Source organism: Micropterus salmoides, unplaced genomic scaffold, assembly GCF_014851395.1.
Source record: "Micropterus salmoides isolate LMB-PRFRI ecotype aquatic unplaced genomic scaffold, ASM1485139v1 Ms_hic_scaffold_10, whole genome shotgun sequence".
Classification (NCBI taxonomy): Eukaryota; Metazoa; Chordata; class Actinopteri; order Centrarchiformes; family Centrarchidae; genus Micropterus; species Micropterus salmoides.
In genome coordinates, this window is record NW_024040041.1 from 276,099 (window position 1) to 347,793 (window position 71,695).

Consider the following 71,695-nt stretch of genomic DNA (forward strand, 5'->3'; position numbering starts at 1 on the left):
ACAGAGTTTCCTGATGGACAGAGAGCTTTAACTTGTTGCTGAAGTTAGTTTCTTGATTTCTTAAACACATTTCTTGAAATTATGCTTCTTTTTCTAGAAACTCTAAACGCAAATCCACAACTTCTCACCCAATTTCCCAAACATCCTATTTTCAGTTTAAAATGAAGCTCGCCACTCAAAACTATTCAATCTTGCTGAAAAACCAAACTTTGCCCTCAGACATGACACACAAGCCCTCAGAAACACACACACTGCAACACGGTCTGACACACTGGTGAGAGAGATTCAAAGCAATACTACAAAAACTGGTTATTAGTAATAATGGTTCTCCCCCTCAGAAACCTTTTCACATGATGAACACAAAAGAAATAACAAATGTAAACATTTGCTCATGTTTTATTCCTTAGTGTGCTGAACAGTTCAACACACCCAACAACTACTTATTCAGCCCCAGCGTCCTGTCTTTGGTCTATGACAGGCCAGAGACTCTTGTTCTCCACCTACTCCTCCCTCCCTACTCCTATACCTGCCGGAGTAAAAAGTGTTTTGCAGTGAAAAATTAGCTGCCTGCTCTCATTGGCTGGATATGGATGTTGAGTCGGCCGACTCCGGCAGATATTTGGCATGCTGGATTTCTGGCAGACGTCGGCGATGTGTCAGAAATGTGTCGGGGAGTCGTTTTGATGCGTCGTTGAGTAGTTCACACGTAACAAATCGGGCTATAAATCGTGTAGTGTGACCTAGGCTTTACTCCTCTCCATACTGTGTCTCCTCCTCCTCTCTGGTGTCCTCTCTGTCTTCCTTCAGATTTCTCTGGATCCATTGTTCCTAAACTAAATGAACTGGCATTGGGCCTTTTATCTTTCTATTGAATCTTCTGATTGGTGTGTTATCAATTTTGACTGTTTGTGGTTCATGCGTGTGCTAATCGAGCTCAGCCTGTGCTGATTGAGTGAACAATATTGAATGTCAGTGTTTTCTCAATGACCACATGGTGCAGGCAATGAGAAATGAAGGGATTTGTGAGTAGAGTTTAGAGAAATGAGTGTGCTTAGCTCAGTTAGCTGTGCAGCCACTGGTCAGATTAGCTCTGCCCATACTGGGAGCTCGGAGCACCAGGGGAGTGTTTGTGTTTACCACAGACTGTATGAAGGTGTTTACACCTTTACTCAAGCACTGGAGGTTTTCAGGCCAGGGGCGGGGGGGCCTGGCATGGAATGATGGCGGGGTGCAGCGCCGGCAATTCGCTCAGCAGTGAACACGGCATGAATAGGACCAAACACAGCCTCAAAGACCAACAGGGAATCCAGTACTGATATGATTTACTAGAGCTTCTTGATGGATATAGTTAGCCTTACTTTTTTTCTTAAATTTAACTGGAAAAGCTCATACGTACTGAGGTCATGTCCTCTGTATTGTTACCAGGATATTTAATCAACTCTTTCCATTCTACAATCACAGGCTGATTCTGATAATAATTACAGCCAGTAGGTCCTATTTTTGTGGAGGTGTAAGAACCAGCTCCAGCAGCGCTAACCTTTAACTTCACTTTCCCTATCCATGTGGTCGGATTAAATAAGCGATGTCCACTGTAAGGGCTCCAAACAGGACAAACTCAAACTCAGGGTCTGACAAGGGTTTGCCAGCCAGAGTCAGGGAGGCAGAAACAAAGGCTGAAAAGCAGAGCAAAGCAGGGAATGATGAGCGATGGGGCGGTATATGCACTGCAAGGCTGATTAGAAATAAGATGGGAAGCAAGAAGGGGTTACTGCAGGGCAGCATGGAGGGGCAGGATCTGTAATGTCAGGGAGAGTTAGTAAATGGCAGAATGAACTGGCTGAAGTCGTGACAGCGACTGTGTTTATCTTAAACTAAATCACATGCAAATGACACCTGTGTGCTACAAAATAAGCACACCATCTCTACACACACCAGACTGGTCCATTAAGCTCCATAATAACTGAACTTACACTAGGAAATGGATGCTAAGATCTGTGTGGCGCTACGTTGACTACATGGCACAGGTCGCCTGCTGTGATACAAATGGCACCCAGTAATCTAGGTAAAAACAACCTCAAAACGGTCAAAACAGGTGACTTAATAGTAGAAACAGTAAACAATATGCATTAAAAGCTTGAACAAGACGGTTCAATTTTCAAAGAAAACAACACAATAGCACAGAGGTGTTTTTCCACAATTTATCCTCAGCAATGCTAAACTGCGCTTTGAGGGGCAGACGGAGAACGACGGAAATTTAGTAGATACAGCAGAGATGCATCTCGGACAGTTTCCACAGGAAACAGTAAATAAAAATAACCCTGGGAAAAATAAATACCAACTGGAAACTAGAACTGCAAGCAGTTGTAATCGGGGTCCAAGCCTCCCGGCGCAAGCTGTCCCCTCGCCCCGCGGAGGTCGCGGGAGTTGGCCTGGGCGCCCCGCTGCGGCTCGGGGGGCCCGCGGAGAAGAAACGATGAGTTATAAATTAAAGGGAGTTGCGGTTACGGAGATATAAAAAGAATGTATGTCAATGGGAGTGTTATTTGATTTCCAATGAATAGCGCCACCTAGAAGCCGATTTCACACAACCCCTTGGGAGGTCGTGCAAGATGAGAAGCTTGGTGTAGATTGGCCGTTGACGTAAGATCTGACATGACATTGTTTTACCGTTTTGCGCAAACATTTGTTAGCTTATAATTCGGACGTTTTTTAGCGGATCAAAATCCCCTCTAGAACCTTTTTTCGGCTTGGTTCAGAGATGGTCTGTGCCAAGTTTCGTACCGATCGAACTTTTGGCTTCGGAGGAGTTAATTGCACTAGCGGCTAACTGCACCAAATTTTGCACAGCCCCTCAGGGGGGCATGACACATAAGGTCCTGAAGTTTGGTGTTGATCGGCCATTCCCAACCTAAGGTATGACATAACTTCCTGTTTATAGCGTTTTTCACAAACATTTATTAACGTATCATTTTAATAGTTTTTGTGTCGATCAGACTTGTGGTTTCGTGGAGTTAATTAAAATAGGTTTTTCAGTTGTTGCGATTTAGCGGAAAAAAAATCTAGGTGGAAATGGGCGTGGCCTATACCATTAGATTCAGCTCGATCCCTCGATATGCGCCTTCGTATGCGGGAGTTCCAAGGGCAAATGCGTATATAGCGCCCCCTAGTGGTAGAAGTGTGCGGATTTTTTCGCCTGAGGTACTTGCAGTGGTTTGGACCTACCCTATGAGTTTAGTGTCTGTAGCACTTACCGTCTAGGCTGCAGTATGAGTTTTAGCTGCGGAATAATAAAACGATTCCAATAGGGTTCCCAGCTCCACTGGTACTGGGAACCACGATGCCTTGCATTCACGGGTTCCCTGCCCACTCGGGCTTGGACCCCTAATAAGAATTATTATTATTATTATTATTATTATTATTATTATATTAAAGTGCATTTTTAACCCTGTTACACATGGAGATGCCCACACACTCTGTGCACAGTTTGTTTTGAACATTACACCAATCAATCAAATTCAGAAATTTAATATGCTACAGCAAATACATTTCTGGTACTGTAGATTCTTTAAAAAGAGCATTTACACCATCATGGTGGGAAATTTTAAAAAATACTGTTAAATTTGAACAACAAAATATTTAAAGATTTTTGTTGTGTGGTCAAACATTTCTGTGGTGTGTTTTTTTACCCAGTGAGACTGCAGCCGCCCAGCATCTCCCTGACGTCTCCTAACAGAGGTTCAGAGGTCACCAGGGGGACAGCTTTGTCTTCACCTGCTCCACTTCCTCCCACTATCCCACTGGTGTTTTCTTCCTCATCTTCTCTGGCTCCAACATCACTGACCCCAAGCCAGCAGTCAACCACTCAGCCTCCTTTAACTTCCCTGCTGCTGAGTACGAACACCAGGGCAACTACAGCTGTGTGTATGAAGTCACATGGTCTACACGGAAATACACTTCTCCCATGGCTGCACCAGTTAGTGTCGTCATCAAAACTAAGAGAATTTAAACTAATTGTTGCCATATTTTATGAACAATTCAGTCTATAACAGCTTACCTGTGCAGGGTTGCGGGGTGCCTATTCCAGCTGATACCGGGTGGGAGGCGGGATACACCCTGGAAAAGTAGCCAGTTTATCACATACAGACACACACACATTCACACCTCTAGGGGCAATTTAGAGTCACCAATTAATCTATGCATGTCTTTGGACTGCGGGAGGAAGCCGGAGCACCCAGAGAGAACCCACACAGACACGGGGGAGAACATGCCCACACAGAAAGGTCTGGGACAGGCTAGGCACTGCACCACCGGGACACCTTGCTGTGATGATACAGTGTAAGATAAAAAAAAGAAAAAAAGACAAGCAAACCACCCACACATACCACAGTGTAGTGTATCCGTTACATTTGTATCACATTTGACAACAAAAACAATGAATGTGACTAAATATTACAAAACTCAATTATGATCCAACTATTCATTTTGCATCAACTAGTATAAACAAATTAAGAAATACACTTCAATCGGAATCACAACTAGTAGTGAACTGGATTTGTGAAAATAGACTTAAATGTAGCAAAAAGTATCTTGTTCAGGTCTAGACATGCGACTAATGGCGATAATCAGCTCTGCCTGTCACTTAAAGCCTCAAACATTGAACAGGTTCAAGAGGTAAATTTGCTTGGCGTTACACTAGATGGACAGTTGACAAGATGGGAGAAACATATTGACAACATTGTTAAGAAAATGGGTAATGGAATATCAAGTATTAGAAGATATTCCCCTTTTCTTACCCCTGCCACTATAGTGCTGGTGACACAAGCATTAGTTTTATCCCACCTTGATTACTGTCCTCTAACAATAAATCTTTTATGTATGTTCTATTACTATTATTACTATTACTATTGTTATTACTAATTTTGTTATGACATAGATATATAGGTATTGTGTGTTTATCCTTAACATTTCCTCTCCTATACTCCTTTTGTTAGTCTGTCCACATTTACTAGGGTTTAGGTCAGAGCTGTGAGATTGTTTTGGTGTTTTCCTCTCTTGTTGTTCTTCTCCTCTCCTGGAATGTTCATTCAAGGTTGAGAGAGGATCTCTGTTCCCCAAAACATAGAAACCTAGACTGTGTAAATGATTATGCATCCCTTTGCTCGGGGTCAGATGCCCGAAGCCGCCCTAGGTGGCAGGTCTCTGGACCGGCTGTCAATGTTTTAGTACATGTTTACTTTTTGTACTGTTTATTCTCTTTTTGTTAATAAATTCTTCAAAGACAATGGTTGGTTGTTACTGAATTATTTGCTCAACTCCTCACCAGAAATATAATTTCCACGACATTCACCAGTCTGGTCGGGTGCAGCCAAAAAAGGTTAAGCTACAAATGGCTCAAAATAAAACTGCAAGACCCACACTGGCCCGTCCATCGGATGTGAGGCTGAGTACGGACAGTGTGCATGCCAGTCTCTCATGGCTTAAGCTGATGATACAATGTTGCCGTCAATGGTAATGAGTAAAGATAATTACCATAATCCCCTTCCCCCATCACTCCGCCACCCTCCCCGCACCACCACCACCAGCAACATTGTCCAGCAACATTGCTCAAAAAGTTGCCCCGTGTATCATCAGCTTTAGAGAGGAAGAGGGGTTGGCATGCAACCTTATGAATTTCTGAGAAACCAACATACTTATAGTACTCGGCAGGCTACAAAGGGTTGTCTAGTTTTGAAAAAACCCAGGACTGATGCAGATCTGTATGTATAGAGCCATCAAAATATGGAATAACTTACCAATTTTCATTGCTGAAGCACCCAGTAAGGCTGGTTTTAAAAGGCTATAAAAAAACCATTTGAATAATAAATCCAACATTGATGAGCTTAGGTGAATGGTTTGTTGTATAATAGTGTGTATGTGTGCTGATGCTTTTTCCTTTGTCAGTAGCTTTACTTTTGTATAAGCATTGTAGGTATCGTTTTTAGATTCAGGTAGAACTTATATTTGTATGTTACGTTTGTTGAATTTTATGTATTTTTTTAATGTTTGTTGTATGTGAACCCCAGGAAGAGTAGCTGCCACATTAGTAGCAGCTAATGGGGATCCGAATAAACGAACAAATAAATAAGTAGACTGATTAGGCATGAGCCATGCAAATACTGAGGAGCAGTGTCCTCACGCGCTACAATCAGAACTCAATCAAAAATGATCCTTGTACTATTCACTTTAGTGTAACACTGCAACCTGCTTCAGGCTTGACATAATTTTTGAATGAGAATAATAAAACATCACAGCTACTTAACAAATTAAAACTGACTCACCGGTTTGTCTTGCCCCAAAGGACACATTCAAAGTTACGCTTTCAAAATCAGAATCAGTTTTATTGCCAGGTATGTGTACACATACGAGGAATTTGACTCGGGATTGTACATTGCTCACGATGTGCTTACTTATACAATAATACCATAACACAATAATAATAATAATAAAATAAAATTAGACACAAACTACAGAATAGACAACACTAATATACACACTATGAACAAAACAATATAGACATATTGACAAATAGTGCAGTGATCAGAGTGCAAAGGATGCAAGAGTAAACTATTCTCATTATGTACATGTTAAAGGTGGATATGATATACAGGTACACATACATGTACAAATGTACACGGTGTGATGGAGCATCGTGCAAAGGATGCTGGAAAAGATAAATAAGACCTATGACCCAAGGTAGATGTATTGGTATACAGTATATACAATATGACATAGTATGAACAGCACTGAACTAGAAAATGGTGAATAAAAAGTGGAAACCAGTAAACAAGTGCTGATTAGAAGCAGAGTTACTGGGTTATTGCACAGGAATTGTTCCTGACACTGTGAGTCAAAAATCAGCTGTTCATCAGAGTGGTGGTTTGTGGGAAGAAACTGCTTCTGTGTCTGTTGGTTTTCCTACCAGAGGGGAGGAGCTGGAACAGGTTGTGTCCGGGGTGAGATGGATCTTCAGGGATGTTTCCTGCCCGTTTCCTGACTCTGAAAATGTAGAAGTCCTGAAAGGAGGGCAGGTTGGCACCGATTATTTTTTCTCCAGTCCTGACTGTCCATTGTAGTCTGTCCCTGTCCTTTTTGGTGGCAGATTCAAACCAGACAGTGATGATGATGATAATAATAATAATAATAATAATAATTTGTAGAGCACTTTTCAAAAACAAGTTATAGTGCTTTAAGTGTAAAGACAATAATACCCAAAAGACAATAATACAAAAACAATACAAGATAAAAGCATGAAAACATTGGGGATCCTAATCTAAAATACACGTTTAAGATAAATATAAAATTAGTAAAATAGAATAAAATAATCAATAGAATTTTAAAGTCAATTCTAAAACATACTGGATGATGGCTGTGTAGAACTGGATCAGCAGCTCCTTTGGCAGGTTGAGCCTCCTGAGCGGGCGCAGGAAGTACATCCTCTGCTGGGCCTTCTTGATGATGGTGTCAGTGTTGGGCTCCCACTTCACTTGGGACATAGTGGAGTCAGCGAACTTCAGGAGTTTGACAGATGGGTCTCCTGAGGTGCAGTCGTTGGTGTAGACGGAGAAGAGCAGGGAGGAGATCACACACCCCTGGGGGGCGCCAGTGCTGATAGTCCGGGTGCTGGATGTGATGTTTCCCAGTCTCACCTGCTGACTCCTGTCAGTCAGGAAGTCTGTGATCCACTGACAGGTGGAGGCTGGCACAGTGAGCTGGGTGAGTTTGGTGCTGAGGATGTCCGGGATGATGGTGTTGAACTCCGAGCCGAAGTCCCTGAACAGGATCCTTGCATATGTCCCTGGAGAGTCGAGGTGTTGCAGGATGTGATGCAGACCCAAGTTGACAGCATCATCCACTCACCTGTTAGCCCTGTAGGCAAACTGCAGGGGGTCCAGCAGGGGGCCTGTAATGTCCTTCAGGTGGGCCAACACCAGTCTTTCAAAGGACTTCACAGATGTCAGGGCGACGGGCCTGTAGTCATTTGGTCTGGAGATGGAGGTTTTTTTGGGGACCGGGATGACTGTGGAGCGTTTAAAGCAGGAGGGAACTTCACACAGCTCCAGTGATTCATTGAAGATCTGAGTGAAGATGGGGGCCAGCTGGTCCGCACAGATTTTCAGGCAGTCAGGTCCAGGAGCCTTCCTGATCTTCTGCCTTTGGAAGAGGTGGCTCATGTCCTCTTCACAGATCTTGAGTGCAGGTGAGAGGTCAGAGGGGGAAGGTGACTGTTTGAAGATGGCGAATGGTGAAGCGAATAGTGAACTAACAAAACCTGCAATTTAACGAGTGGCCACTTGAGGCTGGCTCCAAAAGGGAGTCAGTCTCCATTGACCCCTATGTTAAAATGCCCAACTTTACAACAGAATAAAATATATTTACAGCCTGCGATGGTTTTGATGTATATAGCAAATTTTGCCCTTCATGACAACTGTGAGGGGGATAATTGAGTGTGCATTATTAGGCTGTGTCTGCTTTGAGTGACAGGTGACAGGTGGCAGCTGGCGCTGTAACTGCTAGCACTCAGTCTGCCCTCTGTTAGCTCAGCTAATACAGTCACAGAGCTCTGCAGCTCTCCCTGTTTGAGCCTTTTGGAGACTTCTTTAATGCAAATACCGGACAAATAATGGCAGGCTGTGCTGTTGTGCTGTAACACTCCACACATGACAGATTTATTTATCAGTAAAGAACAAGGCACCACAGCAAGGGGGAAATATAGTGATCTTTCTAACATGTGGTAAACATTGTGAAACGGTCACAGTTTGGTTAGGTTGAGGTAACAAAACTACTTGGTGAGCTTTAGGAAAAGATAATGGTTTGAGTTAAAATAAGTATGCTATTACTTAATGCAGCTACGTAACATGTATGTTACGTATATGACATAAGTTAACTTATGGCGCTTTCTATTGCTGGTACCAGCTCGTCATTCTCAACTTCGAAAACGTTTGAACACATTTTCGATCTGCCATAAATTTTCGTGAAATGGCCAATATTAGAAATCTACACAGTTGATTTCTCGCCTCAAAACTTCTGAGAAGTGGATATAGTGATGAAATAGCATACATTGTAAAATAGAAAACACTGGCCCCGAACTGGTGCACTTGATTCAGTGAATATTGACGATTCTCTCTGACTAATCAGTAGTCTGCAGTGTTTTTTACGTCACCTTATGGTGTCGACTCAACTTGACTCAGCTTGGTTGGAACCTCGACGTTACCACGTACAACTTTTCCCCATTGGAAAACCATAAAAAAGCAAGTTGTAGAGTCGAGCTGGTACCATGCGGCGGAATAGGGCCATAGGTACTCAAGTAAAAATAACTCAACATTGACTTATTGTCTCGTCTCCTGGGTGAAAGTCCTTTGTTTGTCCCATTGGAGGACCTGGGACCGCACAGCATTGGGGACGAAAAGACATCCCTGAGTACCAGTACCAGGGTCGGGTTGGTACCGTTGAGCCTCCTTCACCAGAGACTCTATTTCCCAGGTAACCGCTGCCACCACACAGGAAGGAGGCAGAATGGTCTCTGGTTCTGAAGGAGACTCCTCGCTGGTGAATTGTGGAGACAAAGTGGGCTTTGTGTTCTGGAACCAATCAAAAAACAGGGCCCAGCGAGCCTGCCTGGAATTGAACCTCTTGGCGGACTGGATATAGGCCAGGTTCTAGTGATCGGTCCAAACAATAATCGGCTGTTCGGACCCCTCCAGGTAATGTCTCCACTCTTCCAGGGCTAATTTCACTGCAAGGAGTTCTCTGTTGCCCACGTCATGGTTACGTTCTGCAGGGGTTAGACGGCGGGAGAAGAAAGTGCAGGGATGGAGCTTTTGATCTGTATTGGAGCGCTGGGAGAGGACTGCACCCACCCCCGTGTCCGAGGCATCCACTTCGACGACGAACTGGCAGGAGGAGTCAGACTGCACTAATATGGGCGTTGTGGTGAACTGCCGCTTAATTGGAGTAAATGCCAGGTCAATTTCAGGGGTCCAGTTGAAGGGGGTGGACGTAAGGCGAGAGAGAGGAGCTGCCACACCGCCGAAGTTCCTGATAAAGTGACGATAGAAGTTGGCAAACCCCAGGAACTGTTGTACCTGTTTCCTGTTGACTGGGGAGTTGGATAAATGTCGGGGGTTCCTGTTGATCAATCTTCGCTGGATCCGCCTTCACCTGCCCACCATAAATGACATATCCCAGAAAACTCAATGTGCTGGCGTAAAACTCTTTTCTGCTTTCACATAGAGCTAGAACAATCTCACAACCTGCTTTTATCTAAGCTCAACTGTCGTAGTATCATTGTGACATTTGAGAGATTTTGACAACTGTTGATACAATCTTGAAGTTAATAATGAGCCCTGAACCAATGTGCAATGTGTATTGTTGTGCTGTCTTCAAAGGTTTTGGGTTGCTGCTTAAAATCACATTGCTTTCAGGTTTATATCCACTTTATTAATTTTGGATCACCATACTCCTGGTGAAGCACTTGTTTCTACAGCTGGGTCAAATTTCATTGGGTCTACTTGCATGGAGCTGCATATTGTATGAATAACAATCCAAACTTTAAATACAATGCCATGCTTGCTGGATATTTGATTTTTACTAAATGTATAGGTCACACTATCATGTCTGCATTCTACATCTGTATAAAATACCACAACTGAAATTACACAAAACACCAATGTCTAATGTAGTCTGTATCCTATATCAAACGTTAGTGCTCTTTTGGAAGGTGGAACTCTTGTTAGATTTTGGATATTTAACACCACAACTTAGAACAAACAAAAATTCAGTGTTTAACAATATTAGTAATGTTTTACAGGGTATTGGTCACCGTACCTCACAACAAAATGTCAGTATACTATCAATATGATTTTGGCCTGTGACGTTTGGAAGATGTTACTGAACACCAAAACTTAAAACCAACAAAATATCAACATCTAATGACGTTGTAATTCAACGTTGTGTGGACGTTACCGTCACAACGTTTAGCAGACGTTGGGTTTTGGTTCCCATACCTCATGACCAAATGTTTGTATTCTACGTCAAGATGACGTTGGCACAAAACATTTGGAAAACGTTGGATTGAAGTTACTTAACACCATGACTTAATACCAACAAAATATCAACATCTAATGACGTTGTAATTTAACATTGTGTGGACGTTACTATCATGATGTTTAGCAGACGTTGGGTTTTGGTTCCCATACCTCATGACAAAATGTTGGTATTCTACGTCAAGAGGACGCTGGCACAAGACATTTGGAAAACGTTGGATTTTGGGTACTGAACACCACAACTTAAAACCAACAAAAAATCCACGTCAGATGACGTCAATATTCAACACCAAGTTGATGTTGGAATTTGGTTATCCGACGTCGCAACCTATATCCTTTTACCAGAGAAGAGCTCTTAAACATTGGACTTTCAACTGCTCATACTATCCCACCGCTCTTTATTGACCTTGGAACTTTCCCGGAGTTATTAGTTGGAGGAGCAGCAGCTCTGTTTGGGATCGTTCAGAAACGGCGTAGGGGAAAACGAGCAGGCGCGCTGGTTAAGCTGAGACAGTGGGGATTTCACACTGCGCTCCCTTCAATCCACCTGGTGAATGTCCGCTCTCTGGCCAACAAAACTGCTGCTCCTCAACAGAACTAACTTGGACTTCTACAGATCTGCTGCCCTCTGTGTCACCGAATCCCGGCTCACCGAGCGCATCCCGGACAGCGCACTTCACCTACCGGGATTTACTGTAATCTCATCCGTGCGGATTGCGAATGAAATCTGCTAAACCTGTTGTAAAGACTGTGAAAAGATAGACCAACGAGTCAAAGCAGGCCAACAAGTCAAAGCAGGAAGCGGGCCTGCTTGGTTCACAGCAAAGCTCAGGCAGCTTCGTCAGACCAAGGAGGAGGCCTTCAGAAGTGGGGACAGAGTCTTGTACAACCAGGCCAGGAACACGCCCTACGACTAAAGAGGTCAAAGCTGCAAAGAGGTGCTACGCTGAAAAGCAAAATAACAGCTTTGCAGCCAACGACCCTGCGTCAGTGTGGAGAAACCTACGGACACTCACAAACTACAAGACACCATCCTTCAACACTGCTGGTACTCAACGACTGGCAGACAAGCTGAATGGTTTGTACTGTAGGTTTGAAAAGCCCAGAGTCACACCTCTCCCCCACTCCAACGCCATCTTCAAACAGTCACCTTCCCCCTCTGACCTCTCACCTGCACTGTGATGAGTCGGCCTACAGACGGGAGGTTGATCAGCTGGCTCTCTGGTGCGGTCAGAACAACCTGGCGCTTAACACGCTCAAAACTGTGGAGATGACCGTGGGCTTCAGGTGGAGTCCCCCCACTCTGCCACCCATCACCATACTCAACAGCCCTGTGTCTGCTGTGGAATCCTTCAGGTTTCTGGGTTCCACTATAGCCCAGGACCTGAAGTGGGAGCCCAACACTGACACCATCATCAAGAAGGCCCAGCAGAGGATGTACTTCCTGCGCCCGCTCAGGAAGCTCAACTTGCCAAAGGAGCTGCTGATCCAGTTCTACACAGCCATCATCCAGTCTGTCCTCTGCACCTCCATCACTGTCTGGTTTCTGGTGGATCTGCCACCAAAAAGGACAGGGACAGACTACAACAGACAGGACTGCAGAAACAATAATCGGTGCCAACCTGCCCTCCATTCAGGACTTATACATTTCCAGTGTCAGGAAACGGGCAGGAAACATCACTGCAGATCCATCTCACCCCGGACACAACCTGTTCCAGCTCCTCCCCTCTGGTAGGCGCTACAGAGCACTGTACGCCAAAACCAACAGACACAGGAACAGTTTCTTCCCACAAACCACCACTCTGATGAACAGCTGATTTCTGACTCACAGTGTCAGGAACAATTCCTGTGCAATAACCCAGTAACTCTGTCTCTGGTCCTTGGTTTCTTGGGGACAGGGATGATAGTGGAGGCTTTGAAGCAGGCTGGCACTTGGCGTGTCTCCAGTAAGGTGTTAAAATGTCTGTGAACACCAGAGACAGCCGATCAGCACAGTGCTTCAGGGAGGATGGGGAGATAGAGTCCGGCCCAGCTGCTTTGCGGGGTTTCTGCCTCCTGAAAAGACCGTTGATTTCCCTCTCTGTGATGGAGAGAGGAGGGAGGGGGCCAGCTCTGAGGAGGGAGGGGAAGAAGTGGAGAAGCGGTAGAGGACACCAGAGAGGAGGAGAAGGAGGAAGAAGAGAGGAGACTGAGGTGAAGGAGGAGTAGAGATAGGAGGAGGAGGTAGAAAGAGAGTAGGAATAGAAAGTATAGGAGCAGGGAGGAAGAGGAGGTGGAGGAGGAAAATCTCTGGTCTGTCTCAGACCAAAGACAGGATGCCAGAGCAGAATAGTGAGTTGTTTGGTGTGTAGAACTGTACAGTACACTAAGAAATAAAAAAGGTGCAAATGTTTCCATTTGTTATTTCTTTTGTTGTGTTCATCATGTGAAAAGTTTTTTGAGGGAGAAAACCACAAACAACATTACTAATAATAAATAATAAGTTTTTGTAGTATTGTTTTGAATTTATTCCACCAGTGTGTCAGACCGTGTTGCAGTGTGTGTTTCTGAGGGCTTGTGTGTCATGTCTGAGGGCAAAGTTTGGTTTTTCAGCAAGATTGAATGGTTTTGAGTGGAGAGCTTCATTTTGACCTGAAAATAGGATGTTTGGGGAATTGGGTGAGAAGTTGTGGATTTGTGTTTAGAGTTTAGAGGAAAAGAGGCATAATTTCAAGAAATGTTTTTAAGCAATCAAGAAAATAGGTAGGCTATATGGTTTCTTTCTTTGTCTGATTTAACAGTATTTATTGTTGTTTTATGATCGAAAATTGACCAGATTCTCTAGGCCAGGGGTATTCAATTAGAATTCAAAGAGGTCCAGTTAGAGAAAATTTCCCGAAGCAAAGGTCTGGAATATTAAAAACGACTAACTTGCGTTATCATTCAGTACCATAATGTATAGTTGTATCAGCATATGTTTTTAGTCAACAACGGACTGTCAAATCAAATAATATTTCAATCAGTTTTCACATCAAACTGGAGGGATAATAAATAATAACTACTCTAATATTAAATTGTAAATTTAATTAAACTAAAACAAAGTGCCTAATTTTTAGAAAAAATGTAATACAAAGTGTAGCTTGAAGTGATGAAGTGTAGTCTTAACCAATTTTATAATAAACACTCAACACATCATAACAAATGAACAGCTGTAATACCTCCTCTTCTCTTTCATTCCCTCTTACAGAGCTACCACTTCTACTTTCTCTTGTTCAGTGAGAAACATGAGCAAACATGAGATTTCTCCTGCCAGCTAGCATTGGAGATCTATGAGATATTCTGGTTTTGAACTGCCCGTGGGAGGAACGTCCATGTAAAAATCTCTACATTCTTGATTAATAGCCATGTGAAATCTCTTGTCCCTTTCGTCTCCTCAATTCGTGTGAGTTTCCAAAAAGGCTCTGGTGAATCTCCGTTTCCTGATCCGCTAAACCAGTACAGTAAATGCCAGAAAAGCTGCGCGGGTTAAAATAGGCCAATGCCTTTCTGCCTTCTGGGACGTGCTGCGGTTTCGTCTTTGTCTCACAAGCATTAAAGTTTTTCTCGATTGCTTGTAATACAAACACTGGTTATAAGTAATGTTGCTTGTGGTTCTCCCCCTCAAAAAACCTTTCACATAATGAACACAAAAAAAGAAATAACAAATGTAAACTTCTGTTCCCCTTCGAGGGAACTCGAACTGCGTCGGTTACGACACTATGGGAACGCCTCTAGGCGAAGCAGGTCTGAACGTGAATGAAATCACTCCAATCCTATTGGCCTGTTGCTAGAACGGTAAGGTGTGACGGAATAACCGGAGGAGTATAAAGCACACCTGTACACACTCATCATTAGCTTTTTTTTATTCAGCAGGCGCTCTGTATGTTGTTTGAAGAAAGCTCCAGTCCTACAAGCAGTATGTCTTACCTGAAGAAGAAGTCTACCAGCATGTCCGGCAACCAGATGTACAGAAGGTGTGTTTTTTCTTGCCCTCGGTACATCACGGATGGAGATTCTCATGAGATGTGTCTCTCATGTTTGGGGATGGAGCACGCACGGGCAGCTCTCGAGGGGGCTGCCTGCGCCCGTTGCGAAGCCCTTTCCGTGCGGGTACTGAGGTACAGCATGGCTCTCTTTTCCGAGGATGGCCGGATGTGTTTTCCCCGTGGTGCGGGCCCTGCGGCCGCTGAGGCGGCCCGGCGGCTTCACTCATGGGTTCACAGCGTAATCTGTCGGAGGATTTCGGGACGGCTGAGGCTTTTTCCCGACCTTCATCCGCTGGCTCCGACGCTTCCTTTCCTCGTTCGGGAGCCCGTTCTCGGCTTCTCCCGCTCGCGGTTTTGGATCCGGAGGCGCTGCAGCAATCCGACTCCGAGGAGGCGGACGTGCTCAGCGCAGTCGACGATGACTTCCGGGTGTCGGGGCGGCGTCATCTGGCCGCGCCCGACTATGAAGTGCTGCTGGAGGTGGTGACTAGAGCCGTGGCTAAGCTCAACATCAACTGGCCACGGGAGGAGCAGACACCACAGGCTAGTGGTAGCTTGATGAAAGGTTTCTTAAGCACCACACGCCACCTCCACGCCGGTCTCTGCCATTCTTTCCTGATTTACATGATGAACTGAGTAAATCATGGGGCAGACCCTTCTCTACATGGCTTTCCACACCCCGATCACTGAACTACAGTAATGTGATGGGGGTTAGGGACCGTGGTTATGGGAGGATGCCTCGGGTGGAGGATGAGCTTGCGAGCTATCTCTCCCCTCGACTTGCGTCCTCCCTGGAGAAGCCGGCGTTACCATCCAAACCATGTCGCACCACATCCACGCTTGTGGGGAAGGCGTACATGGCAGCGGGCCAGGCAGGTGCGAGCTTGCACACCACGGTGCTTCAAGCCTACCAAGCCAACCTGCTACAGGAGATGGTTCAGAGGGGGGGTCCCTCCGAGGAAGATCTGGCGGAGCTTCGCAGAACCACGAAGCGTTAGACGCAGTGCGAAGCGTTCCGCCAGTACCTCCCTCGCCGGTCTGGACCCAAGGCAGCTGAGGCTGCCAGGCGTAGGTCCCTTCCCTCTACGAGCTCCTACGGAGAGAAGGGAAGCAGAGTGTCGCTTCTCGGGGGCCCCCCGAGGAGCTGGGGCAGCGAGACGGCGCTCTCACCCTCAGCCGTCTGAGAGACGCGATCTGAGGACCGTCATCCAGTCCCGACAGAGCTCAGGGAAGACCGGGGTAGGGGAGTCTTTCTCCCCTCCCGCACCCCCCCCCCCCCCCCCGGAGGCCGACCGAGGTCCCCTCCGCCGTGACAACAGGTGATGTTATCCCGCCGTTTACACGTTCAGGACGCACCTGCCACCATCGAGTCCGCACCGTACTGCCTGCCCCGAGGGTCTGCAGACGGACGGCATCCCGACTCACTCACCGTGGATCTTCAGCGGCTCCCCCCTGCCGTTCTGGGGCTTCAGGGGTCCACCAGAAGATCACACGAGACACCGACCACCAGCCCCGAGGGGCTGGTTCCGTTGGCAGACTTTGCAGACGCTTGGCGGAGCCTGACGAACATTTCTCCGCGGGTCCTGCGCACTGCCATAGATGGGTATCGACTACAGTTCAAAGCCCGCCCTCCAAATTCAACAGAAGAGAGGGGGTGGTTTGGACTGTGGTCCGCCCGGAGCAAGGTCCAGTGTTGGGACAGGAAGTTTGTACTCTGCTGAGGAAAGGGGCCGTGGAACGTGTCTCCCCCCCAGACAGAGACTTCATAGTCCCCAAGAAGGACGGAGGGCTGCGTGCCCTATTTTGGATCTGCGGGTTCTAACCGGTCTCTGAGGAGATTCAGGTTAAAGATGCTCATCATCCCCGCCACCGTGACGCACATCCAATCTGAGGATTGGTTTGTCACGATAGATCTAAAGGACGCCTATTTCTAGGTCTCCATCCGTCCTTCTCACAGGAAGTTCCTGAGGTTTGCCTTCGGGGGTGTGGCTTACCAGTATCGGGTTCTTCCATTCGGCCTGGCACTTCCCCTAGCACATTCACCAAGTGTATGGATGCAGCACTGGCCCCGCTGAGGCTCCGGGGCATCCGGATTTCAACTTCATCGACGACGGGCTCATCCTAGCCCAGTCTCGAGAGTTGGCGGTTCGGCATCGAGATGTCGTTCTGGCTCGTCTGCGGTTTAGGGCTGAGGCTCAACGCAAAGAAGAGCGTGCTGGCGCCCACCCAACGGGCTACGTTCCTAGGGGTTGCATGGGATTCGACAACGATGTGGGCACAATTGTCTCCGGCACGTGTCGACACCATATTGGCTGCCGTGAAAGGGGTGAAGTTAGGCCACGCCATCACTATGAAACACTTTCAACGAGTGTTGGGTCTCCTGGCGGCTGCGTCCAGCGTAATACCATCTGGACTGCTGCACATGAGACCCCTGCAGTGGTGGCTAAGGAACAAGGGTTTTTCCCGGAGGGGAATCCTCTCCGTCTGGTTTGGGTTACGCGCAAGTGTCTTCGTTCCCTATCAGTTTGGAAGGAAACTTGGTTCCTGTCCCAGGGGCCCGTGCTGGGAGGGTCTTGTCGCCGGCTGGTTATTTCGACAGATGCCTCCCTCACGGGCTGGGGCGCGGTCATGGACGGCCGCTTTGCAAGGGGATCCTGGCAGGTGCATCGATCCGAGTGGCATATCAACTGTCTCGAGATGTTGGCGGTGTTCCAGGCTCTAAGGAGTTTCCTGCCCGATCTCCAAGGCCACCACGTCCTGGTTCGTTCTGAGGAGAACAACACAGCGGTGGTGGCCTATCTGAATCACCAGGGCGGTCTGCGCTCGCGCCCTCTGGACAGACTGGCGCGTCAGATCCTCCTGTGGTCCCAGCAGAGGTTACTATCGCTCAGGGCGATGTATTTCCTGGGGACACAGAATCAGGGAGCAGACCTGCTGTTGAGGCAGGGGCTGAGGCCCGGGGAATGGAGACTTCATCCCGAAGTGGTGGAGCTCTTGTGCGAAGAGTTCGGCCCCATAGACGTGGATCTGTTTGCGTCTCAAGAGACTACGCACTATGGTTTCTCTCATTCCTCCAGCCCCGTTGGGTCTGGACGCCATGGTACATTCGTGGCCGAGGCTACGTCTGTACGCTTTTCCCCCAGTCGCTCTGCTCCCGGGGTTCTGGAGCGGGTCCGCCAGGACTATGTCGGCCTACTGCTCGTAGCCCCGTTCTGGCCAACCCGGGTGTGGTTCTCGGACATCATGTCGCTCCTGGACGGCCCGCCGTGGCGGGTCCCTCTGAGGAGAGACCTGCTGTCCCAGGCGCAGGGCCGGGTTCTTCACCCTTGCCCCGCCATATGGCGACTGTGGGTCTGGCCCCTGAGGGGGCACAGTACCTAGAGGCGGGTCTAACAGCCGGAGCAGTCGAGACCCTCCTGAGCTCCAGGGCCCCGTCCACACGGAGGATGTACGGCCTGAAGTGGAGTGTTTTCTCCACTTGGTGTAGGGAGCGGTCGGTGGACCCTGTTACCTGCCCGGTGGTTCAGGTACTTGAGTTCCTCCAGGACCGGTTCTCTGCTGGTCTTTCCCCTTCCACCCTCAAGGTGTACGTGGCAGCTATTTCATCTTTCCACACCCCTCTGAGGGAGGGGTTCTTGGGGAAACTTCCCTTGGTTGTACTTTTCCTCCGTGGTGCCCGGAGGATGAGACCTGCGACTCGGTCCAAGGTTCCCACTTGGGATCTGGCAGTGGTTCTTGGGGCGTTGGCTGAGGCCCCCTTCAAACCCCTGGAGTCAGCTAAGGCTAAGCACTTGACCCTCAAGATGGCCTTTCTCCTTGCTATCACCTCTCTGAGGAGGGTGGGGGAGCTCCAAGCGCTTTCGGTTTCCCCGCAAAGCCTGGAGTTTGCCCCGGGGAATATTAGGGCTATCCTGCACCCTCATTCAGGATACATCCCTAAAGTGCCTTCTTGTGCGGCAGGGTCCACAGTGCTGCAGGCATTTCATTCTCCACCTCATGTGATGGCGGAGGACGGGAGACTTCATCTGCTCTGCCCTGTCAGAGCACTGAGTATTTACACTCTGAGGTCCTCCCGTTGGAGGAAGGCTGACCAGCTGCTAGTGTGTTTTGGGTCTCCCAGGGCCGGGCTCCCTGCATCCAAACATACTATTAGCAACTGGATTGTTCAGACTATTTCCCTGGTCTATCAGGTGCGCGGTTTGCCTTCACCTGTGGCTGTGAGGGCTCATTCTACCAGAGGCAAGGCGGTCTCTCGAGCCCTCCTTTCCGGGGCCTCTTGCAGGATGTTGTTTAGCGGCTGGCTGTGCCACTCCGCACACATTCATTCGGTTTTACAGTCTTGACCTTCCTTCGGCACCTGGCACTCGTGCGCTCTCCTCTTAGTAGTGCCAGTTTATTGCACACAGGGGCAGGCGGGGTTTTCGGCACGGTTTAGTGGGTATCTCGTTCCCATAGTGTCGTAACCGACGCAGTTCGAGTTCCCTCGAAGGGGAACGTCTCGGGTTACGTATGTAACCCTGGTTCCCCGAGAAGGGGAACGAGAGACTGCGTCGGCCCGCCACACCTCTCTCCCCGCCTGAAGCGCCTGCTTCATAGTTTAAGCTAATGATGAGTGTGTACAGGTGTGCTTTATACTCCTCCGGTTATTCCGTCACACCTTACCGTTCTAGCAACAGGCCAATAGGATTGGAGTGATTTCATTCACGTTCAGACCTGCTTCGCCTAGAGGCGTTCCCATAGTGTCGTAACCGACGCAGTCTCTCGTTCCCCTTCTCGGGGAACCAGGGTTACATACGTAACCCGAGACGTTCCTCCACATCTCCTCCTCCAACTCCTACTGTTCCTCTTCCTTCACCTCTTCCTCCTCTCCATACTGCTCTTCCTCCTCCTCCTCTCTGGTGTCCTCTATGTCTTCTTTCAGATTTGTTTGGATCCATTGTTCCAAAACTGAAAGAACTGAACTTTTATCTATCTATCTGCTCCTCCTGCTTCCTCCTCCTCTTCTTCTCCCTCTTCCTCCTCTCTCATGTCCTAGACCTTTCTCTTTAGATTTCTCTGGATCCATTGTTCCAAAACTGAATGAACTGACTCTGGCCCTTTTATAAAGCTTCTGATTGGTGTGTGATCAATTTTGACTCCTTGTGTTTCCACCTGGGTAGCTGTGTGCTCATTGAGCTCAACCTGTGCTGATTGAGTGAACAATATTGAATGTCAGTGTTTTCTCAATGACCACATGGTGCAGGCAATGAGAAATGAAGTGTGCTTTTTGAAAAACCCAGTTATAGTTTTGCTTTCGCTCACTTTCACTTCTTGCAGACTCGTATGCCTCATAAAATCAGATACAGTTGGAAAAATACCAGTGACTACTTTATTATTCTGAAAACAATTAGATTACATAAACCATAAAAATAGATTAAATTTAGAGAGATAATAGCTTAGTGCAGTGCATTAGTTTACACACAAAATGGAAACATATATGGAGGAGGTAAAGCAGTTTTTTGGAACTTTGTGTTTATCAACAACAATTTCAATATCCATAACTAGTGATAGATGTGGTACTTCAGTGCTGCAGCTTTTGGTTGAAAAAAACACCAGAAACAGGAAGTGTTTCAGGAAGGACAAGCTGTGTGAAATGTTTCTGTGCACTGCAGTTTTTAGTTAATCTGTGCTGGTACTGATAATTGACACAGAGCAGCTGTCATGTCAGCTATGGGGAGCATACAGCAGAGAAACCTACGCTATTTGGCCCTTGGTAAGACAGACTTTCCAAAATTTTATTTGAAAAGCAGCTTTTTTGTACAGCAGGGTTGTTGTATTGTATAGAACAGAAGTCTCTTAAGGCCATTTAAAAAACTTCCTATCATTAAAAGAAACACGGGAATCTAAAACAGAAACAAGGAAAACTTTCATTTCTGCACTTTTCAGTTTACTGAATGTAATGAGCCATGTCATTTCTTCTGTTCCACAGTCTTTTTCCTCCTGACCGCTTCTTCACCTGCTGCAGGTCAGTTCATTCTCCTGTGTCATGCGTACAGTAATGTTAGTTTGCTGTTTTCTTTATTTTTTATCAGATCTGGGAGTAACACGTTACAAAAGTAATACAATTACAGTAATGTATTGCTTTTTGCTGTAAAGCGGTAATATAACATGCATTACTTAAAAAAAAAACCGGTAATATTATAACCGTCACAATCTCAGTAGCGCGTGTTACAACGCACCCGAAATTAAGTGGTGTTTTGTTTTTATAGTAATTCACCAACACCAAGAAACATTTGGGCAGCAGAAAAACAAATCCATAAGTAAAAGAGTAACGTTATTTCCTGTTGCTGGAATGCGATGGTCGACAGGATGCAAACTACAGCAGCTCCCCTGATGGATCAATCAAATTTCTGTAGGCTGTGTGTCTGTGCTTTAACAAATAACTTTCATGATCAGAGAGGCTGCTGTCAGTTCATCCTGACTGATCCTGATCCACATATGCAGGCACATCTTACTATGAGCATAATGCACCAATTAAAAAGCAGTGAAAGTTACTCAAAAGTAATGTAAAGCATTACATTTCATAGAAAGTAATATTGTACTCTAATTAATTACTCTCAATTGACAGTAACTAGTAATCTATAATGTATTACATTTTGGAAAGGACTTGTCTAGCACTGGTCTTTAAAATACTCTCTGTTATGTCTTACATGCAATGAAGGTGTTCAGATCAGACTAGCTGGGTCCGGGTCTACTCAGTGCTCTGGGAGAGTTGAAATCTATCACAACAACGCCTGGGGAACAGTCTGTGATGACAGCTGGGACTTAAATGATGCTGAGGTGGTGTGCAGACAGCTGGTCTGTGGTGCAGCACTGAATGCCACTCAGTCGGCCCATTTTGGTCAAGGAACCGGTCAAATCTGGCTTGATGATGCGGCCTGTTCAGGAAGTGAAAGGTCTCTAACTGAGTGTCGGCACAGAGGATTTGGGTCACACGACTGTAACCATGGTGAGGATGCTGGTGTGGTCTGTTCAGGTGAGAAAACATTTCAGATAAAGTATTTTGAATAAATGTATCCTTTTCTGTGTATTTTAGCAGCTCTGTCACCGAGTCATTGTGGTGTGAAATGTAACACTGTTCAGGTGCAGCACTATATGAGCTGCTAACCACACCCTGCAGAATGCTTTTTAGAATTGAAGAGCAGAATAACAAGTGGGAAATGTTGCTCAATACAGTAAATGAAACTGTAATGTAGGTGATGAAGTTCATCGAGTGTTTGATCTACTGTGAAAAGTGTTTTATATTTCTCACAGTCTGTATGGGTGATGCAAAGTATAATGAATCATAACCTTTGCCAAATTTGTCTTACAGTAAAGATTTCTGTCATGACTAAATGACAAACAAACACATGTTCTATCCAGCACTGATTTGTCTTCTGTGTTCTGAAACTAGGTGTTCCGATCAGACTAGCTGGGTCCGGGTCTACTCAGTGCTCTGGAAGAGTTGAAATCTATTACAACAACACCTGGGGAACAGTCTGTGATGACACCTGGGACTTAAATGATGCTGAGGTGGTGTGCAAGGAGCTGGGCTGTGGTGCAGCACTGAGTGCCACTAAGTTAGCCCACTATGGTCAAGGAACCGGTCATATCTGGCTTGATGATGTGGCCTGTTCAGGAAGTGAAAGGTCTCTGACTCAGTGTCAGCATGGAGGATTTGCGAAACACAACTGTGGACATGGTGAGGATGCTGGAGTGGTCTGTTCAGGTGAGCAAGATTTTGTAAATATGTCTCTTATATGTAGCTATTCATAAGTAAAGCAGTAATACTACCATTACTTCTACTAATACTAACAACAACAGTAGCCTAATTGGCAGTAAAACCTTGCCTTGTCTGAGACTGTATGTTACAAAAAAAACATTTCAGAGCTTATTTCTAATGTGGTGTCCGAACGATAATGCTGCGATGATGTGTTGAGAAGAAATCCGCTTGACACTGTTCTTGGTTATAAAAGTTTATTACATCAAAGAATTCAGCATCAATTACAAGCTCTGCAGCAGCTTGGAGAGTGACCCAGCCCGATGACCACTCTGTCTCTCTGTACATCGAACACAGCTTATATAGGACATGTTTAGGTCTCTGCTAAAAACCATATAAGGGCACGGTGCTGTAAAATAAGTGTAACCATCTGTTAGACACCACAGAAGGGTACAGTCCCTTCATACACACTAACCTCTTTATACACACTAATCTCTTTATACCTAATTTCTACTTCCCCTAACACTGCACCCATCAATCATTACCTCCCCATAAGGGTTCACTGTCCCTCTCACCAGCTGCAGAGCATCATGTTAAACTGTAATGGCCGGATACACGTAATGGCCAGATGCACATATGTTATACACCACATATTCCCCCCTACGAGACTGAATTGAGTCTCGAAAAACAAAAAGAGACAAATTTCTCCAACACACACTTCTAGCAATATTATTTTTAGCAGCATATCAACTTTATGGAGTGTGAGAACGAAAAACCTGTCCGGCAGCCTTCATTCCAAATTCCCTCCAAGACAATCGAGACAGGAAAATTTTCTCACGGCCCCTCTGCCTTAGGCGGCCACGCATGGTACTCCAGTCCAATTAATAAACGACATCTTTATCAGTCAATGCAGAAATACGGTTAAGCCAATACATGTGAAAACCTCAGGAAATTAAATAAATCAAAACCATGTCCGAATTCAGGCTGGTCAACCCATCGGACCCTCCAACAGACCTTTCCCTGCCTAGACCCTATATCCCTAAGCATCAAGAAAAAGAAAAAAACCTGAGGTCCCCAAATATTAACTCCCTAAGTCTTTACACAGTTAACACACAAAAAGAATATAATTGTTAATTAAGTATTATTCATTCGCATATGTATTCATATCTATATCAAAGTAGACATAGGAAGGTATTCCACTGCAACTCCTCAGCAGTGTCGATGCAATCCAGACGTTTCCACACCGTCCTTGTCCAGAGTCCATTCATACTGTCCTTGTTTGAGTATTTGAATCCCCATCTGTACATCCCCGTATACTCTGGAAGAAAAGAAAACACCAACCAGTATCTTGTTGCAAATAACACATGAAAATTAAAACCTCAATGTATGAAAATACAAAGTAACATTAAAATGGATATCTTTCCATCATTAATTCATCTGGTTCCCCTTCATCCTCTCCATCTGAATCAGCCATAGTTAACAAAGGCATCTGAGTGTTCTCCCCAGGCATTACCACTCCAACCCATCTCAATATCATAGCTTTCGCAAAAGTCAATAGCACCGTACAAAAGCAAAACATCAAACACAGCGCTACAAAGGCTGCTACCAAAATCTGAACCACCACTGCTCCCACTGGTCCTAACTGATTTTGTAGCCAAGTATTTGCTGACCATCCAGCTCCCTCAGATTGACCAAACGCATCCCTTATACTCTTTAATGCATCTATAACACTAGTGATATTATCAGAACTATCTGGGATCAAAGTATAACAACCGTCTCCCGTCAAGTTCATAGCCACACACAAACCTCCTTGTTTGGCTAAAATATAGTCAAGAGCCATGTCATGTTTCAACAATGTCAGTCTGTGACTTCTTTGAGTATTTGACAGAAGATTAAACCCTCGTATAGTTTCATTTGCAAATCCCCATTAATTTTTTCACACACCCCTTGACTTTGTGGGTGATAAACTGCTCCAAGACGTTGTTTGATTCCCAATTTTTGCTAAATCAATTTCACTGTTTTATCCACAAACTCTTTCCCATTATCTGATGATATTCGATCTGGAAGTCCCCACCTGCTTATGACTTCTCTACACAAAAACTTGGCAACCGATTGAGCGTCTTTCCGCTTGGTTGGACAGGCCTCCGGCCATCGTGAAAATCTATCCACAACCACTAGCATGTATCTTTTCCCTTCAACTGGTTTTATCATATCGACAAAGTCAACAACTAACTCACGCATAGGACCCCTTGGGGTGGGAATGTAACCCCTGCGGACATTATTTTTCAAACAGATTGTACACCTGCCTATGACATAATCAATCTGTTCAAGCAAATATGGTGCCCAAAAACCATACTCCTTTGTGATTTTTCTCCTAACCTCCCCCCTGGCAACATGAGCTAACCCATGTGCTTCCTGAATCATCAAACCTAACAGGTCCAGAGGTGCTACTATCAGTCCCTCGTGATTTCTCCAAAGACCCATAGAATCCTTAACAGCACCTCGGTCCAGCCACGACTGTTTATCAATCATAGATGCAGCTTCCTGCATCAAAATCACTTCCTTAAGCGTAATTCTGTCTTCCAAGTCCACCCCATGAGTGACCCGAAAAACCTTGCCCAATTTGTCAGCTCCTGTGACAGCTTTTGCAGCTTCATCAGCAGCTTTGTTCCCTTGTGTCACTCTTGACGCATCTGTTTTATGAGCTGCACACTTAGCTATCGCTATCTCTTTAGGCCTCATCATAGCATGCAACAGTTTTATTATTTGTGCGTGATGTTGTATTGGAGAACCATCCGTTCTCTTAAACCCCCGACCTTTCCACACTGCTCCAAACAAATGACATACAGTATGTGCATATGCCGAATCAGTATATATTGTCACTCGCTGCCCGTCAGCTAACAAACACGCTTCTGTTAGCCCCACAAGTTCTGCAAGCTGTGCAGACGCAGGCTGTGGTATTACTTCAGCTTTTTCAACAACAAATCCCGTTCCTTGAGCTTTTACTACTGCATAGCCAGCACACAATTTATCTCCCACACGATAACAAGACCCATCAGTCCAATACTCCAGGTCTGCCTCACGTAGTGGAAGGGCTTGCAAGTCTGATCTAAGCCTTGAGTATTTCTCTGCCTCTTGAACACCATCATGTGGCTCACCATCCTCTGACGTTGGCAAATTCTCGGCTGGATTTACCGTATCACACCTTACCAGGGTGACATCCTCCTGCTCTAAGAGCCTATGATAGTCTCTAAGCCTTGGCATAGTCAATGTGTATTTTCCCCTAGTTCAGCAGATTCCTGAGACTATGATGGGTAAGAATTGTCACTGGGTAACCCCTCGTAACAGATGATGCTTTGTCATACATTAAATAAACTCCAACCATTGCTCTGTAGCACAGTGGTAGCCCTAATTCCACTTCTGAATATGCAGTCGAATAATAGGAAATAGGTTGAGGATTCGACCCTGTACCCGTTGGCTGACAAAGGACTGCACATGCATATTTACCTCCAGTGGAATTAGACACATACAACAAGAAATTCTTAGAGTAATCTGGTAGTGTGAGCGCTGGCGCCTCCTGTAACCTCTGTTTGATTGTTTAAAATGCCACAAGGCCTTCCTGTGTCCAGGACAGATTGCTGTGAAGTTGAGCGTTCCCAGTATCCTTAACCATAGCTCTCAAAGGTCCCGTCAAACTAGAATAATCCTCAACCCATGCTGAAGAATAACCAGCAATACCAAGAAACGTCAACATCTCTCTGACAGTTCTGGGCTTTGGAGCCTTGCGAATAGCCTCCAATTGACAATCAGAAATGCTTCTGTGTCCATGCGTTATTGTCTGACCCAAATATACAACCTTCTCCTGGCAATATTGCAACTTCTTTTGTGAGGCCTTATGCCCCTTTTCTGCCAATATTTGTAGCAATTTACTTGAGTCTTTGTGACATGTTTCTTCATCTTGTGAACAGATCATAATATTGTCGACATATTGAATCACAGTACTCTGCAATATCTGATCTATCCCTACCAAATCATCTTTCAATACTTTGTTAAAAATATGAGGACTGTGTTTAAATCCTTCAATCTCTCATACTCCTAAAACTGTCCTTTATATGTGAATCCAAATAAACCCTGACTCTCTACACTAAGAGGAACACTAAAAAATGCACCACACAAATCTAACACCGTGAAATGTGTTGCATCAGGAGGGATTTGGGCTAACAAAGTATGTGGATCCGGAACTTCTGCTGGAAAATCAGTTACCACTTCATTTACTGCTCTCAAATCATGAACCATACGATAAGTCTCATCAGGTTTCTTCACAGGCAACAAAGGCGTGTTACTCTGAGGATTTGTTGTCTTCTTCAAAACACCTGCTTTCAGAAGTCCCTCAATTTGTGGTTCGATTCCTTGAATTGCTTCATCCTTCAATGGATACTGATACTTCCAAGGAGGTCTAGCTCCTGGTCGAAGTTCCACTTTCACTGGTTGGGCTGATTTCACAAGTCCAATATCAGTACTGTGTTGAGACCACAAACATTCTGGAACTTGTCGCAACATCTCCTCTTTCATAGAATCCGAGTCCATCTTGGCACTACAAATAGATTCATGTGTCATCCGTACAGCTTGTGGCTGTCCTTGTCCTTTAGCTGAAATCATGATTTTAACAAATCGCTGATCTGTACTCCTCCAAATTGCCAAATTCTCTTTCATCGGTACAAAAACAGCTTCCTCCGCTTCATCATTTCCCCTATGTGTTTCTGCTCATAGTCTTCAGAAACCAACAAAGTCACATGTGGCACACTCTTCTCAATTTTGAATTCTTTCTCCAGATAATCATCAGTGTTTACCTTCATAGCCGCTCCTTGTGGTCCCCAAAATTATGCAACTTGAGCTTAGTTGAATTTCCTTTGGTTGATGAGCCAACCATTCCTCTGGGTTTGATTGGGCAGCATTCTTGAAATACTTGAGCGTACAATGGAATGGATATTCTGGAAGTTTCGCATCTGGCATGTTTGCCACAATGAATTTCTCCCATATCTTAGCCGGCTCCAAGAAATCTGCACTGAGCTTTCCAATCCAGAATACTGCAGAGGACTCCATCTCTGTTGTCATCAATAGTTGGTGGACCATTTCTTTTGGCACTTCTATCAGACAGCCATCTGGTGTACATTTTATTGTGCAGTTCAATCTACACAGAGCATCTCTTCCCAATAGAGCAATAGGTGTATGTTCTGATACCAATATGGGTATTGTAGTTTTCTGATTTTTATAGCAGAGCTCAATTGGTTCCGTGAGAGGAATCAGCTGCTTCACTCCCTCAAACCCCCTTGTCCGAATCAGTTGATTGTACATAGGAAGATGTGTAGCATCTTCAGGCCGAACACAGGTGAAAGCCGCTCCGCTATCCGCCATTACTTCCAATGGTCGGTTATTTACTTTCACCTCAATTGTTGGATCTCTTTCCGGCCCTGATGCTACCAGCTGACACCCCCCTTCGGATTTTCTGGGCACCTCTAGAATCCTGGCTCTGGGCCCCTGTGAGGGTTCACCAGTCCTCCAAGCGACCTTGACTGGCCCCTGAATCCTCCTCTGAAATTTCCTCCTCTGAAATTTCCTCCTCTAAAATTTCCTCCTGAGCTATTGCACTCACGGGCAAAGTGACCAACCTGTCCACAATTGTAACACACTTCTGGAGATTGCTGAAAGTATGGATTAAATCCTCCTCTTCTTGAGCTTCCTCGTCCTCTTCCTCTCCAGTTCTGCATCTGTCCATAAACTGGCTGTGGATATGAAACAACTGGAACCACTAGTGGTGGTTGGGGCAATTGCGGTTGTTCCTGGCTTGACTGAAGCTGTGGTGGTGATTGTTGCTTTGGTAAACACTGCTCCTCCATAACCAAAGCCTGTTTCTTCTCCTTCTTCTTATTTTCCCCCCAGTTGTATTTGATTGAGTTTCCCGAGAGTCACTTGGTCCTGTTCTTTCTGATCATGTTCCTTTTTCCTATATAGATCCACTTGATGGGCTATATGATCTGTATAACTCCTATTGCCATGCTTCCAAGTCCAACCACCTCTGCCAGTTTGCTCCTTACTGGTGGGGGCAACCCCATCTGTAGTTTAGCTCGCAAAATTGACCGCTCCATTTGACTCGCCTCTGGATCATTTCCTGTGATATTTCTCCACACCTGATGAGCTCTCGACACATAGGCTCTCGGATTCTCTTCTTTTCCCAATGAATCAATCAAGATATTGTCAGGATGCACATTTGTGGGAAACGTGTCTTTCAGTGCTCTCCACAGTCGATTCCTACTTGCAGCGAACAACTCCGGATCATTTACAGCAGTCCCCACATATCGATTAAGTCCCGCTCTCTGAAAAATCTCTTCCATACCTGGAATCCCCAGGAGATTAGCAAAAAGTCTCTTAATATCTCCTATGGCAGTTTGTGTTCCTACCGTAATTTCTTCCAACTTCGAGATCCAAGGATGTGCTCCATCTTGAAGAATAGGCAACTTCTCAAGTATATCTGACATATCGGTATTCTGCAAAGGTTTATACTCCAGATTCTGTCCTCGGATTATCACTGGCAGCATCTTCTTACTTGTGCTCCCTTTCCTTGGGCGTAATGCATACTTCTTCTCCAATTTTTGAGACCCTTTTTTCCTCAATTTCTCCCTCTGTATTGTCAGCTTCTCGAGATGTTCTTCCAATTCTCTTATTTCTTCTGGATAAGTCGACTTCTCCAAGCATGATATGCATCGATCCATGTCTTTTTCTATTTCTTCAGTAGTCATTGGAGGATAAAATCCAGCCTCCGTCTGATCACAGGATCATATCCACCCATGATCTCTTCTACATCACTCTGTTCATCATCATCTTCCATTCTCCTAAGCCTCGCTCTACCCTTAGTTTCCAAACGTGTCATTTTCTTCTTACTTTTGGAGCTTGGATTCATCTTTATAGTTGTTTCTGCTTGTCCTCTCTCTATGACTCGTTCATCTTCATCTCTGATGCAATAACCACCCTCCTGAATAATCACTGGAAGCTGAGGATAGACATCCTTTAACTCCGCTTCCTCCTCGTATGGTGGAGGTCTCTTTGCTGAATCCGTATGTGAGAAGGGTTTGTTGACTTCTACCATTAATTTTTCTGTTATCTTTGCCTCTTTTGCCATTTTTTCTTGCGTCTCTGTCATCAGTTTTTGACCTTCATGTTCGAACAACTTAAGAACACCCAGCTCTCTTCGTCTCTTCTCTTTACGTCGTTCCCCTTTTTTCCCCTTGTTTTGATCCGACTTATATGTGGACACAAGTACTTGCATTATTTTAAGTACACCTGGGTTAAGAGTCCCTTCCACAGGCCATGGTTGTTCAATATTAGGCCAACGCTTATGCCATTTTTCAGATAACTTTACAATACCATCAACTAGAGGATTATTTTTTTGCACTACATCAACCGGAGTAGTTACTTTCAACGTTTTAATGTCCTTTTTCCGCATAGTGACAACTCTTTTATATTTCTTTATTGTAAAATTATTTTCCTTATTACTTATTTGTTTATTTTCTTTTAATTCTACTTAATTGTTGATAGGTGGCAATCTTACCACATCCGCTAATGGAAAATCAAGGGAATTTGTCAACTCCAGAGCAATCACAAAAATCTTGTTATCCAGCAATCACACGGCCAACTCCTACCTAATAAGCACCCTCTCACCTTAGTTTTATCCCAAAAGCTCAATACCACTCAATTCCCAACACAACTTGACTTCAAACGACCCCTGCACAAAAACTCCCATATGTAATATTCAAATACAGTAACTGATCAGTCCGTTGCCAAGTCTCCCCTTAGATAGTCATAACATGAAATATGGCAGGCATACACAAATAGACTCTCTTTGTTGCAAATGTGTCTATAATATCCTGAAAGGAGACAAACTAAATGTGTATCAGCCGTAATAATTATAAATGAGTATAGACACATATGCACAGGTGTTTGTAAAGAGTTTGTGGATTGCACAGTACTGGCCAGACTGGATCCGGGGCTGCTTTGCTGTGACGCGCTGGACGGCACCCCCTCTCTCTCCTTCTCTCTCTCTCTCTCCTTCTTGTCTCTCAGATCACAGGAGAACAAAAACCCAAAAAGCAAACAACACTTTAGTCCTTTTATGTACTCACAAGGTTATTTCCCCCCAAAAATAAGAGTGTTACCTCTCTGAGTAATCATAATCTATTTTCCCTAACTTTTTAACATATCTACGTTAACATGCAAGCTAAGGAATTTCGGTGTCGTTTACACTGGGGATGCTGGGGACCTACTCTTCACTCCTATTTAAAGCTTACTCTATTAACAAACGTTCTTCAATACCAATGAAAATGCCTTTTAAAATGTATTCACACACATAAAAAACCCCCAAATGAAATGCAAGTAAAATATAGAAAAACAAATGCGCACTTCCCAAAAAAGTAACTTAGGCTAAGAAAAACCCCCACTGCTGCTTCTGAAATGACCCAAACCATACAGCTGCATTGATCAATAACTTTAACAAATTTCAAAACACAGTTTTCCCCTTGATCAAGTTCTCTTCTCTATTTCTTCATTTATATATGTATATTCTCTTCCTTCTTTATTTATTTATTCTATTATTCATATATATGTTTTCTTGAATCCTAGCCTTATCGTCCTCTGCATAGTCTCTCACACACACTAGGCTTCTCCTATTTCTCACACACACAACCGAGACACAGCAGGGCAGCTCTCCACACACACACACACACATGGTAGCTATCCAGTCAACAAGAATGCATTTCTTCACACTGTTAATAAAGCATGCTTCCGCCGCACCTTTTTCCTTTATTATTTTCCTTCCTAAATTTGTGCTACCTCGAGTTTGCAGATATTTAATGAGAGGCCACTTCGGACATAGTTCGTCAACACATGTATCGAGAGGTAACTTACAATTAAATTTTTCTTCTACAAGCTCCCAGTTCCTTTGAACGACCCGAAAATTCACCTAGTTCCTTTCCAGGATTTGCGGCCCATCTAAGATCGCCTTTCAAGGGCTTTTTGTCCAGATCTGCGGCGTCCTAATCCTTATTTTTCCTTTTTCCTTAACCTTATATTTTCTTCCTTATCCTTATTAATTTGTATTCAAGCCGAATGACCCTGGCCAGGGTTACACTCTCTCTTTTTCCCTTACTCCAATTTACCTATTCCTTAAAGCCTAGTTTCACGCGACAGTAATTTCCATCCCACATGACTTACGGTTATAAGAATCTGAGGGCCCATATTCTTAATCTTTGCAAAGTTATGAAACCTCACTTCCCGTTACTCCTAGGCTGTTCCTTTTTCTTCCTTTTATATCTATCTATCTGTCTTCATTACATTCACACACACACCCTTTTTGCGTTATCCACAATGCACACACAATTTAGAACGGAGTCTTCTCACACATCCACCCGCCAGCATTCACACGGGATCGAACCGGTGTACCCTTTAACGCACACACAGACACACGAACTGACCAGCGCCCACAGTTTATGAGAAAACTCACCCTATACGCTAGCTTCTGGAGCGGGAGTCAGCTCGACGGTGCCTGTGATGGAACGATGAATTCTGGCACAACACGGTCCCTTCGTGGTCGCCAATTTCTGTGGTGCCCGAACGATAATGCTGCGATGATGTGTTGAGAAGAAATCCGCTTGACACTGTTCTTGGTTATAAAAGTTTATTACATCAAAGAATTCAGCATCAATTACAAGCTCTGCAGCAGCTTGGAGAGTGACCCAGCCCGATGACCACTCTGTCTCTCTGTACATCGAACACAGCTTATATAGGACATGTTTAGGTCTCTGCTAAAAACCATATAAGGGCACGGTGCTGTAAAATAAGTGTAACCATCTGTTAGACACCACAGAAGGGTACAGTCCCTTCATACACACTAACCTCTTTATACACACTAATCTCTTTATACCTAATTTCTACTTCCCCTAACACTGCACCCATCAATCATTACCTCCCCATAAGGGTTCACTGTCCCTCTCACCAGCTGCAGAGCATCATGTTAAACTGTAATGGCCGGATACACGTAATGGCCAGATGCACATATGTTATACACCACACTAATTTGCTGATTTTTCCCCCCTTCTGGTTTGGGGTGTGGGATTAAAAGAAAGGGGTGCAGTGTCGTGATTCACCGTATAACTTCTCTCTTTGTGTCCGTATGCCAGTTCCCTCTTTCCACGCTCTCTCTTTCTGTAACATTATAGTTTTTCTCGATGGCTTAAACATATTTCTTGAAATTATGCCTCTTTTTCTCGAAACTCTAAACACAAATCCACAACTTCTCACTCAATCCCCCAAACATCCTATTTTCAGGTCAAAATTAAGCTCGCCACTCAAAACTATTCAATCTTGCTGAAAAACCAAACTTTGCCCTCAGACATGACACACAAGCCCTCAGAAACACACACACTGCAACACGGTCTGACACACTGGTGAGAGAGATTCAAAGCAATACTACAAAAACTGGTTATTAGTAATAATGGTTCTCCCCCTCAGAAACCTTTTCACATGATGAACACAAAAGAAATAACAAATGTAAACATTTGCTCATGTTTTATTCCTTAGTGTGCTGAACAGTTCAACACACCCAACAACTACTTATTCAGCCCCAGCGTCCTGTCTTTGGTCTATGACAGGCCAGAGACTCTTGTTCTCCACCTACTCCTCCTCCCTACTCCTACTCCTGCCGGAGTAAAAAGTGTTATGCAGTGAAAAATTAGCTGCCTGCTCTCATTGGCTGGATATGGATGTTGAGTCGGCCGACTCCGGCAGATATTTGGCATGCTGGATTTCTGGCAGACGTCGGCGATGTGTCAGAAATGTGTCGGGGAGTCGTTTTGATGCGTCGTTGAGTAGTTCACACGTAACAAATCGGGCTATAAATCGTGTAGTGTGACCTAGGCTTTACTCCTCTCCATACTGTGTCTCCTCCTCCTCTCTGGTGTCCTCTCTGTCTTCCTTATGATTTTTCTGGATCCATTGTTCCTAAAATAAATGAACTGGCATTGGGCCTTTTATCTTTCTATTGAATCTTCTGATTGGTGTGTTATCAATTTTGACTGTTTGTGGTTCACCTGTGTGCTAATCGAGCTCAGCCTGTGCTGATTGAGTGAACAATATTGAATGTCAGTGTTTTCTCAATGACCACATGGTGCAGGCAATGAGAAATGAAGGGATTTGTGAGTAGAGTTTAGAGAAATGGGTGTGCTTAGCTCAGTTAGCTGTGCAGCCACTGGTCAGATTAGCTCTGCCCATACTGGGAGCTCGGAGCACCAGGGAGTGTTTGTGTTTACCACAGACTGTATGAAGGTGTTTACACCTTTACTCAAGCACTGGAGGTTTTCAGGCCAGGGGCGGGGGGGCCTGGCATGGAATGATGGCGGGGTGCAGCGCCGGCAATTCGCTCAGCAGTGAACACGGCATGAATAGGACCAAACACAGCCTCAAAGACCAACAGGGAATCCAGTACTGATATGATTTACTAGAGCTTCTTGATGGATATAGTTAGCCTTACTTTTTTTCTTAAATTTAACTGGAAAAGCTCATACGTACTGAGGTCATGTCCTCTGTATTGTTACCAGGATATTTAATCAACTCTTTCCATTCTACAATCACAGGCTGATTCTGATAATAATTACAGCCAGTAGGTCCTATTTTTGTGGAGGTGTAAGAACCAGCTCCAGCAGCGCTAACCTTTAACTTCACTTTCCCTATCCATGTGGTCGGATTAAATAAGCGATGTCCACTGTAAGGGCTCCAAACAGGACAAACTCAAACTCAGGGTCTGACAAGGGTTTGCCAGCCAGAGTCAGGGAGGCAGAAACAAAGGCTGAAAAGCAGAGCAAAGCAGGGAATGACTGGCGATGGGGCGGTATATGCACTGCAAGGCTGATTAGAAATAAGATGGGAAGCAAGAAGGGGTTACTGCAGGGCAGCATGGAGGGGCAGGATCTGTAATGTCAGGGAGAGTTAGTAAATGGCAGAATGAACTGGCTGAAGTCGTGACAGCGACTGTGTTTATCTTAAACTAAATCACATGCAAATGACACCTGTGTGCTACAAAATAAGCACACCATCTCTACACACACCAGACTGGTCCATTTAGCTCCATAATAACTGAACTTACACTAGGAAATGGATGCTAAGATCTGTGTGGCGCTACGTTGACTACATGGCACAGGTCGCCTGCTGTGATACAAATGGCACCCAGTAATCTAGGTAAAAACAACCTCAAAACGGTCAAAACAGGTGACTTAATAGTAGAAACAGTAAACAATATGCATTAAAAGCTTGAACAAGACGGTTCAATTTTCAAAGAAAACAACACAATAGCACAGAGGTGTTTTTCCACAATTTATCCTCAGCAATGCTAAACTGCGCTTTGAGGGGCAGACGGAGAACGACGGAAATTTAGTAGATACAGCAGAGATGCATCTCGGACAGTTTCCACAGGAAACAGTAAATAAAAATAACCCTGGGAAAAATAAATACCAACTGGAAACTAGAACTGCAAGCAGTTGTAATCGGGGTCCAAGCCTCCCGGCGCAAGCTGTCCCCTCGCCCCGCGGAGGTCGCGGGAGTTGGCCTGGGCGCCCCGCTGCGGCTCGGGGGGCCCGCGGAGAAGAAACGATGAGTTATAAATTAAAGGGAGTTGCGGTTACGGAGATATAAAAAGAATGTATGTCAATGGGAGTGTTATTTGATTTCCAATGAATAGCGCCACCTAGAAGCCGATTTCACACAACCCCTTGGGAGGTTGTGCAAGATGAGAAGCTTGGTGTAGATTGGCCGTTGACGTAAGATCTGACATGACATTGTTTTACCGTTTTGCGCAAACATTTGTTAGCTTATAATTCGGACGTTTTTTAGCGGATCAAAATCCCCTCTAGAAACTTTTATCGGCTTGGTTCAGAGATGGTCTGTGCCAAGTTTCGTACCGATCGAACTTTTGGCTTCGGAGGAGTTAATTGCACTAGCGGCTAACTGCACCAAATTTTGCACAGCCCCTCAGGGGGGCATGACACATAAGGTCCTGAAGTTTGGTGTTGATCGGCCATTCCCAACCTAAGATATGACATAACTTCCTGTTTATAGCGTTTTTCACAAACATTTATTAACGTATCATTTTAAATAGTTTTTGTGTCGATCAGACTTGTGGTTTCGGTGGAGTTAATTAAAATAGGTTTTTCAGTTGTTGCGATTTAGCGGAAAAAAAGTCTAGGTGGAAATGGGCGTGGCCTATACCATTAGATTCAGCTAGATCCCTCGATATGCGCCTTCGTATGCGGGAGTTCCAAGGGCAAATGCGTATATAGCGCCCCCTAGTGGTAGAAGTGTGCGGATTTTTTCGCCTGAGGTACTTGCAGTGGTTTGGACCTACCCTATGAGTTTAGTGTCTGTAGCACTTACTGTCTAGGCTGCAGTATGAGTTTTAGCTGCGGAATAATAAAACGATTCCAATAGGGTTCCCAGCTCCACTGGTACTGGGAACCACGATGCCTTGCATTCACGGGTTCCCTGCCCACTCGGGCTTGGACCCCTAATAAGAATTATTATTATTATTATTATTATTATTATTATTATATTATTATTATTATTATTATTTATTAAAGTGCATTTTTAACCCTGTTACACATGGAGATGCCCACACACTCTGTGCACAGTTTGTTTTGAACGTTAAACCAATCAATCAAATTCAGAAATTTAATATGCTACAGCAAATACATTTCTGGTACTGTAGATTCTTTAAAAAGAGCATTTACACCATCATGGTGGGAAATTTTAAAAAATACTGTTAAATTTGAACAACAAAATATTTAAAGATTTTTGTTGTGTGGTCAAACATTTCTGTGGTGTGTTTTTTTACCCAGTGAGACTGCAGCCGCCCAGCATCTCCCTGACGTCTCCTAACAGAGGTTCAGAGGTCACCAGGGGGACAGCTTTGTCTTCACCTGCTCCACTTCCTCCCACTATCCCACTGGTGTTTTCTTCCTCATCTTCTCTGGCTCCAACATCACTGACCCCAAGCCAGCAGTCAACCACTCAGCCTCCTTTAACTTCCCTGCTGCTGAGTACGAACACCAGGGCAACTACAGCTGTGTGTATGAAGTCACATGGTCTACACGGAAATACACTTCTCCCATGGCTGCACCAGTTAGTGTCCTCATCAAAACTAAGAGAATTTAAACTAATTGTTGCCATATTTTATGAACAATTCAGTCTATAACAGCTTACCTGTGCAGGGTTGCGGGGGTGCCTATTCCAGCTGATACCGGGTGGGAGGCGGGATACACCCTGGAAAAGTAGCCAGTTTATCACATACAGACACACACACATTCACACCTCTAGGGGCAATTTAGAGTCACCAATTAATCTATGCATGTCTTTGGACTGCGGGAGGAAGCCGGAGCACCCAGAGAGAACCCACACAGACACGGGGGAGAACATGCCCACACAGAAAGGTCTGGGACAGGCTAGGCACTGCACCACCGGGACACCTTGCTGTGGTGATACAGTGTAAGATAAAAAAAGAAAAAAAGACAAGCAAACCACCCACACATACCACAGTGTAGTGTATCCGTTACATTTGTATCACATTTGACAACAAAAACAATGAATGTGACTAAATATTACAAAACTCAATTATGATCCAACTATTCATTTTGCATCAACTAGTATAAACAAATTAAGAAATACACTTAAATCGGAATCACAACTAGTACTGAATGGATTTGTGAAAATAGACTTATATTAATAGATAGTAGTCAAAAAGTATCTTGTTCAGGTCTAGACATGCGACTAATGGCGATAATCAGCTCTGCCTGTCAATTAAAGCCTCAAACATTGAACAGGTTCAAGAGGTAAATTTGCTTGGCGTTACACTAGATGGACAGTTGACAAGATGGGAGAAACATATTGACAACATTGTTAAGAAAATGGGTAATGGAATATCAAGTATTAGAAGATATTCCCCTTTTCTTACCCCTGCCACTATAGTGCTGGTGACACAAGCATTAGTTTTATCCCACCTTGATTACTGTCCTCTAACAATAAATCTTTTATGTATGTTCTATTACTATTATTACTATTACTAGTGTTATTACTAATTTTGTTACGACATAGATATATAGGTATTGTGTTTTTATCCTTAACATTTCCTCTCCTATTCTCCTTCTGTTAGTCTGTCCACATTTACTAGGGTTTAGGTCAGAGCTGTGAGATTGTTTTGGTGTTTTCCTCTCTTGTTGTTCTTCTCCTCTCCTGGAATGTTCATTCAAGGTTGAGAGAGGATCTCTGTTCCCCAAAACATAGAAACCTAGACTGTGTAAATGATTATGCATCCCTTTGCTCGGGGTCAGATGCCCGAAGCCGCCCTAGGTGGCAGGTCTCTGGACCGGCTGTCAATGTTTTAGTACATGTTTACTTTTTGTACTGTTTATTCTCTTTTTGTTAATAAATTCTTCAAAGACAACGGTTGGTTGTTACTGAATTATTTGCTCAACCCCTCACCAGAAATATAATTTCCACGACATTCACCTGTCTGGTCCGGTGCAGCCAAAAAAGGTTAAGCTGCAAATAGCTCAAAATAAAACTGCAAGACCCACACTGGCCCGTCCATCGGATGTGAGGCTGAGTACGGACAGTGTGCATGCCAGTCTCTCGTGGCTTAAGCTGATGATACAATGTTGCCGTCAATGGTAATGAGTAAAGATAATTACCATAATCCCCTTCCCCCATCACTCCGCCACCCTCCCCGCACCACCACTAGCCCACCAGCAACATTGTCCAGCAACATTGCTCAAAAAGTTGCCCCGTGTATCATCAGCTTTAGAGAGGAAGAGGGGTTGGCATGCAACCTTATGAATTTCTGAGAAACCAACATACTTATAGTACTCGGCAGGCTACAAAGGGTTGTCTAGTTTTGAAAAAACCCAGGACTGATGCAGATCTGTATGTATAGAGCCATCAAAATATGGAATAACTTACCAATTTTCATTGCTGAAGCACCCAGTAAGGCTGGTTTTAAAAGGCTATAAAAAACCATTTGAATAATAAATCCAACATTGATGAGCTTAGGTGAATGGTTTGTTGTATAATAGTGTGTATGTGTGCTGATGCTTTTTGTCAGTAGCTTTACTTTGTATAAGCATTGTAGGTATCGTTTTTAGATTCAGGTAGAACTTATATTTGTATGTTACGTTTGTTGTATTTTATGTATTTTTTTATGTTTGTTGTATGTGAACCCCAGGAAGAGTAGCTGCCACATTAGTAGCAGCTAATGGGGATCCGAATAAACGAACAAATAAATAAGTAGACTGATTAGGCATGAGCCATGCAAATACTGAGGAGCAGTGTCCTCACACGCTACAATCAGAACTCAATCAAAAATTCAAAAATCAAAAAATAAACTTATAATGCTGTACAAGTCCCTAAACTGCACTCTGCAGGTGCTGGAAAAATAGTTGATGTTATGTGATGATGATGACATAAGCAACATCATTCTTGGTCTAGGAAACAATATTTGTCTAAACAATCTCTTAGTAAGGTCTATTTAATAACGGTTTTAGAGCTGTTTGTATGAAACATGAGTTGTTGCATAAGCTTTGCCAATTAATGTTAAATTCTGCTTTGTTTCAGCCAGCTGTCCATTTGTCCGTTGGAAGAGACAGTGTATTGTGTCTGTAAGAGTTTATATATTTGCACTGAGACTGTTTTTGGCTTTAATTAGGTCAGTTTTTTGTAGTGGAGGAGTGTGACTATCAAACATGCCAGTATCTATTGTATTTTTTATGCTTTTTTTTTCAGGTTTAGGTTTTCAGGTTGTTATTGATTTTTTGAAGAAAGTAGAACATCATAAACAAGCCATCACAGTATTTGGCCTTGACCGGCTACACTGGAGTATAGCATGGCGTAGTGTTGTAGTACTCGAGACCGGTCTTAAGACCACTTTTTGATGGTCTTGGTCTTGTCTCGGACTCCACTGCATTTGTACTCAGTCTTGTCTCGGTCTCGGACATTGAGGACTCGGGATTTTATTTCAATACCAGTCAAGACCATAACTTTGGGAATATAAATAAATTACATTGTCTGATTTATTTGTTAACATCCTAACTTTGATTTGATGTAAAGTGTATTGTTTCAAATCTTAGTGTTTGTATGTGGATCTTTCAGATCAATCTGAGAAGTACCTATGATCTCGTTCCACATTTTAATGTGTGTCATTTAATGTGGGGAACTGGTCTTGATCTTGACTCTGTCTCGCCCTCCCCCGGTCGTGGTCTCTTTTAAAAACATACAAAAAATAAAGGGAACACTAAAATAACACATCCTAGATCTGAATGAATGAAATAATCTCATTAAATATTCCTTTCTTTACATAGTTGAATGTGCTGACAACAAAATCACACAAAAATTATCAATGGAAATCCAATTTATCAACCCATGGAGGTCTGGATATGGAGTCACACTCAAAATCAAAGTGGAAAACCACACTACAGGCTAATCCAACTTTGATGTAATGTCCTTAAAACAAGTCAAAATGAGGCTCAGTAGTGTGTGTGGCCTCCACATGCCTGTATGACCTCCCTACAACGCCTGGGCTTTCTCCTGATGAGGTGGCGGATGGTCTCCTGAGGGATCTCCTCCCAGACCTGGACTAAAGCATCCGCCGACTCCTGGACAGTCTGTGGTGCAACGTGGCGTTGGTGGATGGAGCGAGACATGATGTCCCAGATGTGCTCAATTGGATTTAGGTCTGGGGAACGGGCGGGCCGGTCCATAGCATCAATGCCTTCCTCTTGCAGGAACTGCTGACACATTCCAGTCACATGAGGTCTGGCATTGTCTTGCATTAGGAGGAACCCAGGGCCAACCGCACCAGCATATGGTCTCACAAGGGATCTGAGGATCTCATCTCGGTACCTAATGGCAGTCAGGCTACCTCTGGCGAGCACATGGAGGGCTGTGCCGCCCCCCAAAGAAATGCCACCCCACACCATTACTGACCCACCGCCAAACCGGTCATGCTGGAGGATGTTGCAGGCAGCAGAACGTTCTCCACGGCGTCTCCAGACTCTGTCACGTCTGTCACATGTGCTCAGTGTAAACCTGCTTTCATCTGTGAAGAGCACAGGGCGCCAGTGGCGAATTTGCCAATCTTGGTGTTCTCTGGCAAATGCCAAACGTCCCCCACCTGTGGACGTCGGGCCCTCATACCACCCTCATGGAGTCTGTTTCTGACCGTTTGAGCAGACACATGCACACTTGTGGCCTTCTTGAGGTTATTCTGCAGGGCTCTGGCAGTGCTCCTCCTGCTCCTCCTTGCACAAAGGTGGAGGTAGCGGTCCTGCTGCTGGGTTGTTGCCCTCCTACGGCCTCCTGCACGTCTCCTGATGTACTGGCCTGTCTCCTGGTAGCGCCTCCATGCTCTGGACACTATGCTGACAGACACAGCAAACCTTCTTGCCACAGCTCGCATTGATGTGCCATCCTGGATGAGCTGCACTACCTGAGCCACATGTGTGGGTTGTAGACTCCGTCTCATGCTACCACTAGAGTGAAAGCACAGCCAGCATTCAAAAGTGACCAAAACATCAGCCAGGAAGCATAGGAGCTGAGAAGTGGTCTGTGGTCACCACCTGCAGAACCACTCCTTTATTGGGTGTGTCTTTCTAATTGCCTATAATTTCCACCTGTTGTCTATTCCATTTGCACAACAGCATGTGAAATTGATTGTCAATCAGTGTTGCTTCCTAAGTGGACAGTTTGATTTCACAGTAGTGTGATTGACTTGGAGTTACATTGTGTTGTATGAGTGTTCCCTTTATTTTTTTGATTGTATTTGGGTTGTGGTTAGATTTGACGGTGGAGAGTGATGATCAGGAGAGTAGAGCTCTGAATAGAAATATTTAAAAAATGTATTGTGATGCTGTATAATGTTAACAGAGGAAACTGCTCGATGTGATCATCATCTTTCAGTTAGTTTGCTATTTTATTGCCAGTTTTGTTTGAGTTCAAAATGTGGCTGATGGAGTTTCGAAAGGTAGTGTTCTGTTTTGTTGTTGGTGGTGGTGTTAATGGGATAGTAAGAGATTCTAAATACAGATTTGAACTCAACCACCAAGCAAACACACCCCTCCCTTTATTGCTCTCTCAGAAGCTCCGCCCCCAAATTCACAACCAAGCAGGTCTCCTGGGTGAAGCGAATAGGGAACTAACAAAAACTGCAATTAACGAGTGGCCACTTGAGGCTGGCTCTAAAAGGGATTCAATCTCCATTGACCCCTATCTTAAAATGCCCAGCTTTACAACAGAATAAAATATATTTACAGCCTGCGATGGTTTTGATGTATATAGCTCATTTTTACCTTCATGACAACTGTGAGGGGGTAATTAAGTGTTGCATTATTAGGCCGTGTCCGCTTTGAGTGACAGCTGGCGCTGTAACTGCTAGCACTCTGCCTGCCATCTGTTAGCTCAACTAATACAGTCACAGAGCTCTGCAGCTCTGCCTGTTTGAGCCTTTTGGAGACTTCTTTAATGCAAATACCGGACGAATAATGGCAGGCTGTGCTGTTGTGCTGTAACACTCCACACATGATAGATTTATTTATCAGTAAAGAACAAGGCACCACAACAAGGGGGAAATGTAGTGATCTCCATAGGTTTAACTGAAACACATCACTTACCAGCAATGTCAGCTTCTTGTGTAATGTAATGTAGAGGGGGCTGATGGGCCTGCAGTGAAATAAAGAAATTACAGTTTTTGTTGGTTGCTTAAACACTATAACCAGGCTTTTAATCTAAAATTATAAAACCACATCTCCATTTTTCAAAAAGAACACCCTTTTTCCTTTGGTCATTTAGAAAGCACTGACATTCAATATTGTTCACTCAAGTCAGCTAAGGTTAAATGGTCAATTAGCACACAGCTACCCAGGTGGAGACACAAAGAGTCATAATTGATAACACACCAATCAGAACCTCCAATAGAAAGATAAAAGGGCCAGAACCGGTTCATCCGATTTTGGAACAATGGATCCAGAGAAATCTGAAGTAAGACATAGAGGACACCAGAGAGGAGGAAGAGGAGGGAGAAGACGAAGAGGAGGAGCAGTATGGAGAGGAAGGAAGAGGAACAGTAGGAGTTGGAGGAGGAGAATCTCTCGTCCATCTTGTCGCAGACCAAAGACAGGATGCTTGTGCAGAATAATTTGTTGTTCGGTGTGTTGTACTGTACAGTACATTAAGGGCTAAAAAATGTGCAAATGTACAAATTATTATGTCTGAAGGCAAAGGTGGTTGAGTTGAGACGTTCATTTTGACCTGAAAATAGGAAGTTAGGAGAATTTGGTGAGAAGTTGTGGAATGAGCTATCTGATGTTAGCTAGCTGAGAGCCTTTCATTTCATTATAACTATGTTCTTTCATATTTTATGTTATTGTCAGCTAACACTGGTGCATAGGCATGAGCAGTGAAATTGGGGATTCAATATAGAGTTTATTATTTCATTTGAAGTCTTTTGTGAATCCTTTCACAATAAACATGGCATTTGTTTTAACTCTGGAATTCCCCAAAATTCCCAACTTCCCAACAACAGTGTATGACTACTGCTTTATTGGACGCAGATTACATCATTCACAGTCAACATGAGCAATAAGAAAGGAGACATTTGCTAAGAGTATTTGAAACTTGACACTTGATGAGAATGATTAAAATTAGGAATTAGAGATGATAATGCAGACTGTATTTTATGATAGTGTCTTTAGTTCTGTATCAACACTGTGTGGGTTTGTTTTGAGTGGTCATGATGGTCTGCTGTTGTGTGTCTGACTTGCTGGCAGTTTTGCTCTAGAATACTTACATTCATGTGGTACGTATATTAGAAATCTACATAGTTGATTTCTCGCCTCAAAACTTCTCAGAAGTGGATGTAGTGATGAAATAGCATACATTGTAAAATAGAAAACACTGGCCCCGAACTGGTGCGCTTAATGATGATGCAGTGAATATTAACGATTCTCTCTGACTAATCAGTAGTCTGCAGTGTTTTTTATGTCACCTTATGGTGTCGACTCAGCTTGACTCAGCTCACTTAAAAAACCTTGGCGTTATCAGGTACAAATTTTCCCCACTGGAAAACCATAAAAAAGCAAGTAGTAGAGTCGAGCTGGTACCATGCGGTGGAAGGGCCATAGGTACTCAAGTAAAAATAACTCAACATTGACTTGTTGTCTCGTCTCCTGGGTGAAAGTCCTGTGTTTGTCCCATTGGAGGACCTGGGACCGCACAGCGTCGGGGACGAAAAGACATCCCTGAGGACCAGTACCAGGGTTGGGTTGGTGCCGTTGAGCCTCCTTCACCAGAGACTCTATTTCCCAGGTAACCGCTGTCACCACACAGGAAGGAGGCAGAATGGTCTCAGGTTCTGAAGGAGACTCCTCGCTGGTGAATTTAAGACAAAGTGTTGGGCTTTGTGTTCTTAGAGCCGGGCCTGTAGGTGAGGGTAAACTGGAACCAATCAAAAAACAGGGCCCAGCGAGCCTGCCTGGAATTGAGCCTCTTGGCGGACTGGATATAGGGCAGGTTCTAGTGATCGGTCAAAATGATAAACGGCTGTTTGGACCCCTCCAGGTAATGTCTCCACTCTTCCAGGGCCAATTTCACTGCAAGGAGTTCTCTGTTGCCCACGTCATAGTTACGTTCCGCAGGGATTAGACGGCGAGAGAAGAAAGTGCAAGGATGGAGCTTTTGATCTGTATTGGAGCGCTGGGAGAGGACTGCACCCACCCCCGTGTCCGAGGCATCCACTTCGACGACGAACTGGCGGGAGGAGTCGGGCTGCACTAATATGGGCGCTGTGGTGAACTGCCACTTAAGTGGAGTAAATGCCAGGTCAGCTTCAGGGGTCCAGTTGAAGGGGGTGGACGTGGAAGTAAGGTGAGAGAGAGGAGCTGCCACACCGCTGAAGTTCCTGATAAAGCGACGATAGAAGTTGGCAAACCCCAGGAACTGTTGTACCTGTTTCCTGTTGACCGGGGAGATGGATAAATGTTGGGGGTTCCTGTTCATCAATCTTCGCCGGATCCACCTTCACCTTCCCACCATGGATGACATATCCCAGGAAACTCAATGTGCTGGCGTGAAACTCACACTTTTCTGCTTTCACATAGACCTTGTTCTCCGGGAGTCTCTGTAGCACCTGTCATTGGAATAGATCAGAATGTCGTCCAAGTACACAAATACAAAACTGTTAATAAAATCACGGAGGACGTCATTAACTAGGGCTTGGAAAACTGCTGGAACATTTTTGAGTCCAAAGGCATTACCCGGTATTCGAAATGGCCCAAAGGTGTGTTGAAGGCTGTCTTCCACTCCTCTCCTGACCTAATCCGCACCAGATGGTAGGCGTTCCGGAGGTCCAGTATGTTGAAGACCGTAGCGCCCTGGAGAAGCTGAAAAGCAGAGGAGATGAGAGGTAAGGGGTACTTCCTGACAGTGATTGCGTTGAGGCCCCGGTAGTCAATGCAAGGGAGAAGACTTTTATCCTTCTTTGCCACAGAGAAGAAACCAGCTCCCAAAGGGGAAGGAGAATGAGACCTGAGGCTAATGAGCTCTTATTGTAAGCTTCCATGGACTCCATCTCAGGCTTGGACAGACTTTACAGGTGGCTAGAGGAGAGTGTAGCACCCGGAAGGAGTTCGAGCACAGTCATATGGACGATGGGGTGGTAATGACCAAATCTTTACTAAAGACTGCGCTAAGGTTGTGATATTCTGGAGGAACTGAAGAAATAAATCAGTTGGTCAGGGATCGGTTGGGGAACAGCGCCCTTCGCCGGTGGCAGAGCCGACTGCAGACAGACAGAATGACAGTGAATACTCCAGCCAATTATTCTGCCCGCAGACCAGTCTAGGTGGGGATTGTGTAGCTTAAGCCAGGTGTAACCTAGTACTAAGGGGGAATCTGGAGTGGAGATGATGTTAAGCCGAACTTGCTCATTGATATTGCCTGACAGGATTAAGTTGACCAGGACTGTATGATGAGTGACTCGAGCCAGCAGCCGACCGTCTAAGGCGTTAGCCGTAAGGGGGTTACTCAGAGGCTCTAAAGAAATGCCCACTCTTAAAGCGAATTCTCTGTCAAGGAAACAGTCGTCAGCCCCAGAATCTATTAGTAAGAGGAAAATTATGTTGTTGCTGGAATCTGCATACGAATGGGAGATGGGGAAATAACTGTGCTGTGATCCACCAATACCCCCACTCTTACTGGCGAGTCTGCTATTTTGGCCGAACAGGACAGAGGGCGATGCGGTGCCCAGGTCTGCCACAGTACAGGCACTCTCCAGCTCTCATCCAACGGTCGCGTTCAAAAGGAATCACTGCATGGGTCCGTCGACTGCAGCTCTGGGAGGTGATGGAGGCCTTAGCTCGGGAGACGTGGAAGCAGTGGGTCGGGGAAAAAAAGTTGGCTGGTGATCCAGCACATACGAAATGGAACTCAGAGCGGGGGTGTCAAGAGCAGATATGCTGTTGGTGCTGATGAAATATCAAATTCATTACACCAGAAGGACTGACTGGACAGGGCCTTGTGGACAGAGGTGTTATCGGCATCAGAGTCAGCTGGGTCCATGTTGCCCAGATCGTACTGTTATGTGTGTGTACAAGAGAGCTGGACCCAAAAGCACGACAGAGCTGGATAACAGTTCACTAGTCAAAAGGGGGTGAGGGAGCGATCCAGGTCCAGATAGGGAAAACCAAGCGAGGTGGTTGAGCTGAAGCTGTGAGGGTGAAGCAGGTGAGCAGGCAGGCGACTGGCAGGCAGGTTAGAGTGGTTCTGTGAGAGCGAGGGAGAACAAACAAAGCGGGACGGAAGACACGCAGACGATCTGGTGAATGCTGGTGTGCTGGACTTGGGGTTATACCCGGGTCACTCACACACCGTACCTGTGATTGAAGTGAAATATTTATTTACTAACTAAGGTGAAGACAAGTGAAAAGTAAATAACGATATATGTATACCGTAAAACTCTGAATAATAGCCTGGGCTTTTATTTGCTAAAATCACTGAATTGACCCTGCCTTTATTTGGGACAGGTGTCCATATGGGACAGGCCTTTAATTCTTTTTGCACAAAACTGAAACTACTGTCAAACAGTTTATTTATTTCAAACAGAATAATATCAAATACACATCATTTATTTGATCTAGCTCTGACAGACGGTTATGCGCTTTTATTTTGAAGGCAGCAAACTATCGAAAACAACAACACGGTGCAGGATGAGAGAAGTTAGCAGACAGAGAGTGATGGACTTCACATGACAGGATTCACAACTTGGATTAATTTTTATGAAAAGCTCTTTTGATTCTTTTGATTGGTGGACCCTTACAGATTAAAGGAATATAAATAATCAAGGAACGGGCACATTGTATTTAACGAGCGGATTTAACAAGCGCTTCAAAGTTAACGTGAGTCAGCACTATAATTATAATATATATATATACAGTATAATTTTCAAATCATAAGGGAACGAATGGATGCAGGTTGCATTACTGTACATTATTTTTTTCTATGGTAAAATGATGGTATGGAAAATTAAATTAAGTTAAAATGTTTCTCTCTCCTATAGTGCCTTTGTTGCCACTGGTCTCCTCAGTAGCACGTGGGGGTCTGCTGCTGCTCCTGCTGGTCTTGGTGGTTTGTTTGGTTGTCAGGAGAAGACGACGAGCCAAGCAGCCAGAAACCCTCGTCCAAACTCAATGTGTGTGCTCACCAGGAAAAATAGTACATGACATAAAAAAAGACTGGTTCTGTTTTGTTTTTCATTTCTCAGAATACACTTCCACCCAATGTTTGTGCTTGAATGCTTGTAAAGATTTGATTCTGACATTCATGAAACATTTTGTCCTGATGCTTGTGTTTCAGTGTCTGTCAGAGGCAGCAACCATTGTGAAGATGATGAGAAGGAGGAGGACTATGTGAATGTTGATTCAGTATGCACCAAGGGGAAACTCAAAGAGGAAGCAGGGAGAGGGGAAGAAGAGGAGAGTGATGAAGATCATGATTATGAGGATGCTGGCACCAATGCAAATTCTATAAAGGCCACAGTGATCTGTTTCAGTGTAAACGACAACAGAGAAGAAGAACAAGCAGAAGAAAAAGAAGAAGAAAGCAGTGATGATGAAGATCATAATTATGAGGAAGTTGGCCCCGATGCAAATTCTATAAAGGCCACAGTGGTCTGTTTCAGTGTAGGACAACAGAGAAGAACAAGCAAAAAAAGAAGGAAGCAGTGATGATGAACTATGTAAATGTAACCCAGCCATTTGTTGAAGAAAATGTGGACATTTATGGAGAAAATGAAGATTTAGATATATATTAACTACCATCCACTGCTGTAGATCAAATTTGTTTAAAATATTTTAATAAATCAGACGAGTCAAAAACAACTATACACTTGGTTTTTTATAAGCCAATCTGTAGCTTCCTATACCAAGTTATTGTAGGCGTGGCCTGTTAGACATAAACTCTGTGCAAAACATGTGCATATCATCTTTCTTTGTCGTCCAGGTGCTGAGACCAAAAACTGATTCTGTCCTCCGAGGGCTCGCAGCCCAGTTCTGGACTTGGATTTTGCCAGTTTCTACTACCTGAGAGTTTTGTTCATGCATGCTGTTTTGGATTAAAATCCCCTGAACTGTATGTCTGCTCTCCAGTGTCGTGCATTTGGGTTCTCTCCTGCTTTGCGTTCACCTCAAACCGTGACATAAATCCATGACATGAGTTGCTCTTCAGGATCCTACTCTGGAATTCATCCAGAGAATTTGAGCAGGAAGTCTGCATTTTGCATTAAATAATATAAATTTAATAGGGTTGTTTTGTTTCAAATCAATACGACAATGGAATTATAAAAAACATAATGATGTTTGAGGTGGTAATGCAACTTTGTGACCTTCAAATAGGCCTACATGTAATTAATTCGCATTTACATTATACTATATAAAAGTTTATATTCTCTTAAGCCTATATCATTTTATATAGGGATCAACTACCAAGCGAATGATCAAATGGAAGTTAATGCCTTTTACCTTAACATGCCTTGTTATTTTGCAGGCAATGCAAAGGCAGAGTACATTCATTTTCAAATTAGGGTCAAAGGTCATGTTTGAGATCAAGATTTTTATGTAGAAAAATCACTTTATATATTATAAAACAATGATATGCCGCATTTCCAATATTCTACCTACAATTCATTTGACTGTACAACAAAACAACGTTAAAGTTTTCTCAGTTCTACACTCATTCTACGTTCTATTTTGCCTTTGTAGGGCAGGACAAATAATCAATGTATGATGTAATATGACTAGCTGGTGAGCATAATGGTGCATTTAGCTAAAGAACCAGATGGATAAATGCTAATATTGCTCCATATGAGCTGGATATGTAAACAGGCTCTTCACTAACACATTTGCCATATCATCTTTATATCTCACACGTTGAAACAAAACATGTGAGATATAAAGTTGATATGGCATCAACTTGTTCTGCAGCCAACAAATCCATTAATAGAGTTTTAATCACATGAAGAGGTCCTAAACTGTGCACTGTTGTCCTGGAACCCTCCTGTCTAACACTTATGATGAAAAATCCATCCAACTCATGCTTTTCAACACACACCCCTCATGCATACACTGTGGGTGCATAATTAAATATTTAGATGCTAGGATCCACTTTTCTGACAAAAAAAAGCAACATACGACAAACTGTGTCCTTTTATTTCTCTCACTTTTGCTGTCTTGTTCTTAGTTCTTTTGGGCCAGAAATGAAAGGGCCAAACACATTTTCAAATGCATTAAATTGTTGAAAAGGGGCATTTTGAAGAAGTGATACTCCTCATGACCCAGTCTTTAAAGAGGGGAGGTTTGTGTTAATGAGTTCGTATTATTTGAACAGGAACCAGTCAATCATCTATTTTCCATTTACTGGTTGGGCTGTGAACTGCTAATCTTCTTTCTTGTATGTAGCAGAAAGAAGGTTAGCTCAAGGTTAGCACAATGTTCTCATTGTGGTATAGACAATGAGATGCGTCTCAATGTCTATACCACAATGAGAACATTGTGCTAACCTTGAGGCTGGATGCTTCTTGGTGTCTATTGCGTTAAACAGGGTGTGGAAATTCACACATAGATGTCTTTTGGTGAGTAAAACATGTGCTGGCTGACAAACTGCTGTTACTGCTGTGTGGGCTGTACTACCAACACCCCTCATTATGTTGATGTTGGTAATGTGTATTATTTATTCACTATGTAAAGTAAAATGTATCTTAGTCTTATTTGCAAGCTGTTTTCAGTTAAATAAAAAAACAAACCCAAAGTGTTTGATATCATTGGATGCAACATTTCACAGCATATCAGACTCAGAAACAGTTTTTTTGCCAAGTACTTTTTACACATACAGGAATTTGATTTGGTGACAAGGTGTTTCTTATAAATATTTGTACCACTAGCAAACAAAACAGATTTCAATTGAATCAGGAAAACAGTACTTTATATAATTAAAAAGACGGATAATTTCAGATTATGTATCATATTTGCTACATGAGTTTCTGAGACCCCTGCATCACCAACATGATCAGTACTTTCATGAAAACCTGTAGTATGTGTTACAAGGGCAATGTTGTCATTTCTGCTGCAGCTGAGTAAGTTCAACCTGACAGCAAGAATGATGGTGCAAAAACGCCGTCACTGAGTGTCGGGTCGGAAATAAGGACCGGCCGGGCCAGTAAAAGACCTGGTCCCTACCCTAACCAACGTAATAAACTCAATAAAATTACTCTATTAGATTTCTTCTTTAGTCAAAAGACGGCGTAGTCAAAAACTTCACTGGAGACGGTCAAGAGTCGGTGCAAAAGAGTTTATTCCAATAAAGGACAGATAAACCCGAGCAACATCCCTGCAGGTCTCAGGATGGAACCGAGTTGGTGGTCAGCGAACATCGCCTTATATTCACCTTAAGCTCCACCTTGTCCCTCCCTTCAGGTGGGCGTTACATCTTAACTCCTCCTTATCTCCTCCTTCTAGGTGGGCGTTACTCCTTAACTCCTCCTATGGTGTTCGCTGACCATTCCTCCCCTTTGGTGGATTTCTTATCCTCTACTGCCATCTAGTGGCCTTTTTCTTGTACTGTTTTACCAAATTAACCCTTTCATTAATGTTACAATTTCCACTTTTTAGCTGTTATTATATGTAATTATTGTTACCATTTATCTCTCTTTATATATTTTTTACATTACTGGATTAGAAATCCACCAATATGTTTCAACTTCAGCTCCACCGTATTTTTTTAAAAGTTATACAGGCATAGTTTGACACCATTAAAACTTAAACACTTACAATCGTATTTTTTAAAAGAATTAATAAGGAATAACATATTTCATACATGTATAACGTGATTCAATGAACAATTACATGATTTAGCAATGCCAACCATGAGGGTGCTTTGTCTCATACAAGTTAACTTTCAGCAGCGCAGAGCTTGGTTGCATGCAGTACCTAGCCGTACCAGGCGCCATAAATCACAACATGTCATGATCTCATTCTTGGCTTCAGTTCGCGATGATCTCAGCCCTGGCGTACGTGACTTACTGCATGTGCCTTGCTTCTAATGAGCGGGTTACGGTTGGCTAGGTTTTGCCTGCGCGGCCTGAGCAGCTCCTCTGCTCATTAAAAAAGCACACGTTCATGAATACACAGAGTATAGGAATAATGTATGATAAACACACAGAATATAAGAATAAAATATGAGTTTAAACTCACTCTTTTAACACTCAGTAGGTATACACTCAGTAGTAAGCACTCAGTAGTGAAACACTCAGTAGTCAGACTTCACACTTAAAAGAATACTCAGTAGTGAAACACTCAGTAGTTATAACATATTGCAAACCATTGATAATGTGTATAAATATAGAAAAAGAACCTAACAATCAATCTAGGATTTAGGCCTTATGCAATCAATCTAGGCTTTAGGCCTACATGATCTTTAGGCCTTATTCAACACTTCCCTCCTTTGCGGCTGTGAGGCCGCACATTCAATCACCTACACTGTAATGCACAGATAAATGGGACCTACTATCCCGTGATTACTGGTTCAACACGTAGATAGCACACTAATGAGCTGAATACGTGGATCCTCCAACTTGACTTGTGTTGTGCAGCATATTGGCAATATACTAAGTGAAGTAGTGCTTTTGAATCATGGGGTGTCACTGAAACTTAAGTTTCAAGGCCATGTTAAGTGTGAATTAGGTGACAATAAAAGTACCACCCATGATCTTTGGTTCAACACATATCTGCATCCGGATCCAAACAGCACTTGTATCTTAATACGAGAAATAAGGAAAATGTAAATCAAATATGTCCTTGTTCTGGTCAAGGGGAATCATTGACATTAGAGTGCCTACCGCCCGAGACTCAGCGGTTCAACATGTGTACAGGTGTGCACAAGGATCCAGGACCTTACATAAAAAATGTGTACTAGTTACTTTGGCGTGTGCTGTTTTTTGGCTATCATAAGGTTAAGCAAGCTCAAAACTTCTGTGCATGAAATGATTATGTGCGTGAGCTGTTTTTTTGCTATAATATGTTGTGCAAGCATAAATTTGACTGCATAGAACAAACAAATATATGTAAAAACTTCCAGTGATGAGACTAAAAATGTCCATCCCTAGAGGAACAGTTACTTCATTTGGACGATGTACATTGCTGTTTCCAGTTGCTCACAGCGTTTCTCCAGTTGCTCACAGCGTGTCTGCAGTTGTTCACAGCGGGTTTGTAGGGTGTTACAACATTCTCTCAAGAGTTGAAGGTCGTGTTGCTTGGCGGGTGCTCTGCGAAGTTGTCCCGTCTGCTGACGGAGTCTTGTTGCTATGCGGCCCAAAGCTCGGCGTCTGTCTTTCCTGCGGGCGGCGATTTGAGCAGGCTGCATCTCACTCAGGAGTTGGTTGAACTCCTGCAGAGGCATCTTACCCCAATAATCAGGATCCCCATCAGTGGTGGCTGGGGAAACGTTCCCTGGAGTGGAATCATCTGGTGCTTGTGGTGTTGGAGATGCAGAATCATTAGGTGTGTGTGGTGTTGTAGATGTAGAATCATCAGGTGCTTGTTGTGTTGTAGATGTGGAATCATCAGGTGTTTGTTGGGTTGTAGATGTGGCAAGGGAATAGGCCAGAATTCGTGCACTTCGTCTAAGGGGTCGTATCTCCTCCGGGAAGTTGTGTTGCTCATCGCGTGGTGCGTCGTCATCGCCTGGCTGTTGAGGAGAATGAACTGTGGGAGATTCCCATGGCAGTGGCATTGGAGCCTGTGGTCTTGGATCCGGCGTGGTTGGACTATATTGATGTATGGAGTCCGTAGAATATCCATCAGTGAGGCTCATATCTGAGGTGTGTGGGGAGGCTGAGCGTGGACGTGTGTCAGCAGAGGCGTGAGTCGTTGTTGCTCCGTGATCCCCATTGCAGCTTGTCCTGCTGCCAGGTCGGCTAGTGGTACCAATGGATTGTATGGATCCGCAACTTGACTTGGTGCATCTTCCCCCTCTCTGTCTCGGCATCTAAACTTCACGAAACGCTGTAGACTGGGTAGAGAACGTGGTATTGCATGCCAGTCAGGGGGTGGAGTTTCTTGTGCATCAAGGAGCTGAAGTGATCCCTCTGAGGTCATAAAGAGATTCTGATGAGCTTCCTGCTCTGCAAGCCATTCTCTGACATGACGACATGGTTGGGATGTCACGTCCCCTGGTTCATCAATGCGACGTGGAGGTGCAACTTGATTCCAGTTAACCGGTGGGTTTGGTGGTTGTGAGTGTGGTGGAACTGGCGCTGTCCACATCTGGTCTGAAGAGTGTGGCGTTGGTTGGGTGAGTAGTTGCCTTAGCATGGATCCTGGGGGTGGTTGCAGCCCAAACCCTCCTTGGGTCGGCATAACTGGCGGCCATGACCCTGACGTTGATGGCAGCGCACTGTGAGGTTCCATGGTAGACCATGAGTATGGAGGTGGCAGTGGACGCTCCTCATGCACCGACTGTGCAGTGAATCCTGTGCTGGCTTGAGTAATCTGATAATTGCTGAGCAATGGTGGCCTGGGTTGAGGTTGTGGCCCTAGTGTATAATTCTGGCTTCTCCAGTACTCCCAACTTTCCTGACTCTGCCCTAACTGAGGGGAATAATTCGGTTGGTTGCCTGCTCCGGCATTTCCTTGTCCTTCAGCCATGTTTGTATCTATTAAAAGAATAACAGACGGTTAGTCCTCTACTGGCACAACGTTATGTTTTGGGCAGGCTCGGTAATTAGTAGTGGGTTTCTTTCCTGTGTGTATGAGACGTAGACACAAGTGTCGTCTATGCATTGACTCACATTTTTCTGACAATTGCCTAAAATGATCACTGCCCTGTCTTGTCAATGCTGGGTAGGTTGTAAACAAAGTTGTGGTACCTGCCTGAATGCTAATTACTTCCTTCTCTGTTGTGGTAACTAGGGGCATGCAATAGGTCTTATTTACTAGCTCGTAGGTATATGACAGCTTTAGCTTGCTACATCTTACAACTAATCCTGTAGCTTCCTGATATACTCTTGTTGTCCATCTTTCACAACTAACAGCAGTTAAACAAAATCTGTAGGGTGGAGGCAACAAGGGGTAATCTTTAGACTGAACTGACGTGTAATAGTGTTGTAATTTTGTTTTGGAGTTTGCTAGTGTTACCGGTCCATATGGTAACATGTCTAAAAGGGGTTGTAGTTTTTTCATTATATTGTTGGGCTTTCCCTCTATTTCTCCTACCTGGTCTATTTCTACTTCGTTTTGGTTTTTGGTTGTCTGCCATTTTGATTCAATGTTATTCCTGAATTTGCCAAATGTCCTGATCCATGATGATGTACTCATTCTCACTCAAAGGTGGTTTAGGCGGCGCGGATGGAATTGCCGGGTTTTCGTATGCTGATGAAACTTCCCTCCCGACTTTTATGGGCCTCATCTCTATCCCTACATCCACATCATTGTAGATGTGGAGCGGATATTGTCCTACAACTAATGACATCATTCTGCCTATCATGATCCTGATCAACGGGAATACACAACACATGATCACCATAGCTATCAAAATTAATGAGCCAACTACCATTCCTATTGTTTGGAGAATTTTGATCCAGGACATGTTCTGAAACCACTCCCATATGGATGTCTGTTTCGTGTTCCAATTTGAGTGTTTAACCTGTTCATCCCTCATTTGTTTTAGTGATTCCAAAAGCTTAGTAAGATTCCCTTCTTGTCCTGTGTTCATGGATATTACTGTGCAGCACTCATCTCCAAAGTATTTACATACACCCTGTTCTTCTGCTAACATTGTATCTAGTACGAACCTGTTCTGTATCGCCATCAGTGATGTAGTATGTAGTTGCTCACGGACAGTTTCTATGGCTGAGATTGTCCAATTTACGTATCTTTGATGATTCCACCAAAGATAGGATATCCAACGACTGTTTCGCGCTATGTATTGTGCATTTATGGCTTGGCCAAGTAGGGGAACTGACCCTGCTATTTGTCCTGATACAATCCAATCTTCTCCTATCGCTCGATGGTCTGACGGCACACCACGTGGTTCCTGATTCCAAGCTATATACACCTTGTCTTCTTTTTCAAGCTTCAAGCTCCTAGCCATACGTTTTGATTCTGCTATGTTTTCTTGACTGAGCACTGTTATCTGTCCTGTTACCATGACTGGAGCACATATCCCAGTCCAATGTGGTGGCAGCTTTACTTTCAAGCGATCGCTGTCATCACATAACCAGAAAACGTCTGCCATAGCATACGTGCCTCCACCTAGGAACGGTATGGGGATGTCGGTATCACTCTGATTTCGTCGAACTCTAAATGGAGCGTAATCTGTCACCACCTGTTGGCATTGAAACTTAGCTTTAGCAGTTGTATCGCATTTATCGTGTGCAAGTACTGATCTGCCATTCTCTACTTTTCGCTTGCGGTGACATTGTACTTTAGCGTCTGGTCCATTAACCATCATAGTCTTAGTGTCTACTATGCAAAATGGGAATACTGTGCTTTCATTTCTGACGGCCGTCTGTGGTACCCAATGTTCCAATAAAGGGTCCATGTAGGATGGACAATTAGTTCTATTCTGTGACCATCCATCAAGTTTCTTTGCCATCATTCTTAGCATGCAATAAGCAAAACAATCATTACGGTGTTGGCACGCATCAAAACTTATGGGCAATATTTGAGGGACTCTCCTGCCATTGTAACAGGCTATGCAGGACTGAGAGCTAACCTGCTGAGCAGAATATTGTAGCCATTGACGAAACATATTTTCTCCCTGTATCATGGGTTTTACTCTCGGTGTGGTTCTAGTCTGTTGTATACTGGACTTGGTTTTCTGTAATACCCTGGGTTGTCGTCTGTTAGGCCTCAACGTTGCTTTTGGCTGATCATCTGTCAGTCCCCTTCGTTGCTGGCGTGGCTGGGACTTAATCAGCTTTCGGGCTAGTTGCCTATCTACAGTTGTTCCTGTTACTTCATCTGTACACCTGTTGGAACTACAGCTTGCCGTTATTGCCACCACTCCTTCAGCTTCGCATTGTTTGTCAGCTGGCTGGTTTTCTAATATGTGACCTCCTGGTCCTTGAGTCAGAATCTTTTTTAGCGTGGTTGTTCTTACATAAGTCAAATTTAGTTTGTCACTTTTTGGCCATTTACCTTCCTGCACCGCTACTGTTGCTACTGCTAGTGCACATTCAATCATCTGTCCCTGTCTCGGGGGACCGTTCTCTTTCTGAGGAATCATATCTGGAATCTGACATGCTAGTAGTACTAGGACTGCTGTCACTGCTATCCACATCACCAGCTGTCTGTCCTGGAGTTTCTGTCTGTCCCTCTTCTGGGTCTGTTTCTTCGGGTTCTGTTTCTGATCTCGCATAGGGACTGTCTCGCTCTGAACCTGATTCTCCTTCTGCTCCTGTTTCATGTCCTGCTTCTGGGCCGCTTTCTGTCGGACTTGCGTATGTACCCGAACCTGTACATGACCTTGGGGTTGCTCTTGTACTGGAACCTGAATCTGACCCTGGTCCTGACTCTGTGATTGGGCTTGGTGTTGGTCTTGGGATTGTGTCTGCGTAGGGACTTGGTAGTAAGCTTGGCGGGTTTCTGCAGTTCCTGTTCTGCTCTATCTCCTTCTGAACCTGAGTCACCTGATTCTTCTGATTCATGGATATCTCTATCTGATCCTGACTGTCCTGCTGAATCAAGGGGTGTACTATCTGCATCTGTGACATCTTCTCTTGGAGGTAAGGATCCACTACTGGTTGCGCTGTCACTGGTTCGTCTAATGCTGGTCCGTCTGGCGGCCAGTCTGTCGGATCGTCTCTCCCCCTGCAGGGCGGGCTCACCGCTCCTTTGTCTGTCTCCCTCTGGGCTCTGGGATCGTCTAGCTCCCTGCGGGGCGGTGTCACCGTCCCCATCGGATCCCGTGTGCCTTCCTCCTCTGACTGCCTCAGTTGCTCCTTCTGGCTCATTTGCTCTGCAGCAGTGGTTTAGATGGAACCAAACGTTCTTACCTTCTACTTTTAAGGCTGATGGTGTGGCAAGGACAACTTTAAATGGGCCTTCTCGTCTGGGTTGGTTCCACTTTCTTTTGAACACCTTGACGTACACCCACTCACCAGGGCGTATTGTTTGTTGGCGCTCTGGTATGGCAGCGTCTCTTTCCTCAGTGGCTCCTTTGACCTGTTGGAAGATAGTTCTGTGGATTCTAGTTAAATGCTGGACATAACTTGAAAACTCATTTTCTAACTGTTCAAGAGATGGCCCTTCATATGGACCTCTCAAGTATGGGACAGGCATTGGCCTCCCAGTGCACATTTCATGCGGTGTTAGATGCGTTATTCTGTTAGTTTGCGATCTCATTGCCATTAGTGCTAGCGGAAGAGCATCTACCATTTTAACTTACCTCTGCTGTCCTCTATTATTTAGCTAGTTTTGCTTTCAAAGTTCCGTTAGCTCGTTCCACTGTCCCTTGTGATTGTGGATGATATACACACCCAAATCTTTGTTTAATGCCCAACATTTGGAGCATTGTCTTTATGACCTGTGCTACAAAGTGTGGTCCGTTGTCTGAACTGATCTTGTCTGGTAAGCCGAATCGTGGAAAAACTTCCCTGCATAAGAACTTTGCCACTGACTTATAGTCCGGGCTGGCGTTGGTGTTGCTTCAATCCATCTACTGAATCTGTCAACTACTACTAGGATATACCTCATTCTGTTCACCCTCTCTGTCATGTCTACATAGTCTATTATAAGATGTCTAAACGGACCATCTGGCGCTGGTATGTGAGCCAGAGGGGCTGAGAATGACTTTCTTGTGTTGAAAAGAGCGCAACCCTGACATTCGTTCAATGTCCTATCTACGGTGGCTGCCAGATATGGTGACCACCATACTGCCTGTATGCGCCTAAGTACCTGTCCCCTGGAACAATGATCTGGTCCGTGAGCGTTCCTTATAGCAAAGCGTGTTAAACAAATAGGCAGCACAAAATGGCCATGTGGACCCCTCCATAATCCTTTCTGGGGACCATCCTCAGTTACTTGTCTGGCCCCTTTCTTTAGCCACATGGACTTCTCATACACGTCAGCTGCTTCTTGTGCTGCAATGAGAGATGACAAATTTGTAAGTGGTTCACAATCCTCAACTGCTACCATTGGACCCATAACTTCTCCTACTGCGGCTCGTTTAGCAGCTTCATCTGCTGGTTGTTACCTCGAGCTATCAGAGTGTCTGTTTTTTGATGTGCTGGACACTTTATAATTGCTACTGCGGTTGGTTCATGGATTGCTTCTAATAATGCAGAGACGGCTTCTCCATGTATTACCGGAGTTCCATCTGCTCTGCAGAACCCTCTCTGTTTCCAAGTGTTGCCATGTACATGACACACTCCATATGCATAAGCTGAGTCTGTGTATACATTCAAACGCTTTCCCTTTGCCAGCTTACAGGCTGCTGTCAGAGCCTTGATTTCTGCTAACTGTGCTGAACATGGTTGAGGCACACTGGTGGTTTGAACGTCTGTGAAGGTATTGTCTTTGTTTAGCTGTACCACTGCATATCCTGCATGATTACCTGTGGCGTCTCTGAAACAAGAGCCATCAACAAAGAATGTCAAATCAGCTGGGATTGGTTGATTATGCAAATCCTCGCGTATTCTCATGAACGTGTCTGTTACCTGTATGCAGTCATGTGGTGTTCCATCTACTGGCAGCACCATACGTGTTGCTGGATTCACTATGTTGCACCGTTGGATAGTGAGTTCTGGTGCAGACAGGATGACTTCGTATCCTGTTTTCCTAGCTTGGGTTAGAACAAATCGAGGACTGGTGAGCAGAGCATGCAATTGATGAGACGTATACAAAATCACTGGATGTCCCATTGTCAAGGAAGAAGCTTTTTGGAATGCAAAAACTGCTGCTGCCAATCCCTGATAACACGGTGGCAGTCCCATCTCAATGTTATCCAGTTTTGTACTGTAATATGCCAGTGGTTGTTTACCTGTTGGTGTGTCTTGCATTAGCACGGCACTCGCAAACCCTGATCTCTCAGCTACATACAGGTGGAATGGTTTAGAATAGTCTGGATTGCCCAGTGCTGGAGCAGAACGCAAATCCTGTTTTAGTGCTTGGAAGGCTCCTTCGGCTTCCTCAGTCCAGTATAACTGGGCTGATTTGACTGCCTGACCTGCTGCTCTTATCATAGCTCGTAATGGAGCTGTTTTTATTGCGTAATCGCAAATCCACGAGCGACTATACCCTGCCATGCCTAGAAATGAGAGCATTTGTCCTACTGTTTGTGGTTTTGGTATCTTAGCTATAGCCTCTATTGTGAGTTGGCTATCAGTCTCTTGTCTCCACTCAGTTTTCTACCTAAATACTCTACTTCCGTCTGACAGAATTGAAGTTTGTCCTTGCTAACTTTGTGCCCTCCTTTGGCCAATGCTGACAATATCGTCATGGTATCCTCCTCACATTGTTGTTCTGATGAACTACATATGAGAATGTCGTCCACGTATTGAATCACAGTGCTTTCTACCTCTAGATGTTGTAAATCTTGTGCCAGTACTCTGTTGAAGATTGACGGACTCGAAACAAAACCCTGTGGTAGGCGGCTATAAGTTATCTGGTGACCGTCAAATGTGAAAGCAAACAAGTACTGTGACTCTGGGTGTAGTGGCACACTGAAAATGCTGAGCACAAATCTATCACTGAGTACCATTGTGTGTTTGGTGGGATGTTAGAGAGCAAGGTATGTGGGTCCGGAACGACAGGTACTTCTGCATCTACAATGGCATTTATTTGTCTTAGGTCATGAACCAATCGGTAATCATTTGAATGTGGCTTTTTAATTGGGAAGATCGGCGTGTTACAGGGACTCTGTGTTTTGACCAGGACCCCTGCCTTCATCAGACCCTCAATTGTAGGTCTGATTCCTTCCAAAGCATGCTGTTTCAGTGGATATTGTCTTTGGTATGGCAATGTGATGTCTTTTCTAAGTTTTATTTTTACTGGCTGTGCTGACTTGACTAGTCCTACATCTGTTTTGTGTTTTGACCACAGTTCCTGAGGTACTTGATCCAATAATGCTCTGTGCCTGTCTGTTACCATCATTAATAGAGGCAGTTTCTTATCCTGTGGTCCCCTATCAACTATCACTTTTTCTGCTATTCCCTCATCGACTGCTGTCAGTGTTATTCTCATGCATTGTCTATCTGAGGAAATGTGTAGTTTGCATCATGTGTTTGTGTCCAGTTTGGTATCTGTAATGCTCCCTTAACCATAGGTCCTAAATCATGGGACTCATAACCTTCTGACACAAGCAAGGTCACATGTGGGACAGAGCCCGAAACCGCGAACCAATCTTGCAGTTCTGGTGGGAGGATACAGCTGCCGCTGCTCCTTGAGGTCCTATGTACACATTCTGGACTGTCAGATAGTGCAGAGTCTTGTTGATCACTTCATCCCATAAGGTTTCATAATCTTGGTGTTGCTGTCTTTCATCATAATGGAGGGTGCAATGTAGTGGCAGCTGGGGCTTTCTGCCAATTTCTCCTAGATGTGCTTTTGTCGTCTGTGTTTCCCATAGTTGCTGCAGCCGGGAACGCAGCTGAAGTTTAATCCAATATACCTTGGGCATGACTCTGTATTTTTCTTTTACTTCTTCTTGGTGTGGTTCTTCTGGTAATTTGGTTAGGGGCATCATCCCTGCAGTGTGTTCTGCCACTCTGCAGGTTGTGTGATCTTCTGGAAACTCTATGTGCAATCCAGTTGGGGTGCACATTATTTGAGCCTTTAATTGACAGAGTAAATCTCGTCCCATCAGGCACATTGGAGTGTTGTCGGAGTATAATAATGGTGACACAATAGTTTTTCCTGCAATCTTCATTGGTACCGGCTGTGTTAAAGGTATTATTTGTGTTTTCCCAGAGAAGCCTACTGTTTTTACTGATGACTCTGAAGGGGGAGGTTTGAGCCGGATTTTCCAATACAAGAGTATGTGGCTCCAGAGTCTACCATAAATTGGTGATCTTCATCATAAATCGTAACTGTCATGGTAGGCTCTTCTTGTGGTCGTGATGAATGGCTATTCCTATTAATTCCCCCTCAGGCTCCTCTGGGCTCCCCTATTGCCATCCATACGTCGGCCCTTCCCAAGGATGGGTTTCGCAGTCTCGTCGCTGGTGTCCAGATTCTCCACATCCCCAGCAAGTGTTCAACGCCCCTTGTGGTTGGTTCAGCTGTGGATTGGATTGTGTGCGACGCATTGGTGATGGTCCCATTGGGCCTCTCCATCCTCCACGTCTATTTGGGCCACCTCTGGGTCTCTGCTGTGTCTGGTATCGGTTGTATCCTCCTGTGCTTCCTTGGGGTGGATAGCCCCCTTGTGGCTGGTAGTTTCCTCGCTGCTGGTAGCTCTGTTGTGGGTAACCCTGCTGTGGGTAGCCTTGTTGTGGTGTGTACCCTTGTTGAGGTGGCACAGGGTGTACACCTCCTTGTGTCATCATTGGGGGTACCTGTGGTGGCTGTGCTAGTGCCATTGGTTGCGTCGTTGCAGGTGCCTGCGGTGCCACAACTACAGGAGGAGTTGGCTGAGATAACTCTGCGGTCACCACTGGAGCTTGTGTCTTGCTCTTCTCCTTCTTTGCTTTAGTTAATTCATTCAGTTGTAATTGGGTCAATTTGGTGGCCAAGTTTTTGTTAGCTTCTTCTTCTCTTTGTTTTTCTTTTCTCCAATTCTCCACATGATGTACAATGTGTTCAGAGAACAATGGCCATTCCATCTTCATGAGTCCAACCACATTGTCCAGTCGCTTCCGGACCTCTGGAGGCATGGTTTTCTTTATCATCTTAAACAGGCTTTTCGTGGTGTCATTGGTGTTCCAAGCACTTCCAGTTTCATCTCTCCACTTCTTCTGAAGTTTATCAGGAACTTAGTTGGACATTCATCGTCCTTCAGCCTTTCACCATCCAGTTTGGATGGATCCATTTTCTCCGGATACATTCTTCTCAGCTCAGCCCACACTCTAGTCCGATGTCCACTGAAGCCTATGCCATCTGCCATGTTTCCTTTCACTACCAAAGGTAGTTTGGCTGCGATCATGATGTCTTCCGTGGCGTGTTTCCCCACGATATGCATCAATAGGGCTTTGATGTCTCCCAAAGCCAGTGTCACTCCTGCTGTACTCTCTTCCAATGCTGTGATCCACTTATTGGCACCTTCAGTTAGATCTGGCAGTCTGCTGGCTAATCCCACCATGTCAGCGAATCCCCAGGCTACATATGCCGTTTGTCCTTGAGCCTTTGTTATCAGTGGGCACATGAGTCCACGATGATGCTCCTCTTCCTCCTCATATTCTTCTTCCTCCTCTTCTTCTTCTTCTAGCAGAGGAATATGTGTAGCACGTGATCGCTTCTTCTTGGGAACTGTGGGTACAATTCTTCTTCCATTCCTTAGCACTTTTACATATCATTAGTGCCATTAATCTGTTGCAGTTGTCGATTGGTCATTTCATGCACTCTGGTTTCCACGTTCTCCAACACTTTTTGTGCTTCTGCATGTGTCGGACTCTCGGTTGTCATGATGCCACTCAGCTCCATTCTCACAGTGTGTGGAGTGCTTGTTAGTACTCTGTCTGAATCTTTGCGGATTTTGTCCCACTGTGCTAGCAGCCTCTTTTCTTCTGCTTCCAGCCTGCGTAGCTCCTCCTCCTCTCTACGGATGGTCTCATCCAGTGTTTTCATTTCCTTCATGCGTTCTCTCGTGTCTTGGGGCTGGCCTGTTCCCATTCTTGTTGTCTTTTCAGCCTTTCCTGTTGTTGTTGCTTTGTTGTGATTGGCAAATCTGACAGCTTGAGTGGGGTGTATTCTTCTCCTCCAGCTGTATCTCTGCTGGTGTGTCTTCTGCTGCTGTCATCTGGTTCCCATCTTTCTTTCTTTGGTGATGTCTGAGCACTTACTTCCTTTAGCCAGTAATCCACTCTGTTCATTACTTCAGGCTTGAATTCTCTTCTCACCTCTTGGTAGTAGTTTTCTCTGTCTCTTCTTCCTTGTGAATCTCCGCTCATGCTCAGAGAAACTTGAGGTTTTGTTCCTCGGATCCTTGCCCAATAGATGAAGCGTTGCAGGGTTAGGCGTGCGCTCTCTTTGGCACCAGTCCATCTCTCCTCCCTCTTCATTCTCCATCTCTTCTGCTGTCATTCTCTCTTGTTGATCTTCTTCAGCATTAGCAGTCCATCCTCTGTCTTTTTCTTTGTTGTGAGTCTGCTTGGTCAGGGTCATTGTAAACTTTCCCTGCAGCTCTCCCTCTACTTCTTGTCTCTCCTCTCCCTCAAGTGTCTCTAGTACTGGATAAATACCTGTCCTAGGTGTGCGACTATCTGGGGCATAAGGCGGTGGTGGTTTGGCTGACCACTCAGGTGCAGTGGCCTTCTGCTGTCCCTGGTTTGTTTTCACTTCCTGTTCTATCATTACTTTCTTAATTGCTGGTGGAGGTTTGGGGGGTTGATCTTTATGCATGTGTCGATACCCTTCAAATTTAAACCAACCTAACACCTCTCTTTCCCTTGCACGCTTTCCTTCTCTTTTCTCACTTGTGTCTCTGGACTTATGGTGTTTTATATTTGTTGCCACTTCATCACAGTATGCTTCCATGAAGGTGCCTTGTAAAGGCCACTTTAGTTTTCCTTTTGTTCTCCCATGCCACTTTTTCATGCATTTTTCAATAAATTCTTTTTGATCTTGGTGATTGTTTATCACCACTCCCATTGGAGTTGCGTTCCCTTGTTCCTTCACCATTCCTGCCCCCATATAGCCCTGTCTTACACTATGTGCTGTTCTACGTATCTCTGGTTCCTCGTCTGTGTCTTTAGTTTTTATTGTTACCAGTATCTTATCTACTGTAACTCCTGGCTTATATTTCCTTTCCCTTGTGGGATTGTATTCTAATCTATCCGTTCCGTCTCCTGCTGGTGTTTTTGTAATGCACCCAAATTTGCCTGTTTCCCAGTTAACTCTCCTAGGGACTATTGTGAAGCTCAGTCGTGGATTTGAGGTCACTCTATTGCGCCCTGGTATACCATACCCTGCGGGCAGTCCCAATGCTGGACCTAAAGGTATGGCTACAGTAGCACTAGGGTTATTGCACAACCGCTCCAACACTATTGCAAGTGTCTTTGGTGTCCACCACCTACGTATCACCTCTTTCCACGGCACGTCAGGAAACTCGTCCTGCACTTGTGCCAAATTAATGAATTTTGTCAACTGCCACAATTTCTGATTTATCTCTTGTTCAGTTTGCCATTGCTCTACACCATCCTCATCCTTACAGGTTCGTTCCAACCAAAAATGTGTTCTTATTCCTTGTGTTCCTATATCTCCTTCCTGTGTGTAGTGTTCTGGCAAAAATAGCTCGTCTTCACTGCTATTTCCCTCTTCCATACACTTTATCTCTCTTCCACAGCTATTTTAGCTATCAGTATTCCTCTCTTCACAAATATTTAATCATATTGCTGCTTCAGAAGCCTTTAATAATATTTACAAAATTTTAATTGTTAAACAACTTTTTCACACTAGTCAATCAAATTAATATATAGACATTATTTATTTTACACGCCTTTCACTACTTCAGACACTCAATTTTAACTTTACATTGATTAAATATTTTCAAGTATATATTTTACCCTTTTCACTCTACCTATTCTATTTCAGCAGTATTTACATGCACGTGCGCCTTCTGACTCCTATCTCCTGCCGGCTTCTGATTTTTATGTACATTACCTAGGCTTTCAGCTGAATAGTCTGATCCACTTCCTCAACACAGACTTAATTTACACTGCCTAGGTTTATTTCCAAATTAATTAGCCTGATTCACTTCCTCAACACAGACTCAATTTACTCTGCCTAGGTTTATTTCCAAATTGGTGGACCTGATTCACTTCCTCAACACAGGCCCAATTTACACATAAATATAGCCTCTCAATTCACTTCCTCAACATGAGGGCTTAGACAGAAATGATTCACTTCCTCAACACAAAATCTGTCTTTATAAATCGCTACTCAATTCACTTCCTCAACATGAGCGCGTAACACTTCTTTAAGCACGCTTTATTCTCCTATCCTGCCGCAGTCCTATTTAGGCTCCTAGCGGTAACGTGCTATAGTACATCCGCCCGTTCAGTCCGAACCTACCATCGAAGAGCCCCAACACTCAGTTGAAATCCTGCGATATAAGCTCGCGGTAGCCACGTGATGACTATTTTATTAGCCTATTTTTGCCCATGCAGCCCCGAGCCAGTAAGTGGAGCGCCCCAGCACTCAGCTGTGACCCTACAACTCTCCGATCCGGCGGTATCCGCAAAATGCTTAAATTCTTATCTCTTCATCAGCTCATTACGCCTATGCAGTCCTGTTCTGATTGGATCGAAGCTCCCCGACATTAAGTCGAAGCGTTGCGATTCTTAAAAAACAGCGGTATTCACGATAATGGCTTTAAATTCTTATCTCTTCATCAGCTCACCACGCCTATGCAGTCCTGTTCTGATTGGATCGAAGCTCCCCGACATTAAGTCGAAGCGCTGCGATTCTTAAAAACAGCGGTATTCACGATGATGGCTGGAAAACACTTATTTTACTTACCCTTAAAAGCAAACAATTAAACACAAAAGCGCATCTATTCTACTAGCATTACACACTTTGACATAGACATATTCCGCACCATGGTTCACACACACACATGCAAATTTAGCTGCTATTGCATTTTGCCTGCATTTAGATTTGCACCGACTCTTACCCTCCAGCGTACTTCTTTCTTTATTTAGTTTCAATTCACCATTAAAATCCAAATTTCGTATTTTAGTAAAATATTTTATACTTAATTTACTGCTTTTTGCACTCAAATTTATTCTAGGTTCAAGATTGAGGAGACTTTAAGATTCACACCTGGGCGGAAAATCCCGTATTCAGACACAGTTAAAATGCAGAATTTTGGTTAAACAGGTATTCTGCTTACCTTTTCTATGTGGCCACGTGTCTCAGATACAGGCTGTCCGTCCCGGTCAGAAACTCTCGGCCTCTGGACTCAATCTCCTGGCTGGCCTCGCCAATTGTCGGGTCGGAAATAAGGACCGGCCGGGCCAGTAAAAGACCTGGTCCCTACCCTAACCAACGTAATAAACTCAATAAAATTACTCTATTAGATTTCTTCTTTAGTCAAAAGACGGCGTAGTCAAAAACTTCACTGGAGACGGTCAAGAGTCGGTGCAAAAGAGTTTATTCCAATAAAGGACAGATAAACCCGAGCAACATCCCTGCAGGTCTCAGGATGGAACCGAGTTGGTGGTCAGCGAACATCGCCTTATATTCACCTTAAGCTCCACCTTGTCCCTCCCTTCAGGTGGGCGTTACATCTTAACTCCTCCTTATCTCCTCCTTCTAGGTGGGCGTTACTCCTTAACTCCACCTATGGTGTTCGCTGACCATTCCTCCCCTTTGGTGGATTTCTTATCCTCTACTGCCATCTAGTGGCCTTTTTCTTGTACTGTTTTACCAAATTAACCCTTTCATTAATGTTACAATTTCCACTTTTTAGCTGTTATTATATGTAATTATTGTTACCATTTATCTCTCTTTATATATTTTTTACATTACTGGATTAGAAATCCACCAATATGTTTCAACTTCAGTCCACCGTATTTTTTTAAAAGTTATACAGGCATAGTTTGACACCATTAAAACTTAAACACTTACAATCGTATTTTTTAAAAGAATTAATAAGGAATAACATATTTCATACATGTATAACGTGATTCAATGAACAATTACATGATTTAGCAATGCCAACCATGAGGTGCTTTGTCTCATACAAGTTAACTTTCAGCAGCGCAGAGCTTGGTTGCATGCAGTACCTAGCCGTACCAGGCGCCATAAATCACAACATGTCATGATCTCATTCTTGGCTTCAGTTCGCGATGATCTCAGCCCTGGCGTACGTGACTTACTGCATGTGCCTTGCTTCTAATGAGCGGGTTACGGTTGGCTAGGTTTTGCCTGCGCGGCCTGAGCAGCTCCTCTGCTCATTAAAAAAGCACACGTTCATGAATACACAGAGTATAGGAATAATGTATGATAAACACACAGAATATAAGAATAAAATATGAGTTTAAACTCACTCTTTTAACACTCAGTAGGTATACACTCAGTAGTAAGCACTCAGTAGTGAAACACTCAGTAGTCAGACTTCACACTAAAAGAATACTCAGTAGTGAAACACTCAGTAGTTATAACATATTGCAAACCATTGATAATGTGTATAAATATAGAAAAAGAACCTAACAATCAATCTAGGATTTAGGCCTTATGCAATCAATCTAGGCTTTAGGCCTACATGATCTTTAGGCCTTATTCAACATGAGTCCATCCTCACCTCCTCCATCACCAGCTGGTACACTGCTGCCACTGCCAGGGACAAGAGCAGACTGCAGTGTATCGTTCTCTCTGAGGAGAAGGTGATCTAGTTGCAATCTACCATCCCTTCAGGACCTTTACACCTCCAGGACTCTGAGGCCAGCAGGAAAGATTGTGGCTGACCCCTCCCACTTCAGACACAAACTGTTTCAGCCCCTCCCCTACGACAGGAGACTGCAGTCCATCAGGACCAAATCCTCACACAACATGAACAGTTTCTGCCCATCTGCAACTGGCCTCATCAACAAGGCCCGGGACCCCCACTGACACCGACTCTCACGCCCCCTCCCTTTACAGTGAATATGTCAGTGAATATGTCAGTTATAATATTTATGTTAAAGAGGTGGTATCCCAGATAGCAGCTGACTCGAAAACTGAACTAAATAAAGAACTGCATTACCCAGTAGATCTAGCTGTGGTTGGTGGACGAGAGATGGCAGAAGGAAGTGACGGTTCAGGAAGTGAGTTAGGAGAGATGGTCGAAGGTGGCGGGAGTTATGAAAAGTGGAATATAGCAGGTAGGAAAAATAAGCGTAAAAGAGCCTAAGATCGGATGGGAGTGATAGTGACGGGAGAGCACTGTAACTGAAAGGAGGAGAGAGGATTTCAAGGCAATAGTAAAACTTGTGCAAGATGGGGCTTCATTCTGTGATTGGAATCCAATACAGCTAACTAAATCCATAAGTAAAGAAATCGGGGAGGTAAGGAGTGCTAAAATATTGCGAAATGGATCATTACTAATTATATGTAAGGATGGAGTACAACAAGGAAAAGCAGTCAGAATGAATAAAATAAATAGCAAGAAAGTACAATGTTCTCTGACGACTGACAGAAAATTGGTCAGGGGAGTTATTACAGGGATTCCAGTAAATGTAACAGCAGATGATGTTAAAGGAAATGTAACAAATGCCAAAGTGAGTGAAATCAGACTTCTTAAAGCAAGCAGAAATGGGATTAAAAGTGACAGTCTCTCTGTACTGATCACATTTGATGAGGAAAGACTCCCGGAAAAGATCTTTATTGGATATATGTGTTATGATGTGAGGCCGTATGTTCCCCCACCTCTCAGATGTTTTAAATGTCAGAGGTTCGGACACGTAGCATCCGTGTGCAAGGGAAAGCAAACGTGTGGTAGATGCGGTGGAAACCACGAGTATGGCAAATGTGCAGAGGGGACAAAGCTGAAGTGTTGTAATTGTGGAGGAGAACATAGCTCAGCTTACCGCGGATGCGAAGTTAGTAAAAGAGCGGCAGAGGTGCAGCGAGTCAAGGCTACTCAGGGAATAAGCTACGCAGAAGCAGCAAAGAAGGTTTCAGGAGACGCGCAGGTGACAAGGCAAAATGACACTAGAAATAAAGATGCAGGGAAATGTGTAGGGTGCGATAAAGTGAAGGAGGAAACTCTGATTGTGAACAAGAATGACTTTGTATTCTTTATGGCAGATATAGTCAACTGTTCAGCACAGACAAAAAGCCGAAATGAAAGGATCAAAATAATTGTCAAATCAGCTGAGAAGTACCTTGATGTGAGGGGCTGCACTGGGAAACAGTTAAAGACATTCTTAATGAAGATAATCAGTCATCTCAGACATGTGTTGGATCCTCTTAATGGTGCTAATTATACTCCAGTGGAATGCAAGAAGCTTAATTTCAAATGGCCAAGAGTTCAAAAAGTATATTGATAAATTGGAAGAGAAACCTGATATAATTTGTATACAGGAGACATGGTTAAAGCCACAGTTGGACTTTATTATAAAGGGATATACTGCTGTTAGGAGAGACAGAAATCCTGGCAACGGTGGAGGCGTTGTGACATTCATACAAAATGGAATGAGTTATAAGGTTATACGTATAAGCACAGATCATGAATCAATTGCGGTTAAGGTATGGACTAATAGAGGTAATATTGGCATAATTAATTACTATAATCCTTGTGGGAAAATAAGTCTAGATATACTAGAGAATGTAGGAGGACTATTGCAAGATAACGTGATATGGTGTGGGGATTTCAATTCACATAACTCACTATGGGGTTGCAATAAAACCGATTTAAATGGTTTAGCAGTTGAAGAATTTATAGATAATCACTGTTTGGTATGTATTAATAATGGGGAAGGAACACGATACAATAGTGTGCAAAACACAGAGGCAGCGCTTGATTTAACATTGGTGTCTAGTGAAATAGCAGGTTTAAGCACATGGAGCGTGATCAAACATACCACAATAGGAAGTGATCACTACCCTGTGGTAACTAAAGTTGGCATGAAGGTTTTTATGATGAGGGAAAGAAAACTCCCAGATGGAAATTGGGAAATGCTAACTGGGATGTTTTTCAAAAGATCAGTACAAACAGATTCAAGAAACTCAAAGAGGAAACCAGACAGATGTAAACATAATCAATAGTACAATAGTTAATGAGATTATTCAATCTGATGAGGAAACAATCCCTAAGAGTACAGGAACTAAACGGACCAAGAGTGTACCCTGGTGGAATGACAACTGTAGTAAAGCCATAAAGGCCAGAATAAAGCATTTAGAGAACTCAAGAAACATCATTCTCAGGATGCATTGATCCAGTATAAAAGGGCCCAAGCAATAGTAAGGAGGACAATTAGAACACAAAAACGAACATTTTGGAGGCAGTACTGTAGCACTATTGGAAGGGAAGTACAGCTGTCAGATGTATGGGGCATGATTAGAAGAATGGGGGGATTAGAAGAAATTAGATACCAGTGTTGAACACTGGGAACAAAATGGCTGTCAATAACTTAGAAAGGCGGAACTTTTTGCACAAACATTTGAAAGGGTTCATAGTTCGTGTAATCTCACAGATGAGCTAGGCAGTGTAGAGAGGAAATCTTAATGAAGAATCCCAAAATAACAGAGAAAAGGAGGTGTCGGGAGATCCGTTAGATCTACCGTTTAATATGTTTGAGCTAAGAAGAGCAATTACGAGTGCTCGTCAGACCACTCCAGGGAAGGACGCTGTATGTTATGGAATGTTGGCACACATGACAGATAGTGCACTAGACACGGTGTTGGGTTTGTTTAATAAAGTTTGGGATGTTGGCCAACTTCCTTTAGCTTGGAAACAAGCAATAGTGCCCATTCCAAAACCAGGAAAAGATCAGTCAGACCCTTCCAGTTATAGACCTATTGCATTAACCTCACACTTGTGCAAAATTATGGAACGAATGGTCACAGAGCGTTTAACATACTTCCTAGAGAGTAAAGCTCTTCTGTACCCGTACCAGTGGGTTCCGTAGAGGTCGAATACAATGGATTCAGTACTGTGCCTAGAATCAGACATCAGGAAGCACAGACCAACAAGAAATACTGATAGCTGTATTTTTTGACGTTGAAAAAGCAATATATGCTCTGGAAAGAAGGGTTACTTATTAATTGAAGTCATTGGGTATTGGTGGTAGAACATATAATTGGGTTTGAACTTTCTATTTGACAGGGAAATACAAGTAAGAGTTGGCACAGAATACTCCAGTGTAATAAGGTGGAAATGGAACTCCGCAAGGTAGTGTGTGCAGCCCATGCTATTCAACATAATGATAAATGACATCTTCTCTCAGGTTGAACAAAGCGTAGGGAATCTTTGTACGCAGACGACGGGGCTCTGTGGTAAGAGGCCGCAATGTGTTGCACGTCAGTAAGAAAATGCAAGCTGCAATAGCTGCTGTGGAAAAATGGGCAAATAAATGGGATTCAAGTTATCTGTTTGCAAAACACAGGTGA

At 44.1% G+C, this 71,695-nt stretch overlaps 1 protein-coding gene, 1 long non-coding RNA gene and 1 pseudogene across 2 annotated transcripts; 2 read left to right on the top strand and 1 right to left on the bottom strand.

Annotated features, from left to right (window-relative positions):
• The first annotated feature begins 20,601 nt into the window (after positions 1–20,601).
• Positions 20,602–44,603, top strand: LOC119917023 (deleted in malignant brain tumors 1 protein-like). Its single transcript, XM_038737085.1, has 6 exons — positions 20,602–20,837; positions 21,054–21,089; positions 21,786–22,100; positions 22,518–22,832; positions 44,162–44,267; positions 44,372–44,603. Exons 1-6 carry the CDS (start codon positions 20,786–20,788, stop codon positions 44,601–44,603), a joined length of 1,056 nt encoding a protein of 351 aa, XP_038593013.1. The 5' UTR covers positions 20,602–20,785.
• Positions 44,604–47,535: 2,932 nt separating this feature from the next.
• LOC119917085 lies at positions 47,536–48,587 on the top strand. Its single transcript, XR_005447217.1, has 2 exons — positions 47,536–47,646; positions 47,811–48,587. It is a non-coding gene; the product is annotated as an uncharacterized LOC119917085 (long non-coding RNA).
• An 8,321-nt stretch (positions 48,588–56,908) lies between these two features.
• Positions 56,909–59,801, bottom strand: LOC119917037 (annotated as a pseudogene).
• Positions 59,802–71,695: the final 11,894 nt, after the last annotated feature.

Coding starts and splice junctions, on each gene's coding strand:
- LOC119917023 (XM_038737085.1), top strand. CDS start 20,786: ATGTCAGCTATGGGGAGCATACAGCAGAGAAACCTACGCTATTTGGCC. Junction 20,838..21,053: donor CCTACGCTATTTGGCCCTTG/GTAAGACAGACT, acceptor TCTGTTCCACAG/TCTTTTTCCTCCTGACCGCT. Junction 22,101..22,517: donor TGCTGGTGTGGTCTGTTCAG/GTGAGAAAACAT, acceptor TTCTGAAACTAG/GTGTTCCGATCAGACTAGCT.